We start from the raw sequence: 71674 nt of genomic DNA on the forward strand, positions 1-71674 counted from the left end.
CCAAAAAATAATTCTAACATTACATTAAGCTCCATTCCGACATTGACTGTACGCTGATCTTTTTTTTTTTTTTTTGCCGTACATACCGTTATATCTTTATCCCCCCCCCCCCCCCCACCGGCTTCCGCGGGAGTGGGCGTTCCTATGCACAGGCTAATTGATTGACATATGACATAAGCTTCCCCCCGGCACATACGGCCGTGTCACGAGTTGCCGAAAGAAGCCGGACTGCGAGTCGGCTCTATACGGCGCCTGCGCACCGACGTTCGGCTTCTTTCGGCAACTCGTAACGCGGCCGTATGCGCCGGGGGGAAGCTTATGTCATACGTCAATCAATTAGCCTGTGCATAGGAATGCCCACTCCCGCGGGATTCACTACCCGGAAGCCGGGGGGGGGGGGAATAAAGATATAACGGTATGTACGAAAAAAAAAAAAAAGAAAGAAGATCAGCGTACAGTCAATGTCGGAATGAAGCTTAAAGCGGGGGTTCACCCTATAAAAAATTTCTAACACTACATCCAGCCCAGTTCTGCAAATAAAATTACACTGACCATTTTTTTTTTTTTTCGCCGTAGATAGCGTTTATCCTTAGAATTCACCGCGGCTTCCGGGTAGGGAATCCCGCGGGAGTGGGCATTCCTATTGACATGCCAATTGATTGACATGCTAAACGACGGCGCATACAGCGCGTCACGACTTCCCGAAAGAAGCTCGGCTCTATTCGGCGCCTGCGAGCCGACCCGAGCTTCTTTCGAGAAGTCGTGACGCGCTGTATGCGCCGTCGTTTAGCATGTCAATCAATTGGCATGTCAATAGGAACGCCCACTCCCGCGGGATTCCCTACCCGGAAGCCACGGTGAATTCTAAGGATAAACGCTATCTATGGCAAAAAAAGAACAAAATAGCAGCATCATGTCAATTAGCAAACCCCCCCCACCCCCAATTGAAGGGACACAAGGAGGAAGAGGACCCATGATGACATATAACTAGACTTAAGACCTACAGAAGAAAAAAAACATATACTGATAAAACAGCAAAAAAAAAAAGTGAAAAAATGTGAGGTGCACAAAGAAGGAGCTGCAAATGAAGATGGGGATGCAGGCAGCACCGACTGACAGGTGATCAATCCTTCAGTGTTTGGCTACCTTGATCCCCGGTGGTTTGTCAAGGCCTTTTTGGATCGTCAGCCTCTCAATGACGCTCCTCAGACGGACTCCCCACTGAACAGCAATGCAGCTTGGGATCCTCAAAAGGTGGGAACCCAGTCACTCACTGGATCCCCGTCGCTGCTCAGATGCTCTGGGCCAACATGGTCCCGGAACCAGGAACACCGCGTGGCACGCACGCCCCGGCCAGGTAGGCCATAACGCTGGGGCGCCGTGATATGGTCACTCTGAAGGTGGGTGCCACACTCGAAGAAGAAGACCCAGAACCCATGGCGTCTGTCCCATAAATACCCCTCCCCAGCATGCACAGGGAGGCCAAGCCCTCCTGATTGGCTGCTGGGAAAGAGCACCCGTACCTTGACTCCACTGCTGCCACCTGCAGCACCGGGGTTGGAAGAACACCCCAGTGCAACAATATGAGCCCACAGCACAGCCAAGCTGAGAAAGAGACCCTGTTTTGCACATAACAATTTGGATCAGAGTTTATCTACACTCTGATCTAACCTTAAATTTAACTAGCACCGATACTATAAAGTACCCAGGCGCTACACATAGAAGAATGCCATCTAACCAATTCCGAAATATTTCCACACTCTGAGTCCACCTACCTGATGATGGTGAGGGATGGTGTGATCTTCCTCTGGGGAATCCCGGGAAGACAGAGGTACCCCCTCCTCCATAAACTGCTGAGCTCCACTCATCAACATCCCTTCTTCTTCCCCTTTAATCTCAGCTTTAATGTCTTTCAGTTCTTCAACCTGAACCCCAAAGATGACAGAACACATTTGTAAAATGGAACAAGAGATTACATAGAAGAAAGTTCTCATAGCTTAGAATTTTTTTTTTTTTGAGTTCTCGTACCACCTACCTGATGATGGTGAGGGGTGGTGTGACCTTCCTGTGTGGATTCCTGGGAATACAGAGGACGGGGACATCTCTCTGGTGGGTTCCCATTACTGGATCCATCTGTAGGAAACACACACACTGACTGAATACATTGTTTCTATGTGTTTATCAGATGATGGGGGATCTAGGTGGACCCTCCGTACTGCTCTCTCCTTTACAATAAAGTTTCCTCTTACCCGGTGATGTGAGGGGCGGCTGATTCTCCATCATGACGTCCTTGTAGAGATCATTTTACCTGATGTAAAGGTCTACATATCCCCAATCATCAATCTATATTCTTAAGCAGTTTATTTATTTAGTGTTCATTACTCACCCGTGCTCATATCTAGAAAAGGTTCCTCCTCTTTAGTTGTCACTATCATCCCAACTTCCTCCATAGACTCCTGATAACCCATCACAGTCGTCTCCTCTTCTTCTTCTTTAACATCTTTTTTTACATACATCTGTTCTTTATACTGAGCCATTAAAAAGAAAAAAAAATGTGATGGCAAATAGGCTGAAAGAAGAGTATAATCTCATACAGTCTAGAGTCACTTTCTGTGTTCTTCCCATCTACCTGATGATGGTGAGGGATGGTGTGACCTCCCTGTGTGGAATCCCAGGAATATAGAGGACCTCCCTCCTCCATAGATGGCTGAGCTCCACTTAGCAATGTCTCTTCTTCTTCCGCTTTAATCTCAGGTTTGATGTTTTTTAGTTCTTCACCCTAAACCCCAAAAATGATCAAATATATCAGAAAAAAGGAACAAGAGATTACACATTGGAATGTCTTCTCATAGCTTAGAATTCATTTTCAGTTCTTGTGGCTCATTCCCACCTACCTGATGATGGTGAGGGATGGTGTGATCTTCCTGTGTGGAATCCCGGGAATACAGAGGAAAGGGACAGATGATGGGGGATCTAGGTGGACCCTCCGTACTGCTCTCTTCTTTACAATACAGTCTCCTCTTACCCGGTGATGTGAGGGGCGGCTGATTCTCCATCATGGCGTTCTTGTAGAGATCCTTGTGTCCTTCTAAATACTCCCACTCCTCCATGGAGAAATAGACAGTGACATCCTGACACCTTATAGGAACCTGACACACACAATGATACAGTCACCATCCAGACACATCCCTTGTCTGTTACTGGATAATGTCCCAGAATTCCCGGCACCGCTCACCTCTCCTGTCAGCAGATCAGTGATCTTCTTGGTGACTTCTAGAATCTTCTTGTCATTATTTCTCCTGTATTTCAGGAAGTGAGGTGAAGGCACTCTGAAAGTTAAATGGTCACCAGATGATCAGTCTGCTTTGAAAAAGCAATAATATTGTCATGTGACCTCCCAGAATCCTGCTCGACTCTCCAGTCAGCAGGTGGAGGATCCCCAGGGTGAGGTTTAAAGTAGAAATCCAGCTAAAGCCTAACTAGTCCGAGAACTTCCAACAATGACTGTGAAAGCCGGGAGCCATGAAATCTCCCATAGGTCCCTCCTCTCCTCTGCAGCTTTCACTGGATGGCACATAAAAGCCAGGTCACATGACCAGACCAGAGAGGCTTGAAAATAGGTAAGAATAGACAGTACATCTTTTTTCTTGCACAGGTTAGTTAATGTAGGTGTTAGCAGGTATAGAAAGCATTTTTAAGACTAGTAAGGTTTTAGATGGAATTCTAATATCTTATTACCTCCTCTGCTGCCAGTTCCAACAATGTCTCTCCTCTACTTCCTCCCAACTCACCTCTGACCCAGTACTTCCTTTTTAGACCTCTACATCACTTCCTGTTCATATGTTACCTCACTTCCTGTCTGTAGATCACTTCCTGTCTGCACCTGACATCTTTTCCTCCCCATTTCTGACATCTTTTCCTGTGTCTGTACACTCACACTCTTTCAGACGTGCTTTTGTTCCACTCAATATAATTGGGAAAGACCACCTTGTGAGTAATGTCATTAAAGGGGGAGTCCTGTCTATTTTCAGTATGTGAACATAATAGGATAACACTGGAATGGTTAAAAAATAGGAGCCATCAGACCTGCAACCTTCTTACAAAGTTGCAGGTAAATGAGCAAAAACAAATTAGGTATGTTAATTGCTTACCTGCCGTGTTTTTCCTTCCTATAAAATATTTTTTCCCTCCCTTGCATTGTGCATTTATGTGTTCGTAAGACTCCCATTAGTTCCTTTGTAATTAACCACTTGCCGACCACCCCACTTACATTTACTGCAGGGCTCTCCTGCGTGAAATCACGTACAGGAACATGTGGGGTTGCAACCCACTCTCGCTGTGATTTGTCCTAGCGGGAGCCAATCAGTGGACCCAATGTCCGCTGGCAACTGGTGCTCATTCCGAAAGAATATGTAAACAAGGCAGATCACCGTTCTGCTACATTAAAGCCGCAAGCAGTTTTAAATTACTTTTTTCTTATAGTAATCTCATTTTGTGCAGGTGACAGACCTAAACACGTGCCACTTCACAGGCATACTATAGACACCCAGCAGGTACGACCGTTTTTAAAACTTTTTTTCCATTGATGCATATTCCCTGGGGCAAGACCCGGGTTCTCAAAGACGTTTTCACAGGCATACTATAGACACCCAGCAGGTACGATATTTAAAGGAATTTTTTTTTTTTTTTTTAAGCATCATTAAAATCACTGCTCCAGAAAAAAATACTGTTTTTAAAACTTTTTTTTCCCTTGATACATGTTCCCTGGGGCAAGACCCGGGTTCTCAAAAAGGAAAATTTATTATCAGATACTTACCGTAATTTTCCTTTCCTGATGGACTCCATGGCAGCCTACGTGTGGGTTAATCCCGCCTCCTCTCTGATGCTATAGGACCCCATACCCATAAAAGTCAGCTCACCTCTCAGTACCGTGTTCCGTAACTAGCCGACTACTTCTTTTCTAGGGTGGGAACTCCGTCTGCCATGGAGTCCATCAGGAAAGGAAAATTACGGTAAGTATCTGATAATAAATTTTCCTGACAGACTCCATGGCAGCCTACGTGTGGGAAATAACTAGCCAGACCACATGGGTGGGTATGCTGAAAAAAAAAAGGCCCCAAGAAAAAGAGAAAAGAGGATCTTGCCTATGCCATAGGCAGATCCTGCTCACTGACCTGGATAGCCGAGTATCACTGCAGCAGCTGCTCGCCTGTCAGGGGAATCCCAATAGAAACAGGCGAGCAGCTGCTTTAAATCACCCACCGGTGACGTCACGTGTCATCCACGCACGCCCCTGCGCGGTGGAAAGCGGCCCAACAGCGCCTGCGCGGCCGCTGCGAGTCCCGCCAACCGCGCATGCTGGAACCAAGCCTCACTCTGGGAGTGGGCACCGCGCATGCGTGAGTGGCAACGGCGCTTGCGACCAGGAAGTAATACGGCGAGCTGGAACGCAGAAGCGCTCCAGCCGAGATGAGGGCACAAATAAACAATACACCAAGCTATATATTAATATTAAGCTATATGGGGGGAAAAACGCGGATAGACACTTCACAAATATAACACAGAAGTGACTGCCATGAAGATGATGTCAGACCTTACCAGCCGAGGAGTCCAGATTCTTCAGCACACACAGCAACAACGCAGTATATTGGAGAAGTTGCTGCAAAGCTCTCCACCCGCCCATGGCTGGGATCCGAGCTGCATTGCTAAAGTGTGCTATCCATGCTATTCTGTCGGACGTCTGAATGACGTGCATCCTGAATCCATGGAGGAGGATAAAAAAGAAACACGGTACTGAGAGGTGAGCTGACTTTTATGGGTATGGGGATCTATAGCATTGGAGAGGAGGCGGGATTAACCCACACGTAGGCTGCCATGGAAAGACATTTTACAACAATAACTTGCATATTAGGCCTCGTACACACGACCGAACATGTCAGGAAAGACATTTTACAACAATAACTTGCATATTAGGCCTCGTACACACGACCGAACATGTCAGGAAAGACATTTTACAACAATAACTTGCATATTAGGCCTCGTACACACGACCGAACATGTCCGCTGAAACTGGTCCGGCGGACTAGTTTCCGCAGACATGTTCGGTCGTGTGTACGGCCGACCAGACAATTTTCCGGCGGATCAGACAGGTTTCCAGCGGACAAATGTTTCTTAGCATGCTAAGAAACATGTCCGCTGGAAGCCTGTCCGTCGGACATGTTCGGTCGTCTGTACAACTCACTGGACATGTCTGCTCGGCCGAAAGCCCTCGCATGCGTCTAAGTGATTCGACGCATGCGTGGAAGCATTGACCTTCCAGGGTCGCGCACGTCACCGCGTCGACGGCGCGGCCGCATCACTGCGTTCGCTGTCCGGGGGAAATTTGGTCTGATAGTGTGTACAGCCATCAGACCAAAATCCACCAGCGGACATGTCCGATGAAAACAGTCCGTGGACCGTTTTCATCGGACATGTCCCGTCGTGTGTACGAGGCCTTAGGCTTTATGAGCATATTTGAATTCGAACGTTCGAGTCCCATAGACGTCAATGGGGTTCTAAATGTTGGCGCGAACGTTCGGTCCGTTCGAAGGCTCTGGTGCAAACCGAACGGGGGAGTGTTCGGCTCATCCCTACAGGTCAGGGACATCCTACCTGAGAGGGGGATCCCAGTTGCATCTCCAGTCACACCTGTACAGACGACTTGAAGTGTTCCAGTTGTGAAGTAGCCAGTCGGGCTACCTGAAGAGTCTGCCTTCAAGGACATCTCCTTTGGGCCTTGGTTGCAGGATTGGAGAGTGGGAACATGCACATCATACAGACACACTGCATCCAGACAATATTGCCTACACTTGTAGAACACTGTGCTGCCCTCATCTTCTGCCAGGCAGTAAAAGTGTTCTTTCTGCTTCGGGAGTTCCACAATAGACTTTGCATCACTCCTGCCAAACAGGAAATCTAAGTGCTCCAACTACATTGGCTAGCTGAAGATTCAAGTAGCTGGATTCAGAAAGACCGCCTTAACTTTGCGGCGGCGTAGTGTATCGTGTTTGTAAGTTAGCGAGGCAAGTACATGATTCACAAAGTACTTGCCTGCTAAGTTACGGCGGCGTAGCGTAAATGCGGCGGGCGTAAGCGCGCCTAATTCAAAATAGGCTGAGGGGGCGTGTTTTATGTTAATATGGGTTGACCTGACGTGATTGCCGTTTTTTAGGAACGGCGCATGCGCCGTCCGTGTACATATCCCAGTGTGCATTGCAGCTAAGTACGCCGCATGGACGTATTGGTTTCGATGTGGACGTAAATTACGTCCAGCCCTATTCACGGACGACTTACGCAAACAACGTAAAATTTTCAAATTTCGACGCAGGAACGACGGCCATACTTAACATTACTAGTCCAGCTATTTGATGGAATAACTATACGTCTGTACTGCGTCGGGCAAGCGTATGTTTGTGAATCGGCGTATCTACTCATTTACATATTCTAGGCCGACCGCAATGGAAGCGCCACCTAGCGGTCAGCCTGAAAAGTACACTTTAGGATACGACGGTGTAAGACACTTACGCCGCTCGTATCTGAGCCTAATTTAGGCGTATCTGGTTAACAGAATACACTTAAATTTGCGTCGGCGCAGATTCAGACTTAGGCTGGCGTATCTACTGAATCTAGCTAATTGACTTCTTCTTCCAAAGGACTGAAGTTACTGGTGCCATACGGGCACACACATATTTCCAGGGCTCGGTATATGTAGTGTATGAGGGGGGTAATCTGAACTTGGGAGTTAGGGCTCATTTATACTTGCTTCAACATGCTTTTATGATGTGTTTTTGATGCTTCAGTGAAGCTCTGGTGGTGCTTTGATGAAGCTTTGTGGTTAGGGTTGAGCGAACCCGAACTGTAAAGTTCGGGTTCGTACCGGACTTTTGAGTTTTTGGTACCCGAACCCGAACAATTTGCTGTAAGTTCGGGTTCGGTGTTCGGAAATGTAATGGTGCGCTGCAGGGCAGCAAATCACCATTTGTTTTAATTGTGTGACCTAGAAGCCATCACAGCCATGCCTACTAATGGCATGGCTGTGATTGGCCAGTGCAGCATGTGATCCAGCCTCTATATAAGCTAGAGGCACATAGCACAGCACGTCACTCTGCTTTAGTTAGGGTAGGGAAAAGTTGCTGCTGCTGCTTGTAGGGAGAGAAATATATAGGAGTCAGACTGTCCTGCTTCAGAAATCAAATTACACCAGCGCTGCATATGTTCCTGTGAGATACTCTGCATTAGATACTTTAGGGAAAGGTTACTGATTGTGCTTATAGGGACAGAAATATATAGGAGTCAGTCCTGCTTCAGAAATCATATTACACCAGCGCTGCATATGTTCCTGTGAGATACTCTGCATTAGATACTTTAGGGAAAGGTTCCTGATTGTGCTTATAGGGACAGAATTATGTAGGAGTCAGTCCTGCTTCAGAAATCATATTACACCAGCGCTGCATATGTTCCTGTGAGATACTCTGCATTAGATACTTTAGGGAAAGGTTCCTGATTGTGCTTATAGGGACAGAATTATATAGGAGTCAGTCCTGCTTCAGAAATCATATTACACCAGCGCTGCATATGTTCCTGTGAGATACTCTGCATTAGATACTTTAGGGAAAGGTTCCTGATTGTGCTTATAGGGACAGAAATATATAGGAGTGAGTCCTGCTTCAGAAATCATATTACACCAGCGCTGCATATGTTCCTGCGAGATACTCTGCATTAGATACTTTAGGGAAAGGTTCCTGATTGTGCTTATAGGGACAGAAATATATAGGAGTCAGTCCTGCTTCAGAAATCATATTACACCAGCGCTGCATATGTTCCTGTGAGATACTCTGCATTAGATACTTTAGGGAAAGGTTCCTGATTGTGCTTATAGGGACAGAAATATATAGGAGTCAGTCCTGCTTCAGAAATCAAATTACACCAGCACTGCATATGTTACTGTGAGATACACCCTTTAGATACTTTTCTTCTATTGTGCTATTCAAAAAACATCCATTTAGGGCAAAAAAAATAAAGAATTTGCAGTTTTTCCTCCATATCTGTACGTGTGAGATAAACACTTTAGCTAGCGTTCTTCTATTGTTCTATTAAAAAAACATCCATTTAGGGCAAAAAAATATATTTTGCAGTGTTTCCTCCAGTGTTTGCAGTTTTTCCTCCATATTTTTTTTATTTTATGTTATTTTAAGTTATTTCCCTATCCACATTTATTTGCAGAGTACTTGCCATGCTCTTACCAACATTTTGCTGCCATTTGCAGCCCTCTAGCCCTTTCCATTAGTGTTTTAGAGACATTTGAGTACTAAAAGGTTTGGGTCCCCATTGACTTCAATGGGGTTCGGGTTCCGAACCCGGACTTTTTTCCGAAGTTCGGCCGAACCCATCGAACCCGAACATCCAGGTGTCCGCTCAACTCTTATTTGTGGTACTTTGATGATGCTCACACATCCCCCCCCCCTTTCCTTGCCTGCCAGGCTGCATGCTAGGATAAGGGTCTGGTATGGATTTGGGGGGGGGGATCCCACATTTTTATTTTCTTTAATTTTTTTTTTTTGTGATTCAGCTGTCAGTTGGGCATTTACGCTGACTTTCTGTGCTCTAATGCTCACCCATATGACATAAAGAGAAGACAGAGACGTACACAATCTAAAGCATAGAAAACTTTATTGAGACATTCATCAAAAGATTGCATTCACATGTGGCAATAAGAGGAAATACATTGTACCCAGCCTTATGAACACAGGGGGAAGGACAGTGACAAGCTGGAGAAATGAGGAGGACTCACTCCCGCACTTAGAGCATAGCGTGACTCTGTTTTTTTAGAAGTTGTCCTTTCCGAGTGAGATTTCCCGCACTCTGTACATAAATAAGGACGTTCACCCGTGTGAATTCTTTGGTGTTTAACTTTCCTTTACAAATTTAGGCTCGATTCACACTAATGCGTTTTTTGGTGCATTTTGCAGAAAAGCAGGGAATTTTTTTAACATGGGTTTCTATGGAACATGTTCACATCAATGCATTTTTGTGCCTCTGCGTTTTTGGAAAGGGTCAGGGACTTTTTTTTCCCGCAAAAAGCAGCGTTTTGCATGTAATAGAATTCAATGGACCCACATCCAAAACGCAAGTACTGCGTTTTTACTGCGATTTGCGTATTTTTTAAAACTGTTTATAGCTGGTTGTTAAAAGAAATGTAAAAAAATTTAAACTGATGGCAAAAAAAAAGCAAATTGTGGAAAAAACGCACGTCAGAAAACGCAGCAAGCACCGCAAAAATGCTCAAAAGCAACATGCATAGGTGTGAATCGAGCCTAAGGATTTCCTGCACTCTGAACATAAATAGGAATGCTCAGCCGTGTGAATTTTCTGATGTTTAACCACTTCACCCCTGGACCATTTTGCTGGTCAATGACAGGGCAACTTTTTGCGATTCGGCACTGCATCGCATTAACCGACAATTGTGCGGTCGTGCGACGTGGCTCCCAAACAAAATTGGCGTCCTTTTTTTCCCACAAATAGAGCTTTCTTCTGGTGGTATTTGATCACCTCTGCGGTTTTTATTTTTTGCGCTATAAACAAAAATAGAGCAAATATTTTTTACTTTTTGCTATAAAAAATATCCCCCAAAAATATATTAAAAAAACGTTTTTTTTTCCTCAGTTTAGGCTGATACATATTCTTCTACCTATTTTTTGTAAAAAAAAAAATCGCAATAAGTGTTTATTGATTGGTTTGCGCAAAAATTATAGCGTCTAAAAAATAGGGGATAGTTTTATGGCAATTTTATTAATATTTTTTTTTTTACTAGTAATTGCGGCGATCAGCGATTTTTATCCGTACTGCGACCTTATGGCGGACACATTTTTGGGGCCATTTGCATTTTTATAGCGATCAGTGCTATAAAAATGCCACTGGCAGGGAAGGGGTTAAGTATATTCCCTGTGTGTGTTCTAACTGAAGGGGGTGGGGGGGTGGGACTGACTTGGGGAAATGACAGATCGCTGTTCATACATTGTATGAACAGACAACCAGTCATTTCTCCCCCTGACAGGATCGGAAGCTGTGTGTTTACACACACAGCTCCCGGTTCTCGCTCTGTAACGAGCGATCGCGGGTGCCCGGCGGTGATCGCGCCCACCGGGCACGCACGTCGGCACCAGGGGCGAGCAGGGGGCATGCGCCCCTATTGGCTGGAATGCGAAATGACGTATAGCTACGTGATTTCGCGCAGCCGAGCCGACCTGCCGCCGTATAACTGCCGCGGCTGGTCGGCTAGTGGTTAACAAGATTATGTTTTTTATTGAAAGATTTCCTGCACTCTGAACATGAAAAAGGACGCTCACCTGTGTGAATTATCTGGTGTCTAATAAGGTCTTATTTACAAATGTAAGATTTCCCGCACTCTGAACATGAATAGGGACGCTCACCTGTGTGACTTCTCTGGTGTTTCAAAAGGTTTCCTTTCAGAGTGAAATGTTTTTCCACACATAAATTAGTATGCTCCACTGTGTGACTTATCTGGTGTCTAACAGGACCTTCTATCTGAGTGAAATATTTCCCGCACTCTGAACATAATTAAGGGCGCTAATCTGTGTGAATTCTCTGGTGTCTAACAAGGGCTCCTTGAAGAATGAAAGATTTCCCGCACTCTGAACATGAAAAACAATGCTCACCAATGTGACTTTTCTGGTGTTCAAAAAGGTCTTCTTTTTGAGTAAAAGATTTCCTGCACTCTAAACATGAAAAATGGTGCTCATTCGTGTGAATTCTCTGGTGTCTAACAAGGGCTCCTTTCTGATTGAAGGATTTTCCACACTCTAAACATGGATAAGAACCTGTGTGACTTATCTGATGTTCAACAAGGGCCCCTCTCTGAGTGAAAGATTTCCCACACTCTAAACATGAATAGGAACGCTCACCCGTGTGAATTCTCTGGTGTCTAACAAGGGCTATTTGATGACTGAAAGATTTCCCGCACTCTGAACATGGATAAGGATGTTCACCTGTGTGAATTTTGTGGTGTTTAACAAGGGCCTCTTTATGAATGAAGGATTTCCCACACTCTGAACATGAATAAGGACGCTCACCAGTATGAATTTTCTGGTGTCTAACAAGGGTCATTCGATAGATGAAAGATTTCCCGCACTCTGAACATGAATAAGGACGCTCACCCGTGTGAATTATCTGGTGTTCAACAAGGGCCCCTTTTTGAATGAAGGATTTCCCACACTCAGAACATGAATAAGGACGCTCACCCGTGTGAATTTTCTGGTGTCCAACAAGGGTCCCTTTGTAAGTGAAAGATTTCCCGCACTGTAAACATGAATATGGACGTTCACCTGTGTGAATTCTCTGGTGTACAACAAGGGTTCCTTGATGAGTGAAACATTTCCCACACTCTGAACATGAATAAGGACTCTCACCTGTGTGAATTATCTGGTGTCGAGTAAGTGCTATTTTCTGAGCGAAAGATTTCCCGCACTCTGAACATGAATAGGGACGCTCACCCATGTGGCTTCTCTGGTGCATAAAAAGGCCCCATCTGTAAGTGAAACATTTCCCACACTCTAAACATGAATAAGGGCGCTCACCAGTGTGAATTTTCTGGTGTTTTACAAGGTCGTGTTTGCGAGTGAAACATTTTGCGCACTCTAAACATGAATAAGGACGCTCGCCAGTGTGAATTCTCTGGTGTGTAGAAAGTGCCCCTTTCCCAGTGAAAGATTTCCTGCACTCTGAACATGAATATGGACGTTCTCCCATGTGAATTCTCTGGTGCCGAATAAGGTTTCCCTTCTGAGTGAAACATTTCCCACACTCTGAACATGAATAAAGGCGATCACCCGTGTGAATTCTCTGGTGTCTAGTAAGTGCTCTTTTCTGAGTGAAAGATTTCCCGCACTCTGAACATGAGAATGGATTCTGACCTCGGTGATCTCCTTCATGGGGTGAGGAAGATTCCTTGAGATTAGAAGGATCTGTTGATCTATCTGCAGTGTGAGATCTTACATGGATATTTACAATCATAGTATGTGATTGATGAGAAGATTCCCCCTGATCAGAGGGATCCATTGATGTCTCCGGACAGGAAGGTCTGTGATGTATATTTTGTGTATTTGGATTTCCTCCTGGAGGATCCTGTGTGATGACATTATCTTCTGACTTACAATCAGCAGATAATAGAAGATGTCTCTCCGAGGAATTCCTCACATCACATCCATCTGTTGGAAAGAAACGGGGAAAAAAAAAAAAAAAAAAAAGTAAAACATTTCAGTAGATGACATATAACTGGTGTTTTATCTCCGTATGAGTGGAGTAAGTAGAAAATTACGATCTCAAATCTGGGCTCCGGTTCTCCCTCCAAAATCAATCAGAAAAGTCTTGTTACCTTAATCTTTATACAATTTGCAAATTCTTTAACCACTTCCCGCACCCCATGTAACAGAATGATGTGTGCAAAGTGGTTAAGTGATCCTGACTGGACATCATATGACATCCAGCGGGATAAGCCGCAACTTTGCGCCTGCTGGAGATCGTTGGTGTGGTATGTCAGTCTGACCCACCGCATCACCGATCTCTGTAAAGAGCCTCTGATGTAGGCTCTTTACCATGTGATTAGCTGTGTCCAATCACAGTGTAAAGAGGAAGAGACATTTATCGGCTTTTCCTCAACTTGCACTGAGAGACCTACCCCTACCCACAGAAACTCCATCAATGGTCACCACAGTTCCCTCTCATGAATTGGCTGCTTCACTTTATACCCTCAAGGGTTAACTGAATTGTACATTTCATTCCCCAGTTTCAGTGTTTGTTACTTACTTGTGTCGAAAGGTGGAGAAATTTCATCCTGTTCACTCTTCATAATCTTCCCAACCTCCTCCATGGACGGCTGATCACCCCCCACATACGTCTCTTCTTCTTCCTCTTTAACCTCAGCTTTTATATTAATCCGTTCTTCACCCTGAACCCCAAAATAATAGAAAATATTTTTTAAAGCTGAACTCCGGGCAGATATAAACGACACAAATGAATGCAGTGCATTTATTATTAAATGAGTTTTATTTTCATAAATGTAAGCAGTATACGTTTAAGAATGTGACCTGATATCAGGCTCTTGCAGTACCTGCGCATAAGCACTAGGGGAGGGACAAGACCGGTAGGCATTATTAAGCTGAAGCAGAGATAAACCAGGTCCATTGCCCATTTCCTCAAAACCATGGAAGCATGGGACCCGTCCCCTAGGGGAAGATGATCACCTCAGCCTGGACTTACAGGAACAAAATAGCATCATCATGTAAATTAGAATCCCCCCCCCCATTGAAGGGACACAAGGAGGAAGAGAACCCCTGATGACATATGACTAGAATTAAGACCTACAGAAGAAAGAAAACATATACTGATAAAACAGCAAAAAAAAGGGTAAAAATTTGAGGTGCACAAAGAAGGAGCTGCAAATGAAGATGGGGTGCAGGCAGCAATTCGGATATAGTAGTATGAAAACAAAAGAATACATATGTAGCACTACCCCTGGAGGAGCTGCTGGTTGTTTTGGGTGGCACATTTACCTCATGGCTCCCACAAATTCCAGGCGTGATGATAGGGAAACAGTCCTGCTCCCAAGCGTAACACTCTCTTTTCACCACTCCTGCGTGAGTGGGTTTAGTGTACCCGGACAGGCCTCTCTCACTGACTTGGCAGCCGGAGTATCACTTGAACAGTTGTAGGATAAAGTCCCTGCCACAGACCCTCCTTGGTGAATGTGAGAGAGATACCTCTGCCACAGGCCCCTCTCTGATTTGTAGTTACGGAGCTAATCCTCCTTAGATGAGTTACGCCTGGATCTCCTTCAACTTGTCGCCCAGGTACCGACTGACAGGGGGATCAATCCTTCAGTGTCCGGCTACCTTGATCCCCGGTGGTTTGTCAAGGCCCTTTTGGATCGCCAGCCTCTTAATGGTGCTCCTCAGACGGACTCCCCACTGAACAGCAATACAGCTTGGGATCCTCAAAAGGTGGGAACCCAGTCACTCACTGGGTCCCTGTCGCTGCTCAGATGCTCTGGGCCAACATGGTCCAGGAACACTGCGTTGCACGCACGCCCCGGTAGGCCTTAACGCTGGGGCACCTTGATGTGGTCACCCTGAAGGTGGGTGCCACACTTGAAGAAGAAGACCCAGAACCAATGGCGTCTGTCCCATAAATACCCCTCCCCAGCATGCACAGCCAGGCCAAGCCCCCCTGATTGGCTGCTGGGAAAGAACACCCGTACCTTGACTCCACTGCTGCCACCTGCAGCACCAGGGTTGGAAGAACACCCCAGTGCAACAATATGAGCCCACAGCACAGCCAAGCTGAGACAGAGACCCTGTTCTGCACATAACAATTTGGATCAGAGTTTAACTACATTCTGATCTAACCTTAAATTTAAAGGGGAGGTTCACCCTAAAAACTACTTTCTCTTATTACACTGGCCCCCCACATTACAATACGATTATGCCTATTAGTTTTCTTTTGATGCTGTACATACCTTCGTACAGCTAATTCACCCGTGGCTTCCGGGTTGCGAGTCCCGCGGGAGTGGGCGTTCCTAACATGCTGGTGATCGACGTTTTGACAAAAAACGAGCTCCCCCCGTTGCGTAAGCCACGTCACGATTGGCGAAAGGAGCCGAACGGCGGGTCGTCGCTATACTGCGCCTGCGCATCGCTGTTCGGCTCCTTTCGCCAATCGTGACGCGGCCTACGCGACGGGGGGGAGCTCGTTTTTTGTCAAAACGTCAATCACCAGCATGTTAGGAACGCCCACTCCCGCGGGACTCGCAACCCGGAAGCCACGGGTGAATTAGCTGTACGAAGGTATGTACAGCATAAAAAAAAAACGAATAGGCATAATCGTATTGTAATGTGGGGGGCCAGTGTAATAAGAGAGAGTCGTTTTTAGGGTGAACCTCCCCTTTAACTAGCACCGATACTATAAAGTACCCAGGCGCTACACATAGAAGAATGCCATCTAACCAATTCCGAAAAATTTCCACACTCTGAGTCCACCTACCTGATGATGGTGAGGGATGGTGTGATCTTCCTCTGGGGAATCCCGGGAAGACAGAGGTACCCCCTCCTCCATAAACTGCTGAGCTCCACTCATCAACATCCCTTCTTCTTCCCCTTTAATCTCAGCTTTGATGTCTTTCAGTTCTTCAACCTGAACCCCAAAGATGACAGAACACATTTGTAAAATGGAACGAGAGATTACATAGAAGAAAGTTCTCATAGCTTAGAATTTTTTTTTTGAGTTCTCATACCACCTACCTGATGATGGTGAGGGATGGTGTGACCTTCCTGTGTGGAATCCCGGGAATACAGAGGATGGGGACATCTCTCTGGTGGGTTCCCATTACTGAATCCATCTGTAGGAAACACACACACTGACTGAATACATTGTTTCTATGCGTTTATCAGATGATGGGGGATCTAGTTGGACCCTCTGTACTGCTCTCTCCTTTACAATAAAGTCTCCTCTTACCCAGTGATTTGAGGGGCGGCTGATTCTCCATCATGACGTTCTTGTAGAGATCATTTTACCTGATGTAAAGGTCTACATATCCCCAATCATCAATCTATATTCTTAAGCAGTTTATTTATTTAGTGTTCATTACTCACCCGTGCTCATATCTAGAAAAGGTTCCTCCTCTTTAGTTATCACTATCATCCCAACTTCCTCCTTAGACTCCTGATAACCCATCACAGTTGTCTCTTCTTCTTCTTCTTTAACATCATTTTTTACATACATCTGTTCTTTATACTGAGCCATTAAAAAGAAAAAAAAAAGAAAATGTGATGACAAATAGGCTGAAAGAAGAGTATAATCTCATACAGTCTAGAGTCACTTTCTGTGTTCTTCCCATCTACCTGATGATGGTGAGGGATGGTGTGACCTCCCTGTGTGGAATCCCAGGAATATAGAGGACCTCCCTCCTCCAAAGACGGCTGAGCTCCACTTAGCAATGTCTCTTCTTCCTCCTCTTTAACCTCAGGTTTGATGTTTTTTAGTTCTTCACCCTAAACCCCAAAAAAGATTATATTTGAAAAAAGGAACAAGAGATTACACATCAGAATGTCTTCTCATAGCTTAGAATTAATTTTCAGTTCTTGTAGCTCATTCCCACCTACCTGATGATGGTGAGGGATGGTGTGATCTTCCTGTGTGGAATCCCGGGAATACAGAGGAAAGGGACAGATGATGGGGGATCTAGGTTGAGTCTCCGTACTGCTCTCTCCTTTACAATACAGTCTCCTCTTACCCGGTGATGTGAGAGGCGGCTGATTCTCTATCATGACGTCCTTGTAGAGATCCTTGTGTCCTTCTAAATACTCCCACTCCTCCATGGAGAAATAGACAGTGACATCCTGACACCTTATAGGAACCTGACACACACAATGATACAGTCACCATCCAGACACATCCCTTGTCTGTTACTGGATAATGTCCCAGAATTCCCGGCACCGCTCACCTCTCCTGTCAGCAGTTCAGTGATCTTCTTGGTGACTTGTAGAATCTTCTTGTCATTATTTCTCCTGTATTTCAGGAAGTGAGGTGAAGGCACTCTGAAAGTTAAATGGTCACCAGACTTCACCAGATGATTAGTCTGCTTTGAAAAAGCAATAATATTGTCATGTGACCTCCCAGAATCCTGCTCGGCTCTCCAGTCAGCAGGTGGAGGATCCCCAGAGTGAGGTTTAAAGTAGAAATCCAACTAAAGCCTAACTAGTCCGTGAACATCCAACAATGACTGTGAAAGCCGGGAGCCATGTCATCTCCCATAGGTCCCTCCTCTCCTCTGCAGCTTTCACTGGATGGCGCATAGAAGCCGGGTCACATGACCAGACCAGAGAGGCTTGAAAATAGGTAAGAATAGACAGTACATCTTTTTTCTTGCACAGGTTAGTTAATGTAGGTGTTAGCAGGGATAGGCAACATTTTTAAGACTAGTAAGGTTTTAGATGGAATTCTAATATCTTAATACCTCCTCTGCTGCCAGTTCCAGCAATGTCTCTACTTCCTTCCGACTCACCTCTGACCCAGTACTTCCCTTTTAGACCTCTACATCACTTCCTGTTCATATGTTACCTCACTTCCTGTCTGTAGATCACTTCCTGACTGCACCTGACATCTTTTCCTCCCCATTTCTGGCATAATTTTCTGTGTCGGTACAATCACACACTTCCAGACGTGCTTTTGTTCCACTCAATATAATTGGGAAAGACCACCTTGTGAGTAATGTCATTAAAGGGGGAGTCCTGTATATTTTCAGTATGTGAACATAATAGGATAACACTGGAATGGTTAAAAAATAGGAGCCATGAGACCTGTACCCTCTTACAAAGTTGCAGGTAAATGAGCAAAAACAAATTAGGTATGTTAATTGCTTACCTGCCGTGTTTTTCCTTACCATAAAATATTTTTTCCCTCCCTTGTATTGTGCATTTATGTGTCCGTAAGACTCCCATTAGTTCCTTTGTAATAGCGGGAGCCAATCAGTGGACCCAATGTCCGCTGGCAACTGGTGCTCATTCCGAAAGAATATGTAAACAAGGCAGATCACCGTTCTGCTAGTAGGGAAGAAAAAGATCCTGTGTTTCTGCTAAGCAGGAACAGTCTTCCCACAATGCAACTGTCCCCCACACAGTTAGAAAGCACCCCCTAGGAGACACGTGTAACCCTTTGATCGCCCGTGCTGCTAACCCCTCCCCTGCCAATGTCAGTACAGTGACAGTGCATATTTTTTAGCACTGTATTGGTGTCACTGGTCCCCAAAAAAGTGTCACGGTTTGTCCGCCACAATGTTGTCATCCCGTTATAAGTCGCTAATCACCACCATTACTAGAAAACAAAATACTAAAACAATCCCATAATTTGTAGACGCTAGAAAGCTCTATTTGTGCTCAAAGGCTCTGGATGGACAGTTGGATAAATGGTTCTATATTTAGGATGTATCTGGTCTATAAACCAGAGGCTCTGGACGGACAGTTGGATAAATGGTTCTATATTTAGGATGTATCTGGTCTATAAACCAGAGGCTCTGGATGGACAGTTGGATAAATGGTTCTATATTTAGGATGTATCTGGTCTATAAACCAGATATTCTTGTCAGTTCTGTTTGTGTAGAGACAAATGTGACCAGCACAGTGTTCTCTATACAGCACTGTGGTATATGTCAGAGGTACTGTATATAAAGGTATAATAATAATAGTGTGTGACTGAGGTGAGGTCTGAGATGAACCTCTGTGGAGAGCTGAATCTGCCCGGTGACTGTTATCCCAACTTGTGATTGGTTCCTGTGGAGGGAATGCAGCCAGTAGCAGTGCAGAGCTGTTAGGATAGTCTGAGTTGAGAGTAAAATCTGCCTGGTGACTGTGATCCTGCCCTGTGATTGGTTGGTGTGGAGGGAGTGCAGCCAATGGCAGTGGAGGAGGTATGAAGTGGGAACTCTGAGGCGATGGCTGTGAGGTGTCTGACTCTCCTCGGCCCTCCTATGACTGAATTCTCCATTTTATTTTAAATTGGTGACAGAAGTGATGGTGGAAAGGGTTCTGTTTTCTGTCACAGGACATGTAGTAAAGGTACAATGATATCAGAATCAAATTTTTACATCCCATATGTATATGTAGTATCTGCTGGAGATAAAAGATGTCACAGTGACCAGTAGTGTATTTAGGTTTTGTGCTGCCCTAGGCCTGACTAAACTTGTGCACCCCCTAATTTAAACATGACCCACCCCTTCCTGTCAAGGCCACCCCCTTGACCCGCCCTTAAATTTTTGAGTGGGTCACTAGTTCTGAGGGCCGGGGGGGGGGGGGCAATGGATTCCCTTAATTTGCATAGAGTTACTCTCTCTTCCTGTTTGGCTATGGGGCAGGAAGTGGAGGTAAATCTTTGCAATGGGACATGGATGATAAAAAATTAACTTACAGGGGCTATAACCCTTCCTAACTCTATCCAAAATGAAAAAAAAAAATAATATGTTGTCTATAGTTCTACTTTAAGCACACATTTCTGATAATTTTATGGAGAAGACTAAGAAGATATAATTCTCCCCCTCACTCTGCAGTAGCAGGAGACACTGCCGCCCAATCGACTTTCTCCCCTGCTTCCTCATTGGCAGGGTGAGGGAACCAATGTTTCTTCACCATAGAGGATCAAAGAATTGTGGGACATGTAGTCCCCATCACAGGCCCACAGCTTCCCCTGGTTTAAGAACTATACAGCCCAGCATGCCGTGGAGGCAAAGAAGAGAAAAATACCAAGAGGCTGCTTGGGAGCTAGGCAGACACCACAAGGCAAGTGAGAAGACCGGACGCAGGGACGAGTTGCTGCCTTCCCAGGTCAGTGTGCCGTTCCTCCCACAGACCAATGGCCAGTCAGTAGGGATGAGCTTCGTATGAGTTTGACTCGAACATGGTATGTTCGATCGTTCATCGAATTATGAACGTTTTGGGCCGTTCGCACCAAATACGAGTTACGTTTCACAGCCCATAATTCATTGCGGCATCGCAGTGCATTGCTGGCTGATGATTGGCCAAGCATGCACTATGACCCGCATGCTTGGCCAATCACAGCTTGCAATAAACGGAGAGCCATAATTGGCCAAAGCCAGGGTGGCTTTGGCCAATTATGGTTTAGGGGGTTTAGTACACGCCCCACACTATAAAAGGCCGCCTGCAGGTCGGCATTGTGTAGTGTGTTGCGGTGGTTAAAAGAGAGAAGACAGAGAGAGAGAGAGTGTCATTTTTAGTAGGTAGATAGAGCAGGCAGGCAGGCAGGCTAGTCAGTTAAAGTTACAGTGTGTAGAGGATATATACATCCCAGGTGTTGTATATATATTTATACACTGTATAGTTTAGCTAGATCAGCTCTTCCTAATTTACTGGCAGGCAGGTGATCGTGCTAGCTGCAGTATTCTCACGTGGTGTATTGCCTGTGTCCTCTGCAGTATGCACCATAAAGCTACGTGGTGTGTGTACTGCCTTTGTCCTCTGTAGTTTGCACCTAAAGCTACTTGGTGTGTACTACCTGTGTCCTCTGCAGTTTGCACCTAAAGCTACTTGGTGTGTACTGCCCGTGTCCTCTGCAGTTTGCACCTAAAGCTACTTGGTGTGTACTGCCCGTGTCCTCTGCAGATTGCACCTAAAGCTATGTAGTGTGTACTGCCCGTGTCCTCTGCAGTGTGCACCTAAAGCAGGTGTTGTATATATATTTATACACTGTATAGTTTAGCTAGATCAGCTCTTCCTAATTTACTGGCAGGCAGGTGATTGTGCTAGCTGCAGTATTCTCACGTGGTGTATTGCCTGCATCCTCTGCAGTATGCACCATAAAGCTACGTGGTGTGTGTACTGCCTTTGTCCTCTGCAGTTTGCACCTAAAGCTACTTGGTGTGTACTGCCCGTGTCCTCTGCAGATTGCGCCTAAAGCTACTTGGTGTGTACTGCCCGTGTCCTCTGCAGTTTGCACCTAAAGCTACTTGGTGTGTACTGCCCGTGTCCTCTGCAGTGTGCACCTAAAGCAGGTGTTGTATATATATTTATACACTGTATAGTTTAACTAGATCAGCTCTTCCTAATTTACTGGCAGGCAGGTGATTGTGCTAGCTGCAGTATTCTCACGTGGTGTATTGACTGCATCCTCTGCAGTATGCACCATAAAGCTACGTGGTGTGTGTACTGCCTTTGTCCTCTGTAGTTTGCACCTAAAGCTACTTGGTGTGTACTGCCCGTGTCCTCTGCAGATTGCACCTAATGCTACGTAGTGTGTGCTGCCCATGTCTGTGCTATTGTTCTCAATGATTTTCATCCATATTGCAGGGACCAGACATTACATTAAAGCGGATCTCCACTCTAAAGTGGAGTCCCGCTGATCGGAACCCTCCCCCCCTCCGGTGTCACATTTGACACCTTTCAGGGGGGAGGGGGGTGCAGATACCTGTCTACAGACAGGTATCTGCACCCACTTCCGGCCCTACGATACGGGCAAAGGACGGGTTTTTTCCTTCCTTCCCGTCCGTCCCCCCGTTGTATGCTGGGAACACTCAGCTCCCAGCACACAGCGGGAGCCAATCGGCGGGCGCAGCGCGACTCGCGCATGCGCCGTAGGGAACCGGGCAGTGAAGCCGGAGCGCTTCACTTCCTGGTTCCCTCACCGAGGATGGAGGGGGGAGCAGCAGGGTGACGAGCGATCGGCTCGTCATCTGCTGCGATCACCGCTGGACTCCAGGACAGGTAAGTGTCCTTATATTAAAAGTCAGCAGCTGCAGTATTTGTAGCTGCTGGCTTTTAATATATTTTTCCCGTGGCACATCCGCTTTAAAGCCGCAAGCAGTTTTAAATTACTTTTTTCTTATAGTAATCTCATTTTGTGCAAGGACAGTTCTAAACACGTGCCACTTCACAGGCATACTATAGACACCCAGCAGGTACAATATTTGAAGGAATTTTTCATTTTTTTAATTCAAGCATCATTAAAATCACTGCTCCAGAAAAAAATACAGTTTTTAAAACTTTTTTTCCATTGATACATGTTCCCTGGGGCAAGACCCGGGTTCTCAAAGACGTTTTCACAGGCATACTATAGACACCCAGCAGGTACAATATTTAAAGGAATTTTTCATTTTTTTTAAGCATCATTAAAATCACTGCTCCAGAAAAAAACTACCGTTTTAAAAAACTTTATTTTCCATTAATACATGTTCCCTGGGGCAAGACCCGGGTTCTCAAAGATGTTTTACAACAATAACTTGCATAGTAGGCTTTAAAAGTTCGAGTCCCATAGACGTCAATGGGGTTCTAAATGTTCGCGCGAACGGTCGGTCCGTTCGAAGGTTCTGGTGCGAACCGCACGGGGGGGGGGGGGGGGGTGTTCGGCTCATCCCTACCGGTCAGGGACATCCTACCCGAGAGGGGGATCCCAGTTGCATCTCCAGTCACACCTGTACAGACGACATGAAGTGTTCCAGTTGTGAAGTAGCCAGTCGGGCTACCTGAAGAGTTTGCCTCCAAGGACATCTGCTTTGGGCCTTGGTTGCAGGATTGGTGAGTGGGAACATGCACATCATACAGAGACACTGCATCCAGACAATATTGCCTACACTTGTAGAACACTGTGCTGCCCTCATCCTCTGCCAGGCAGTAAAAGTGTTCTTTCTGCTTCGGAAGTTCCACAATAGACTTTGCATCACTCCTGCCAAACAGGATATCTAAGTGCACCAACTACATTGGCTAGCTGAAGATTCAAGGACTTCTTCTTCCAAGGGACTGAAGTTACTGGTGCCAAACGGGCACACACACATATATCCAGGGCTCGGTATATGTAGTGTATGAGGGGGTAATCTGAACTTGGGAGTTAGGGCTCATATACACTTGCTTCGGCTTCAACACACATTAAAGCTCCTACCGCTTCAACATGCTTTTATGATGTGTTTTTAATGCTTTGGGTGGTGCTTCGATGAAGCTCTAGTGGTGCTTTGATGAAGCTTTGTGGTACTTTGATGATGCTCACACATCCCCCCCCCTTTCCTGGCCTGCCAGGCTGCATGCTAGGATAAGGTTTTGGTATGGATTTGGGGGGCGGGGGTGATCCCACATTTTTATTTTCTTTAACTTTTTTGGGGGGGGATTCAGCTGTCAGTTGGGCATTTACGCTGACTTTCTGCGCTCTAATGCTCACCCATATGACATAAAAAGAAGACAGGGACGTACACAATTTAATGCATAATAAAAATTATTGAGACATTCATCAAAAGATTGCATTCACATGTGGAAATAAGAGGATATACATTGTACCCAGCCTTATGAACACAGGGGGAAGGACAGTGACAAGCTGGAGAAATGAGGAGGACTCACTCCCGCACTTAGAGCATAGCGTGACTTCTCTGTTTTTTTAGAAGTTGTCCTTTCCGAGTGAGATTTCCCGCACTCTGTACATAAATAAGGACGCTCACCCGTGTGAATTCTTTGGTGTTTAACGTTCCTTTACAAATTAAGGATTTCCCGCACTCTGAACATGAATAGGAATGCTCAGCCGTGTGAATTTTCTGATGTTTAACCACTTCAGCCCCGGACCATTTTGCTGGTCGATGAATGGGCCACTTTGACGTAAATGACGTATAGCTACGTGATTTTGCGCAGCTGAGCCGACCTGCTGCCGTATAACTGCGGCGGCTGGTCGGCTAGTGGTTAACAAGATTATGTTTTTTATTGAAAGATTTCCTGCACTCTGAACATGAAAAAGGACGCTCACCTGTGTGAATTATCTGGTGTCTAATAAGGTCTTATTTACAAATGTAAGATTTCCCGCACTGTGAACATGAATAGGGACGCTCACCTGTGTGACTTCTCTGGTCTTTCAAAAGGTTTCCTTTCAGAGTGAAATGTTTTTCCACACTCTACACATAAATTAGTATGCTCCACTGTGTGACTTATCTGGTGTCTAACAGGACCTTCTATCTGAGTGAAAGATTTGCCACACTCTAAACATGAATAAGAGTGCTCACCTGTGTGAATTCTCTGGTGTCTAACAAGGGCTCCTTGAAGAATGAAAGATTTCCCGCACTCTGAACATGAAAAAGAATGCTCACCAATATGACTTTTCTGGTGTTCAAAAAGGGCTTCTTTTTGAGTAAAAGATTTCCCGCACTCTAAACAAGAAAAAGGGTGCTCATCCGTGTGAATTCTCTGGTGTCTAACAAGGAATCCTTTCTGATTGAAGGATTTTCCGCACTCTAAACATGGATAAGAACGCTTACCCGTGTGACTTATCTGATGTTCAACAAGAGCCCCTCTTCGAGTGAAAGATTTCCCGCACTCTAAACATGAATAAGAACGCTCACCCCTGTAAATTCTCTGAGGTTTAACAAGGACCCCTTTTTGAGTGAAAGATTTCTCGCGCTCTAAACATGAATAGGAACGCTCACCCGTGTGAATTCTCTGGTGTTCAACAAGGGCCCCTTTGTAAGTGAAAGTTTTCCCGCACTCTAAACATGAATAAGGACGCTTACCTGTGTGAATTCTCTGGTGTACAACAAGGGCCCCTTTGTAAGTGAAAGATTTCCCGCACTGTAAACATGAATGGGGACGCTCACCTGTGTGAATTCTCTGGTGCATAACAAGCGATCCTTGATGAGTGAAAGATTTCCCGCACTCTAAACATGAATAGGGACGCTCACGCATGTAACATATCTTGTGCATAAAAAGGCTCCTTTTTTGAGTGAAAAATTTCCCACACTCTAAACATGAATAAGGGCGGTCACCTGTGTGAATTTTCTGATGTTGAACAAGGCCATTTTTGTGAGTGAAACATTTCCCGCATTCGGAACATGAATAAGGACGCTCACCTGTGTGAATTCTCCGATGTATAGTAAGTGCTCCTTTATGAATAAAAGATTTCCCGCACTCTGAACATATATAAGGATGCTCCCCAGTGTGAGTTTTCAGATGTACATTAAGTGCTTCTTTCTGAATGAAAGATTTCTCGCACTCTGAACATGAATAGGGACGCTCACCCGTGTGAATTCTCTGGTGTCTAGTAAGTGATCCTTTCTGAGTGAAAGATTTCCCGCACTCTGAACATGAGAATAGATTGTCACCTTGGTGATCTCCTTCATGGGGTGAGGAAGATTCCTCGGGATTGGAAGGATCTGTTGATCTATCTGCAGTGTGAGATCTTACATGGATATTTACAATCATAGTATGTGATTGATGAGAAGATTCCCCCTGATCAGAGGGATCCATTGATGTCTCCGGACAGGAAGGTCTGTGATGTATATTTTGTGTATTTGGATTTCCTCCTGGAGGATCCTGTGTGATGACATTATCTTCTGACTTACAATCAGCAGATAATAGAAGATGTCTCTCCGAGGAATTCCTCACATCACATCCATCTAATGGAAAGAAAATGTAAAAAAATAAATAAATAGTAAAACATTTTAGTAGATGACAAATAACTGGAGTTTTATCTCCTTATGAGCGGAGTAAGTGGAAAATTCCGATCTCAAATCTGGACTCCGGTTCTCCCTCCAAAATCAATCAGAAAAGTCTTCTTACCGGAGTCTTTATACAATTTGCAAATTCTTTAACCACTTCCCACACCCCATTTAACAGAATGATGTATGCAAAGTGGTTAAGTTATCCTGACTGGACATCATATGACGTCCAGCGGGATAAGCCGCAATTGTGCGCCCGCTTGAGATCGTTGGTGTGGTATGTCAGTCTGACCCACCGCATCACCGATCTCTGTAAAGAGCCTCGGATGTAGGCTCTTTACCATGTGATTAGCTATGTCCAATCACCGTGTAAACAGGAAGAGACGTTCATCTGCTTTTCCTCAACTTGCACTGACAGACCTACCCCTACCCACAGAAACTCCATCAACGGTCACCACAGAACATGTTCTCCACTGATTACCTCAGAACAGTGAGAATCTGTAACTGACTGTCACAGAAACGGCCAGTTTATGAAGGTGCGATCTCAGCACCTCACTGGCGATCTGTGACAGAATTCTCACTTTCTGATTCACCATCTCAGGCCCCATACACACCATAGAATCTATCCGCAGATAAATCCCATCAAATGGGTTTCTGCGGATAGATCCTATGGTGTGTACACGCCAACGGATATTTATCCGCAGAGAAATCTCCCCTGGGATGGATTTCCAGCAGATGGATATTTGCTGACATGCACAACAAATCCATCTGCTGGAATCCATTCCAACGGATGTATCCGCTCGTCTGTACAGACTTACCGGATCCATCCGTCCAAAGGGATTCCCCGCACGCGTCGTAATGATTTGACGCATGCGTGGAATTCCTTATATGACAGCGTCGCGCCCGTCGCCGCGTCATAATAGCGGCGACGGCGCGACACATCATCGGCAGAGGATTTCAGCGCGGATTTCAATGCGATGGTGTGTACACGCCATCGCATAGAAATCCTCTGAAATCCTCGAGAGGATTTATCCGCGGATACGGTCCGCTGGACCGTATCTGCGGATAAATCCTCTCGTGTGTATGGGGCCTCAGAGGTGGAGAATCAGAGCGGGAAGCTGGCTGAGTATTGTGGAGGAAGAAGGAAGTCTTTTGACTTCCATGCTTCACACACGAGCAGCCATACAGTCAGAACACATCTTCCCTACCATTACACACCCCAAAATGAGCAGGTTAGGAATTTATAGTGTGTAATGCAGGTAGAATTAGATATATATATATGTATGTATATATATATATATATATATATATATATATATATATATATATAATTCTACCTGCATTAAAATGCTATTATTAAAGTCATATTTATATAATTTTTTATTTATTAGTAAAAAAATAAAATTGTAAACCCTAAAATATGGTTTTACCCATGGACTGTTCTATTACAGTTATACAGGGTTTATATTTGTATACTTTATTAAAAAAAATGATTATAAATGTATTTTTCATTTATATGATTGGTGTATAGCTGCATTATATATGTGGAATTCCATTAATTTACTATACACCATTCACATTTAAATAGGCACATGTATGAGCTTTAAATATTGATAAAAACAATGTTCTTTAATAATTAGGTTAATGTATATTGTTTGGTGGGAATGTAATTTTATTATTTTATTAATATGTGGTGTATAATGTGTGCTGATTCGTGTTCAACTTTTGCATTTTTCACTTCCTCATACTGTAATCCCGCTACATCACGCGAGATTACAGTAAGAGAAGCAGTTCTCAGGAGTTTCCAGCCGTTTGTAGATTGCTCCTCATCTCAACATGAGAACCGATCTACAAAGCTTCATAAACAGGCACTCAGAGGAGAGCGATCTCCCCTGAGAATGCCTGAGAACTGAATCGCGGTATTTTACCGCACTTTCATAAAAGGACACCTATACCCTCAAGGGGTTAACTGAATTGTACATTTCATTCCCCAGTTTCAGTGTTTGTTACTTACTTGTGTCGAAAGGTGGAGAAATTTCATCCTGTTCCCGCTTCATAATCATCCCAACCTCCTCCAAGGACGGCTGATCACCCCCCACATACGTCTCTTCTTCTTCCTCTTTAACCTCAGCTTTTATATTAATCCGTTCTTCACCCTGAACCCCAAAATAATAGAAAATATTTATTAAAGCTGAACTCCGGGCAGATATAAAACGACACAAATGAATGCAGTGCATTTATTATTAAATGAGTTTTATTTTCATAAATGTAAGCAGTATAAGTTTAAGAAAGTGACCTGGTATCAGGCTCTTGAAGTACCTGCGCATAAGCACTAGGGGAGGGACAAGACCGGTAGGCATTATTAAAGCGGGGGTTCACCCAAAAAAAAAAAAAAACGAACATTACATTAAGCTCCATTCCGACATTGACTGTACGCTGATCTTTTTTTTTTTTTTTTGCCCTACATACCGTTATATCTTTATTTCCCCCCCGGCTTCCGGGTAGTGAATCCCGTGGAAGTGGGTGTTCCTATGCACATGCTAATTGATTGACGTATGACATAAGCTTCTCCCCGGCGCATACGACCGCGTCACAAGTTGCCGAAAGAAACCGAACATCGGTGCGCAGGCGCCGTATAGAGCCGACTTGCAGTCCAGATTATTTCGTCAACTCGTGACGCGGCCGTATGCACCTGGGGGGAAGCTTATGTCATACGTCAATCAATTAGCCTGTGCATAGGAACGCCCACTCCTGCGGGATTCACTACCCAGAAGCCAGGGGGGAAAATAAAGATATAACAGTATGTACGGCAAAAAAAAAAAAAAAAAAAGAGATCAGCGTACAGTCAATGTCGGAATGGAGCTTAACCACTTAACCCCCGGACCAATATGCTGGCTAAAGACCCAAGGGGTTTTTACAGTTCGGGACTGCGTCGCTTTAACAGACAATTGCGCGGTCGTGCGACGTGGCTCCCAAACAAAATTGGCGTCCTTTTTTCCCCACAAATAGAGCTTTCTTTTGGTGGTATTTGATCACCTCTGCGGTTTTTATTTTTTGCGCTATAAACAAAAATAGAGCGACAATTTTGAAAAAAAATTCAATATTTTTCACTTTTTGCTGTCGGGAAGTGGTTAATGTAATGTTAGAATTTTTTTTTGGGTGAACCCCCGCTTTAACCTGAAGCAGAGATAAACCAGGTATACTGCCCATGTCCTCAAAACCATGGAAGCGAGGGACCCGCCCTCTAGGGGAAGATGATCACCTCAGCCTGGACTTACAGGAACAAAATAGCAGCATCATGTCAATTAGCACCCCCCCCCCCCCAATTAAAGGGACACAAGGAGGAAGAGGACCCATGATGACATATGACTAGACTTAAGACCTACAGAAGAAAAAAAACATATACTGATAAAACAGAAAAAAAATAAAATAAATGTGAGGTGCACAAAGAAGGAGCTGCAGATAAAGAGGGGAGTACAGGCAGCAATTCGGATATAGTAGTATTAAAACAAGAGAATACATATGTAGCACTACCCCTGGAGGAGCTGCTGGTTATTTTGGGTGGCACATTTACCTCATGGCTCCCCCAAATTCCTAGGGGTGAATGATGCATATTGCATTTAATAGAAGTAAAGGAATGTCCGCAACAGGTGCTCTTTGCTGTGCTCTTTATTTCACAGCCGGGTAAAAACAATAACTTGTGGTGAGGAAAGTAAAGTTGAAAAAGAAGGGAGAATAGCTCCCAAGCGTAACACTTTTCTCCACCACTCCTGCGTGAGTGGGTTTAGTGTACCCGGACAGTCCTCTCTCACTGACCTGGCAGTCGGAGTATCACTTGAACAGTTGTAGGATAAAGTCCCTGCCACAGACCCTCCTTGGTAAACATCTGGGAGACACCTCTGCCACAGGCCCTCTCTGATTTGTAGTTACGGAGCTAATCCTCCTTAGATGAATTTTACGCCTGGATCTCCTTTAACTTGTCGCCCAGGTACCGACTGACAGGTGATCAATCCTTCAGTGTTCAGCTACCTTGATCCCTGGTGGTTTGTCAAGGCCCTTTTGGATCGCCAGCCTCTTAATGGCGCTCCTCAGACGGACTCCCCACCGAACAGCAATACAGCTTGGGATCCTCAAAAGGTGGGAACCCAGTCACTCACTGGGTCCCCGTCGCTGCTCAGATGCTCTGGGCCAACATGGTCCCGGAACTAGGCACGCACGCCCTGGCCAGGAAGGCCATAACGCCGGGGCGCCGTGATGTAGTCACCCTGAAGGTGGGTGCCACACTCGAAGAAGAAGACCCAGAACCAATGGCGTCTGTCCCATAAATACCCCTCCCCAGCATGCACAGCGTGGCCAAGCCCCCCTGATTGGCTGCTGGGAAAGAGCACCCGTACCTTGACTCCACTGCTGCCACCTGCAGCACCGGGGTTGGAAGAACACCCCAGTGCAACAATATGAGCCCACAGCACAGCCAAGCTGAGACAGAGACCCTGTTTTGCACATAACAATTTGGATCAGAGTTTAACTACACTCTGATCTAACCTTAAATTTAACTAGCACAGATACTGTAAAGTACCCAGGCGCTACACATAGAAGAATGCCATCTAACCAATTCCAAAATATTTCCACACTTTGAGTCCACCTACCTGATGATGGCGAGGGATGGTGTGATCTTCCTCTGGGGAATCCCGGGAAGACAGAGGTACCCCCTCCTCCATAAACTGCTGAGCTCCACTCATCAACATCCCTTCTTCTTCTTCCCCTTTAATGTCTTTCAGTTCTTCAACCTGAACCCCAAAGATGACAGAACACATTTGTAAAATAGAACGAGAGATTACATAGAAGAAAGTTCTCATAGCTTAGAATTTATTTTTGAGTTCTCATACCACCTACCTGATGATGGTGAGGGATGGTGTGATCTTCCTGTGTGGAATCCCGGGAATACAGAGGATGGGGACATCTCTCTGGTGGGTTCCCATTACTGGATCCATCTGTAGGAAACACACACTGACTGAATACATTGTTTCTATGTGTTTATCAGATGATGGGGGATCTAGGTGGACCCTCCGTACTGCTCTCTCCTTTACAATAAAGTCTCCTCTTACCCGGTGATGTGAGGGGCGGCTGATTCTCCACCATGACATCCTTGTAGAGATCATTTTACCTGATGTGAAGGTCTACATATCCCCAATCATCAATCTATATTCTTAAGCAGTTTATTTATTTTGTGTTCATTACTCACCCGTGCTCATATCTATAAAAGGTTCTTCCTCTTTAGTTGTCACTATCATCCCAACTTCCTCCTTAGACTCCTGATAACCCATCACAGTCGTCTCCTCTTCTTCCACTTTAACATAATTTTTTACATACATCTGCTCTTTATACTAAGCCATTAAAAAGAAAAAAAACAAAGAAAATGTGATGTCAAATAGGATGAAAGAAGAGTATAATCTCATACAGTCTAGAGTCACATTTAGTGTTCTTCCCATCTACCTGATGATGGTGAGGGATGGTGTGACCTTCCTGTGTGGAATCCCAGGAATATAGAGAACCTCCCTCCTCCAAAGACTGCTGAGCTCCACTTATCAATGTCTCTTCTTCTTCCTCTTTAATCTCAGGTTTGCTGTTTTTTAGTTCTTCACCCTAAACCCCAAAAATGATCGAATATATTTGAAAAAAGGAACAAGAGATTACACATCGGAATGTCTTCTCGTAGCTTAGAATTAATTTTCAGTTCTTGTGGCTCATTCCCACCTACCTGATGATGGTGAGGGATGGTGTGATCTTCCTGTGTGGAATCCCGGGAATACAGAGGACAGGGACAGATGATGGGGGATCTAGGTGGAGCCTCTGTACTGCTCTCTCCTTTACAATAAAGTCTCCTCTTACCCGGTGATGTGAGGGGCGGCTGATTCTCCATCATGACGTCCTTGTAGAGATCCTTGTGTCCTTCTAAATACTCCCACTCCTCCATGGAGAAATAGACAGTGACATCCTGACACCTTATAGGAACCTGACACACACAATGATACAGTCACCATCCAGACACATCCCTTGTTTGTTACTGGATAATGTCCCAGAATTCCCGGCACTCACCTCTCCTGTCAGCAGCTCAATGATCTTCTTGGTGACTTGTAGAATCTTCTTGTCATTATTTCTCCTGTATTTCAGGAAGGGATGTGAAGGCACTCTGAAAGTTAAATGGTCACCAGACTTCACCAGATGATTAGTCTGCTTTGAAAAAGCAATAATATTGTCATGTGACCTCCCAGAATCCTGCTCGGCTCTCCAGTCAGCAGGTGGAGGATCCACAGGGTGAGGTTTAAAGTAGAAATCCAGCTAAAGCCTAACTAGTCCGAGAACATCCAACAATGACTGTTAAAGCCGGGAGCCATGTCATCTCCCATAGGTCCCTCCTCTCCTCTGCAGCTTTCACTGGATGGCGCATAAAAGCCAGGTCACATGACCAGACCAGAGAGGCTTGAAAATAGGTAAGAATAGACAGTACATATTTTTTCTTGCACAGGTTAGTTAATGTAGGTGTTAGCAGGTATAGACAGCATTTTTAAGACTAGTAATGTTTTAGATGGAATTCTAATATCTTAATACGTCCTCTGCTGCCAGTTCCAGCAATATCTCTCCTCTACGTCCTCCCAACTCACCTCTGACCCAGTACTTCCTTTTTAGACCTCTACATCACTTCCTGTTCATATGTTACCTCACTTCCTGTCTGTAGATTATTTACTTCCTGACTGCGCCTGACATCTTTTCCTCCCCATTTCTGGCATAATTTCCAGTGTCTGTGCAATCATGCTCTTCCAGTCGTGCTTTTGTTCCACTCAATATAATTGGGAAAGACCACCTTGAGAGTAATGTCATTAAAGGGGGAGTCCTGTATATTTTCAGTATGTGAACATAATAGGATAACACTGGAATGGTTAAAAAATAGGAGCCACTAGACCTGTAACCTTCTTACAAAATTGCAGGTAAATGAGCAAAAACAAATTAGGTATGTTAATTGCTTACCTGCCGTGTTTTTCCTTCCCATTAAATATTTTTTCCCTCCCTTGCATTGTGCATTTATGTGTCCGTAAGACTCCCATTAGTTCCTTTGTAATTAACCACTTGCCGACCACCCCACTTACATTTACTGCAGGGCTCTCCTGCGTGAAATCACGTACAGGAACATGATTTTGCTCTTTCGGGTCTGGGGTTGCTACCCACTCTCGCTGTGATTTGGCATAGCGGGAGCCATTCAGTGGACCCAATGTCCGTTGGCAACTGGTGCTCATTCCGAAAGAATATGTAAACAAGGCAGATCACCGTTCTGTTAGTAGGGAAGATAAAGATCCTGGGCCAGATTCTCAGAAGAGTTACGACGGTGTATCTCAGGAAACACCGTTGTATCTCTGTTTCTGAGCCCGGGTATCTATGCGAGTGATTCCTAGAATAATTTTCGCATAGATACGGCCAAGATCCGACAGGTGTAAGGCACTTACACCGTCGGATCTTAGATGTAATGCAACGCCGGCCGCTAGGTGGCGTTTACGTTCAGGTCTCATTTGACTATGCAAATGAGCCTGATACGCCGATTCCCGAACGAATTTGCGTTGCGTACTCGTCACTTACGTCGTTTCCGTAAGCGTAAGGTTACCCCTGCTATATGAGGGGTAACCTTACGCCAGTACGCCGTATGCAATGTTAAGTATGGCGTCAGGTCCGCGTCGTCTTTTCCCGTCGGTTACGTTGTTTTCCTAAGTCGTTCTTGAATACAACTTTACGTCAATGACGCACACATCGGCGTCATTGATGTTTCCGGCGTGAGCTGGAGCATGCACACTGGGCTATTTTTAGCCCCGGCGCATGCGCAGTTCAATCGGCGCGGGGGCGCGCTTAATTTGAATGCTAGCCGCCCCCTTCGAATTACGCGGCCATACGCTGGGCCATTTACACTACGCCGCCGCAAATTACGGAGCAAGTGTTTGGGGAATACGGCACTTGCTCCTGTAAGTTGCGGTGGCGTAGTGTAAATGGCTTACACTATGCCAACGCAGATTCTTACAGAATCTGGCCCCCTGTGTTTCTGCTAAGCAGGAACAGTCTTCCCACAGTGCAACTGTCCCCCACACAGTTAGAAAGCAGCCCCCTAGGGGACACCTGTAACCCTTTGATCACCCGTGCTGTTAACCCCTTCCCTGCCAATGTCAGTACAGTGACAGTGCATATTTTTTAGCACTGTATTGGTGTCACTGGTCTCCAAAAAAGTGTCATGGTTTGTCCGCCACAATGTTGCCGTCCCGTTATAAGTCATTGATCACCGCCATTACGAGGGAAAAAAAAGTACTAAAACAATCCCATAATTTGTAGACGCTAGAAAGCTCTATATGTGCTCAAAGGCTCTGGATGGACAGTTGGATAAATGGTTCTATATTTAGGGTGTATCTGGTCTATAAACCAGAGGCTCTGGATCTACAGTTTGATAAATGGTTCTATATTTAGGATGTATCTGGTCTATAAACCAGATATTCATGTCAGTTCTGTTTGTGTAGAGACAAATGTGACCAGCACAGTGTTCTCTATACAGCACTGTGGTATAGGTCAGAGGTACTGTATATAAATGTATGATAATAATAGTGTGTGACTGTGGTGAGGTCTGAGATGAATCTCTGTGGAAAGCTGAAACTGCCCGGTGACTGTTATCCCAACTTGTGATTGGTTCCTGTGGAGGGAATGCAGCCAGTGGCAGTGCAGAGCTGTTAGGATAGTCTGATTTGAGAGTAGAATCCGCCTGGTGACTGATCCTGCCCTGTGATTGGTTGGTGTGGAGGGAGTGCAGCCAATGGCAGTGGAGGAGGTATGAAGTGGGAACTCTGAGGCGATGGCTGTGAGGTGTCTGACTCTCCTCGGCCCTCCTATGACTGAATTCTCCATTTTATTTTACATTGGTGACAGAAGTGATGGTGAAATGAGTTCTGTTTTCTGTCACAGGACATGTAGTAAAGGTACAATGATATCAGAATCAAATTTTTACACATTTTTGCATCCCATATGTATATGTAGTATCTGCTGGAGATAAAAGATGTCACAGTGACCAGTAGTGTATTTAGGTTTTGTGCTGCCCTATGCCTGACTAAACTTGTGCACCCCCTAATTTAAACATGACCCACCCCTTCCTGTCAAGGCCACCCCCTTAACCCGCCCTGAAATTTTTGAGTGCCGCCCAATCGACTCTCTCCCCTGCTTCCTCATTGGCAGGGGGAGGGAACCAATGTTTCTTCACCACAGAGGATCAAAGAATTGTGGGACATGTAGTCCCCAGCACAGGCCCACAGCTTCCCCTGGTTTAAGAACTACACAGCCCAGCATGCCGTGGAGGCAAAGAAGAGAAAAATACCAAGAGGCTGCCTGGGAGCTAGGCAGACACCAAAAGGCAAGTGAGAAGACCGGACGCAGGGAAAAGTTGCTGCCTTCCCAGGTCAGTGCGCCGTTTTGTAATTTGTAGACGCTAGAAAGCTCTATATGTGCTCAAAGGCTCTGGATGGACAGTTGGATAAATGGTTCTATATTTAGGGTGTATCTGGTCTATAAACCAGAGGCTCTGGATCTACAGTTTGATAAATGGTTCTATATTTAGGATGTATCTGGTCTATAAACCAGATATTCATGTCAGTTCTGTTTGTGTAGAGACAAATGTGACCAGCACAGTGTTCTCTATACAGCACTGTGGTATAGGTCAGAGGTACTGTATATAAATGTATGATAATAATAGTGTGTGACTGTGGTGAGGTCTGAGATGAATCTCTGTGGAAAGCTGAAACTGCCCGGTGACTGTTATCCCAACTTGTGATTGGTTCCTGTGGAGGGAATGCAGCCAGTGGCAGTGCAGAGCTGTTAGGATAGTCTGATTTGAGAGTAGAATCCGCCTGGTGACTGATCCTGCCCTGTGATTGGTTGGTGTGGAGGGAGTGCAGCCAATGGCAGTGGAGGAGGTATGAAGTGGGAACTCTGAGGCGATGGCTGTGAGGTGTCTGACTCTCCTCGGCCCTCCTATGACTGAATTCTCCATTTTATTTTACATTGGTGACAGAAGTGATGGTGAAATGAGTTCTGTTTTCTGTCACAGGACATGTAGTAAAGGTACAATGATATCAGAATCAAATTTTTACACATTTTTGCATCCCATATGTATATGTAGTATCTGCTGGAGATAAAAGATGTCACAGTGACCAGTAGTGTATTTAGGTTTTGTGCTGCCCTATGCCTGACTAAACTTGTGCACCCCCTAATTTAAACATGACCCACCCCTTCCTGTCAAGGCCACCCCCTTAACCCGCCCTGAAATTTTTGAGTGCCGCCCAATCGACTCTCTCCCCTGCTTCCTCATTGGCAGGGGGAGGGAACCAATGTTTCTTCACCACAGAGGATCAAAGAATTGTGGGACATGTAGTCCCCAGCACAGGCCCACAGCTTCCCCTGGTTTAAGAACTACACAGCCCAGCATGCCGTGGAGGCAAAGAAGAGAAAAATACCAAGAGGCTGCCTGGGAGCTAGGCAGACACCAAAAGGCAAGTGAGAAGACCGGACGCAGGGAAAAGTTGCTGCCTTCCCAGGTCAGTGCGCCGTTCCTCCCACAGATCAATGGCCGGTCAGTAGGGATGAGCTTTGTATTCGAGTCAAACTCATGTTCGACTCAAACATTGTATGTTCGATCGTTCGTCGAATTATGAACGTTTTGGGCCGTTCGCGCCAAATTCAAGTTACGTTTCACAGCCCATAATTCACTGCGGCATCGCAGTGCATTGCTGGCTGATGATTGGCCAAGCATGCACTATGACCCGCATGCTTGGCCAATTACAGCTTGCAATAAACGGAGAGCCATAATGGCTCAGGGGGTTTAGTACACGCCCCACACTATAAAAGGCCGCCTGCAGGTCGGCCTTGTGTAGTTTGCTGCGGTGGTTAAAAGAGAGAAGACAGAGAGAGAGAGAGAGAGAGTGTAATTTTTAGTAGGTAGATAGAGCAGGCAGGCTAGTCAGTTTAAGTTACAGGGCCAGATCCACGTAGCGGATCGTAATTTTCGGCAGGCGTAGCGTATCGTATTAACGCTACGCCGCCGCAACTTTGAGAGACAAGTGCTGTATTCACAAAGCACTTGCCTCTAAAGTTACGGCGGAGTAGCGTGAATCTTTGCGTAAGGGAGCGGAATTCAAATGTTAAAGATGTGGGCGTGTTTTATGTTAATTTTACTTGACCCGACGTAAATGACGTTTTTCTGAACGGCGCATGCGCCGTCCTTGGGGGTGTCCCAGTGCGCATGCTCAAAATGAACCCGCAACAAGCCAATGCTTACGACGTTAACGTCATTCTACGCAAAGCCCTATTCGCGAACGACTTACGCAAACAACTTAAAATTTTCACATTTCGACACGGGAACGACGTCCATACTTCATACGATATGCCTCATATAGCAGGGGTAACTATACGCCGAAAAAAGCCTTACGACGTAAAAAAACGCGCCGGCCGGACGTACATTCGTGGATCGCCGTATCTAGCTAATTTGCATACTCAACGCGGAAATCAACGGAAACGCCACCTAGCGGCCAGCGTAAATATGCACCTTAGATCCGACGGCGTACTAAGACGTACGCCAGTCGGATCTAGCACAGATTCAGGCGTATCTTGTTTTGTGGATACAAAACAAAGATACGCCGGAGCAAACTAGAAGTTACGCGGCGTATCAATAGATACGCCAGCGTAACTTCTTTGTGGATCTGGCCCACAGTGTGTAAAGGATATATATGCATCTCAGGTGTTGTATATATATCTATACACTGTATAGTTTAGCTAGATCAGCTCTTCCTAATTTACTGGCAGGCAGGTGATTGTGCTAGCTGCAGTATTCTCACGTGGTGTATTGCCTAAATATGGACATACAAGAACAGCTGTTACCCTGTCCTTCCCCTTCTTCTCGTATTCACTCAGGAACCATATATGGTCAGATCCTTGCAGAACTCACCGAGGACCCCCTTGTATGAACTTTGCAAAATGGAGATGACATGTGCTTTGGAAATGTGAGCCTGTGCTAAAAACAGATGTTACAGGGTGGGAGGGTAAAATGGGAGTGGACTCTATGAATGAACCAATCAAATGCATGTATTTGTGATTTCATGTTGTTAATAAAAGTACAGTGAGAGGTCTTCCTCTTCCTCTTTCGCACAGGATTTGAAGAGAGAACGTGGTCTGTCATTTTCTCTCTCTTTGATTTGGCCCAGCAGGCAGACTAACATTACTCTAGAGTTAGCCTAGAGATATTCTATTTCAGTGTGTGTACTGCCTTTGTCCTCTGTAGTTTGCATCTAAAGCTACTTGGTGTGTACTGCCCGTGTCCTCTGCAGATTGCACCTAAAGCTACGTAGTGTGTACTGCCCGTGTCCTCTGCAGTGTGCATCTAAAGCAGGTGTTGTATATATATTTATACACTGTAAAGTTTAGCTAGATCAGCTCTTCCTAATTTACTGGCAGGCAGGTGATTGTGCTAGCTACAGTATTCTCACGTGGTGTATTGCCTGCGTCCTCTGCAGTGTGCACCATAAAGCTACGTGGTGTGTGTACTGCCTTTGTCCTCTGTAGCTTGCACATAAAGCCACTTGGTGTGTACTGCCCGTGTCCTCTGCAGTTTGCACCTAAAGCTACGTGGCGTGTATTTTTCTCAATGATTTTCATCCATATTGCAGGGACCAGACATTACATTAAAGCCGCAAGCAGTTTTAAAAATTTTTTTTTTTATAGTAATCTCATTTTGTGCAGGGACAGTTCTAAACACGTGCCACTTCACAGGCATACTATAGACACCCAGCAGGTACAATATTTAAAGGATTTTTTTTTTTTTTTTAATTTAAGCATCATTAAAATCACTGCTCCAGAAAAAACTACCGTTTTTAAAACTTTTTTTCCATTGATACATGTTCCCTGGAGCAAGAACCAGGTTCTCAAAGATGTTTTACAACAATAACTTGCATAGTAGGCTTTAAAATGAGCACTTTTGAATTCGAACGTTCGAGTCCCATAGACGTCAATGGGGTTCTAAATGTTTGGTGCGAACCGAACGGGGGGGGGTGTTCAGCTCATCCCTACCGGTCAGGGACATCCTACCTGAGAGGGGGATCCCAGTTGCATCTCCAGTCACACCTGTACAGTCGACATGAAGTGTTCCGGTTGTGAAGTAGCCAGTCGGGCTACCTGAAGAGTCTGCCTCCAAGGACATCTCCTTTGGGCCTTGGTTGCAGGATTGGTGAGTGGGAACATGCACATCATACAGAGACACTGCATCCAGACAATATTGCCTACACTGTGCTGCCCTCCTCTTCTGCCAGGCAGTAAAAGTGTTATTTCTGCTTCAGGAGTTCCACAATAGACTTTGCATCACTCCTGCCAATCAGGAAATCTAAGTGCACCAACTACATTGGCTAGCTGAAGATTCAAGGACTTCTTCTTCCAAGGGACTGAGATTACTGGTGCCATAAGGGCACACACACATATATCCAGGGCTCGGTATATGTAGTGTATGAGGGGGTAATCTGAACTTGGGAGTTAGGGCTCATTTACACTTGCTTCGGCTTCAACACACATTAAAGCTCCTACCGCTTCAACATGCTTTTATGATGTGTTTTTGATGCTTCAGTGGTGCTTCGATGAAGCTCTGGTGGTGCTTTGATGATGCTCACACATCCCCCCTTTCCTGACCTGCCAGGCTGCATGCTAGGACAGGGGTTGACAAATTTGCTTGGAATCTAGGAGCCAGCTAAAAAAGTTAGGAGCCAGAAAATGCACCCCGTCCCGATGAGCTTGCGCTCAGAAGCGAACACATACGTGAGCAGCGCCCGCATATGTAAACGGTGTTCAAACCACACATGTGAGGTATCGCCGCGATTGGTAGAGCCCTCCTCTGTAACTCAAAACATGCAACCTGTAGATTTTTTTAAACGTCGCCTATTAAGATTTTAAAGGGTAAAAGTTTGTCGTCATTCCACGAGCGGACGCAATTTTGAAGCGTGACATGTTGGGTATGAATTGACTTGGGATAACATTATCTTTCATAATATTAAAAAAAATGGGGATAACTTTACTGTTGTCTTATTTTTTAATTAAAAAAAGTGTAATTTTTTCCCAAAAAAGTGCGCTTGTAAGACCGCTGCGCAAATACGGCGTGACAGAAAGTATTGCAACAATCACCATTTTATTCTCTAGGGTGTTAGGATAAAAAAATATATATGTTTGGGGGTTCTAATTAGAGGGAAGAATATGGCATTGAAAAATAGTGAAAAATTACATTAGAATTGCTGTTTAACTTGTAATGCTTAACTTGTAATACCAACGGCCACCACCAGATGGCGCCAGCTCACATCTGGTGGTAATAACTTGTAATACCAACGGCTCACCACCAGATGGCACCAGCTCCAAGCCAAGTCGCCAGGACACTATTTCTAGTCGCCATGGCGACCGGGATTTGTCGAGCCCTGTGCTAGATAAGGGTCTGGTATGGATTTGGGGGGGGGGGGGAGGATCCCACATTTTTATTTTCTTTAACTTTTTTTTTTTTGTGATTCAGCTGTCAGTTGGGCATTTACGCTGACTTTCTGTGCTCTAATGCTCACCCATATGACATAAAGAGAAGACAGGGACGTACACAATCTAATGCACAGAAAACTTTATTGAGACATTCATCAAAAGATTGCATTCACATGTGGCAATAACAGGATATACATTGTACCCAGCCTTATGAACACAGGGGGAAGGACAGTGACAAGCTGGAGAAATGAGGAGGACTCACTCCCGCACTTAGAGCATAGCGTGACTTCTCTGGTGTTTCAGAAGTTGTCCTTTCCGAGTGAAAGATTTCCCGCACTCTGTACATAAATAAGGACGCTCACCCGTGTGAATTCTTTGGTGTTTAACTTTCCTTTACAAATTAAGGATTTCCCGCACACTGAAAATGAATAGGAATGCTCAGCCGTGTGAATTTTCTGATGTTTAACCACTTCAGCCCCGGACCATTTTGCTGGTCAATGACCGGGCCACTTTTTGCGATTAGGCACTGCTTCGATTTAACTGACAATTGCACGGTCGTGTGACGTGGCTCCCAAACAAAATTGGCGTCCTTTTTTTCCCCCAACTAGAGCTTTCTTTTGGTGGTATTTGATCACCTCTGCAGTTTTTATTTTTTGCGCTATAAACAAAAATAGAGCGACAATTTTGAAAAAAAATTCTATTTTTTACTTTTTGCTATAATAAATATCCCCCAAAAGTTCAGGCCGATACGTATTCTTCTACATTTTTTTTTTTTTTTTTTAAATCGCAATAAGCGTTTATTGATTGGTTTGCGCTAAAATTATAGCGTCTAAAAAATAGGGGATAGTTTTATGGTATTTTTATAAAAAAAAATTTTTTACTAGCAATGGCGGTGATCATTGATTTTTATCGGTACTGCGACCTTATGGCGGACACTTTGGACACATTTTTGGGACCATTGGCATTTTTATAGCGATCAGTGCTATAAAAATGCATTGATTACTGTAAAAATGCCACTGGCGGGTAAGGGGTTAATTATGTTCCCTGTGTGTGTTCTAACTGAGGGGGGGGGGGTGGGACTGACTGATCGCTGTTCATACATTGTATGAACAGACAACCAGTAATTTCTCCCCCTGACAGGACACACACACACAGCTCCCGGTTCTCGCTCTGTAATGAGCGATCGCGGGTGCCCGGCGGTGATCGCACCCGCCGGGCAAGCACGTCGGCACCAGGGGCGAGCAGGGGGCATGCGCCCCTATTGGCTGGAATGTGAAATGACGTATAGCTACGTGATTTTGCGTAGCCGACCTGCCGCCGTATAACTGCCGCGGCTGGTCGGCTAGTGATTAACAAGATTATGTTTTTTATTAAAAGATTTCCTGCACTCTGAACATGAAAAAGGACGCTCACCTGTGTGACTTCTCTGGTGTTTCAAAAGGTTTCATTTCAGAGTGAAATGTTTTTCCACACTCTACACATAAATTAGTATGCTCCACTGTGTGACTTATCTGGTGTCTAACAGGACCTTCTATCTGAGTGAAAAATTTCCCGCACTCTGAACATAATTAAGGGCGCTAATTAGGGTTGCCACCTCATCCCTTTAAAAAGGAACACATATTAATTACACAGGTTCTGTGGCTAATTAAGGAGGTAATTAGACTCATTTGGTGCCTTTCCTGCATTAAATTAACCTCAGAACCTGTGTAATTCATATGTGTTCCTTTTTAAAGGGATGAGGTGGCAACTCTAGCGCTAATCTGTGTGAATTCTCTGGTGTCTAACAAGGGCTCCTTGAAGAATGAAAGATTTCCCGCACTCTGAACATGAAAAACAATGCTCACCAATGTGACTTTTCTGGTGTTCAAAAAGGGCTTCTTTTTGAGTAAAAGATTTCCCGCACTCTAAACATGAGAAAGAGTTCTCATCCTTGTGAATTCTCTGGTGTCTAACAAGGGCTCCCTTCTGATTGAAGGATTTTCCGCACTCTAAACATGGATAAGAACCTGTGTGACTTATCTGATGTTCAACAAGGGCCCCTCTTCGAGTGAAAGATTTCCCGCACTCTAAACATGAATAGGAACGCTCACCCCTGTAAATTCTCTGAGGGTTAACAATGACCCCTTTTTGAGCGAAAGATTTCTCGCGCTCTAAACATGAATAGGAACGCTCACCAGTGTGAATTCTCTGGTGTTCAACAAGGGCCCCTTTGTAAGTGAAAGATTTCCCGCACTCTAAACATGGATAAGGACGCTTACCTGTGTGAATTCTCTGGTGTACAACAAGGACCCCTTTGTAAGTGAAAGATTTCCCGCACTGTAAACATGAATAGGGACGCTCACCTGTGTGAATTCTCTGGTGCATAACAAGCGCTCCTTGATGAGTGAAAGATTTCCAGCACTCTAAACATGAATAGGGACGCTCACGCATGTAACATATCTTGTGCATAAAAAGGCCCCTTTTTTGAGTGAAACATTTCCCACACTCTAAACATGAATAAGGGCGGTCACCTGTGTGAATTCTCTGATGTTGAACAAGGTCATTTTTGTGAGTGAAACATTTCCCGCACTCGGAACATGAATAAGGACGCTCACCTGTGTGAATTTTCTGGTGTTTAGTAAGTGCTCCTTTATGAGTAAAAGATTTCCCGCACTCTGAACATATATAAGGATGCTCCCCTGTGTGAGTTTTCAGATGTACATTAAGTGATTCTCTCTGAATGAAAGATTTCTCGCACTCTGAACATGAATAAGGACGCTCACCCGTGTGAATTCTCTGGTGTCTAGTAAGTGATCCTTTCTGAGTGAAAGATTTCCCACACTCTGAACATGAGAATAGATTGTCATCTCTGTGATTTCCTTCATGGGGTGAGGAAGATTCCTCGGGATTGGAAGGATCTGTTGATCTATCTGCAGTGTGAGATCTTACATGGATATTTGTAATCATAGTATGTGATTGATGAGAAGATTCCCCCTGATCAGAGGGATCCATTGATGTCTCCGGACAGGAAGGTCTGTGATGTATATTTTGTGTATTTGGATTTCCTCCTGGAGGATCCTGTGTGATGACATTATCTTCTGACTTACAATCAGCAGATAATAGAAGATGTCTCTCCGAGGAATTCCTCACATCACATCCATCTGTTGGAAAGAAACGGGAAAAAATAAATAAATAAAACATTTCAGTAGATGACAAATAACTGGAGTTTTATCTCCGTATGAGTGGAGTAAGTGGAAAATTCGGATCTCAAATCTGGGCTCTGGTTCTCCCTCCAAAATCAATCAGAAAAGTCTTCTTACCGGAGTCTGTATACAATTTGCAAATTCTTTAACCACTTCCCGCACCCCATATAACAGAATGATGTGTGCAAAGTGGTTAAGTTATCCTGACTGGACATCATATGACATCCAGCAGGATATGCCGCAATTGTGCGCCCACTGGAGATCGTTGGTGTGGTATGTCAGTCTGACCCACCGCATCACTGATCTCTGTAAAGAGCCTCTGATGTAGGCTCTTTACCATGTGATTAGCTGTGTCCAATCACAGTGTAAACAGGAAGATACATTTATCGGCTTTTCCTCACCTTGCACTGACAGACCTACCCCTACCCACAGAAACTCCATCAACGGTCACCACAGTTCCCTCTCATGAATTGGCTGCTTCTCATCAAGCTTCACTTCATACCCTCAAGAGTTAACTGAATTGTACATTTCATTCCCCAGTTTCAGTGTTTGTTACTTACTTGTGTCCAAAGGTGGAGAAATTTCATCCTGTTCCCTCTTCATAATCATCCCAACCTCCTCCATGGATGGCTGATCACCCCCCACATACGTCTCTTCTTCTTCCTCTTTAACTTCAGCTTTTATATTAATCCGTTCTTCACCCTGAACCACAAAATAATAGAAAATATTCATTAAAACTGAACTCCGGGCAGATATAAACGACACAAATGAATGCAGTGCATTTATTATTAAATACATTTTAATTTTCATAAATGTAAGCAGTATAAGTTTAAGAAAGTGACCTGGTATCAAGCTCTTGCAGTACCTGCACATAAGCACTAGCGGAGGGACAAGACCGGTAGGCATTATTAACCTGAAGCAGAGATAAACCAGGTATACTGCCCATGTCCTCAAAACCATGGAAGCGAGGGACCCACCCCCTAGGGTAAGATGATCACCTCAGCCTGGACTTACAGGACCAAAATAGCAGCATCATGTCAATTAGCATCCCCCCCCCCAATTGAAGGAAAACAAAGAGGAAGAGGACCCATGATGACATATGACTAGACGTAAGACCTACAGAAGAAAAAAAAACATATACTGATGAAACAGCAACAAAAAAAAAAAGTGAAAAAATGTGAGGTGCACGAAGAAGACGATGAAGATGGGGGTGCAGGCAGCAATTTGGATATAGTAGTATGAAAACAAAAGAATACATATGTAGCACTACCCCCGGAGGAGCTGCTGGTTGTTTTGGGTAGCACATTTACCTCATGGCTCCCACAAATTCCTAGGGGTGAATGATGCGTATTGCATTTAATAGAAGTAAAGGAATGTCCGCAACAGGTGCCCTTTGCTGTGCTCTTTATTACCCAGCCGGGTAAAAACAATAACTTGTGGTGAGGAAAGTAAAGTTGAAGAAAGGAGAACAGCAGATTCAGGCGTGATGATAAGGAAACAGTCCTGCTCCCAAGCGTAACACTTTTCTCCACCACTCCTGCGTGAGTGGGTTTAGTGTACCCGGACAGGCCTCTCTCACTGACTTGGCAGCCGGAGTATCACTTGAACAGTTGTAGGATAAAGTCCCTGCCACAGACCTTCCTTGGTGAACGTCAGAGAGATACCTCTGCCATAGACCCCTCTCTGATTTGTAGTTACGGAGCTTATCCTCCTTAGATGAGTTACGCCTGGATCTCCTTCAACTTGTCGCCCAGGTACCGACTGACAGGTGATCAATCCTTCAGTTTCCGGCTACCTTGATCCCTGGTGGTTTGTCAAGGCCCTTTTGGATCACCAGCCTCTCAATGGCGCTCCTCAGTCGGACTCCCCACCGAACAGCAATACAGCTTGGGATCCTCAAAGGTGGGAACCCAGTCACTCACTGGGTCCCTGTCGCTGTTCAGATGCTCTGGGCCAACATGGACCCGGAACCAGGAACACTGCGTTGCACGCATGCCCCGGCCAGGTAGGCCTAAACGCTGGGGCGCCGTGATATGGTCACCCTGAAGGTGGGTGCCACACTCGAAGAAGAAGACCCAGAACCCATGGCGTCTGTCCCATAAATACCCCTCCCCAGAATGCACAGCGAGGCCAAGCCCCCCTGATTGGCTGCTGGGAAAGAGCATCCGTACCTTGACTTCACTGCTGCCACCTGCAGCACCGTGGTTGGAAGAACACCCCAGTGCAACAATATGAGCCCACAGCACAGCCAAGCTGAGACAGAGACCCTGTTTTGCACATAACAATTTGGATCAGAGTTTAACTACACTCTGATCTAACCTTAAATTTAACTAGCACCGATACTATAAAGTACCCAGGCGCTACACATAGAAGAATGCCATCTAACCAATTCCAAAATATTTCCACACTCTGAGTCCACCTACCTGATGATGGTGAGGGATGGTGTGATCTTCCTCTGGGGAATCCCGGGAAGACAGAGGTACCCCCTCCTCCATAAACTGCTGAGCTCCACTCATCAACATCCCTTCTTCTTCCCCTTTAATCTCAGCTTTGATGTCTTTCAGTTCTTCAACCTGAACCCCAAAGATGACAGAACACATTTGTAAAATGGAACGAGAGATTACATAGAAGAAAGTTCTCATAGCTTAGAATTTTTTTTTTTAGTTCTCATACCACCTACCTGATGATGGTGAGGGATGGTGTGATCCTCCTGTGTGGAATCCCGGGAATACAGAGGACGGGGACATCTCTCTGGTGGGTTCCCATTACTGGATCCATCTGTAGGAAACACACACACTGACTGAATACATTGTTTCTATGTGTTTATCAGATGATGGGGGATCTAGGTGGACCCTCTGTACTGCTCTCTCCTTTACAATACAGTCTCCTCTTACCCGGTGATGTGAGGGCGGCTGATACTCCACCATGACATCCTTGTAGAGATCATTTTACCTGATGTGAAGGTCTACATATCCACAATCATCAATCTATATTCTTAAGCAGTATATTTTTGTAGTGTTCATTACTCACCCGTGCTCATATCTATAAAAGGTTCTTCCTCTTTAGTTGTCTCTATCATCCCAACTTCCTCCTTAGACTCCTGATAACCCATCACAGTCATCTCCTCTTCTTCTTCTTCTTTAACATAATTTTTTACATACATCTGTTCTTTATACTGAGCCATTAAAAAGAAAAAAAAAAACAAAGAAAATGTGATGACAAATAGGCTGAAAGAAGAGTATAATCTCATACAGTCTAGAGTCACATTTAGTGTTCTTCCCATCTACCTGATGATGGTGAGGGATGGTGTGACCTCCCTGTGTGGAATCCCAGGAATATAGAGGACCTCCCTCCTCCATAGACGGCTGAGCTCCACTTATCAATGCCTCTTCTTCTTCCGCTTTAATCTCAGGTTTGATGTTTTTTAGTTCTTCACCCTAAACCCCAAAAATGATAGAATATATTTGAAAAAAAGGAACAAGAGATTACACATTGGAATGTCTTCTCATAGCTTAGAATTCATTTTCAGTTCTTGTGGCTCATTCCCACCTACCTGATGATGGTGAGGGATGGTGTGATCTTCCTGTGTGGAATCCCGGGAATACAGAGGAAAGGGACAGATGATGGGGGATCTAGGTGGACCCTCCGTACTGTTCTCTCCTTTACAATAAAGTCTCCTCTTACCCGGTGATGTGAGGGGCGGCTGATTCTCCATCATGACGTCCTTGTAGAGATCCTTGTGTCCTTCTAAATACTCCCACTCCTCCATGGAGAAATAGACAGTGACATCCTGACACCTTATAGGAACCTGACACACACAATGATACAGTCACCATCCAGACACATCCCTTGTCTGTTACTGGATAATGTCCCAGAATTCCCGGCACCGCTCACCTCTCCTGTCAGCAGCTCAGTGATCTTCTTGGTGACTTCTAGAACCTTCTTATCATTATTTCTCCTGTATTTCAGGAAGGGATGTGAAGGCACTCTGAAGGTTAAATGGTCACCAGACTTCACCAGATGATCAGTCTGCTTTGAAAAAGCAATAATATTGTCATGTGACCTCCCAGAATCCTGCTCGGCTCTCCAGTCAGCAGGTGGAGCATCCCCAGGGTGAGGTTTAAAGTAGAAATCCAGCTAAAGCCTAACTAGTCCGAGAACATCCAACAATGACTGTGAAAGCCGGGAGCCATGTCATCTCCCATAGGTCCCTCCTCTCCTCTGCAGCTTTCACTGGATGGCGCATAGAAGCCGGGTCACATGACCAGACCAGAGAGGCTTGAAAATAGGTAAGAATAGACAGTATATATTTTTTCTTGCACAGGTTAGGTAATGTAGGTGTTAGCAGGGATAGACAGCATTTTTAAGACTAGTAAGGTTTTAGATGGAATTCTAATATCTTATTACCTCCTCTGCTGCCAGTTCCAGCAATGTCTCTCCTCTACGTCCTCCCAACTCACCTCTGACCCAGTACTTCCTTTTTAGACCTCTACATCACTTCCTTTTCATATGTTACCTCACTTCCTGTCTGTAGATCACTTCCTGTCTGCACCTGACATCTTTTCCTCCCCATTTCTGGCATCATTTCCTGTGTCTGTACAATCACACTCTTCCAGACGTGCTTTTGTTCCACTGAAATATAATTGGGAAAGACCACCTTGAGAGTAATGTCATTAACCACTTCCAGACCCTGCACTTTATATATACGTCCAAATTTTAATGATGGATATCTCGGTAACGGCAGCAGCTGCTGCCACAACCGAGGCATCCATCTTTAGTGCTAAGGGTCCTGTACACGATAACGGCGGTCTTCGCGGAGGATTCGCCGTTATCGGTGGCGGGAGAGGGCCCCCCCCCTCCCGGCGCTCTCCCGCGCCCTTACCATTGCCGTCAGTAGCGGCGGAGGCGATCGGGACTGTTCGGCAGCTGACTGGGGTTGCGAGTAGGGTTGCCACCTCATCCCTTTAAAAAGGAACACATCTAAATTACACAGATTCTGAGGCTAATTTAATGCAGATAAGGCACCAAGTGAGTTTAATTACCACCTTAATCAGCCACAGAACCTGTGTAATTCAGATGTGTTCCTTTTTAAAGGGATGAGGTGGCAACCCTAGTTGCGAGTGAGGGAAAAATGTCCTTCACCCGTCCCCATAGCTCTGCTGGGCAGAAGTGACGTCAAAACATCAGTCCCGCCCAGTGTCTTAAAGAAACTTTTTTTTTGTCATTTGAAAAAATTACAGTTTCAATTTTTTTTTTCCTTACATTTTAGTCTAAATATGAGATCTGAGGTCTTTTTGACCCCAGATCTCATATTTAAGAGGACCTGTCATGCTTTTTTCTATTACAAGGGATGTTTACATTCCTTATAATAGGAATAAAAGTGATCAATTTTTTTTTTCAGTGTAAAAAGTAATAAAATAAATAAAAATAAATAGGAAAACAAAAAAAAAATGTTTTAAAGCGCCCCGTCCCGACGAGCTCGCGCGCAGAAGCGAACGCATACGCAAGTAGTGCCTGCATATAAAATCGGTGTTCAAATCACACAAGTGAGGTATCGCCGCGATCGTTAGAGCGAGAGCAATAATTCTAGCCCTAGACCTCTTCTGTAACTCAAAAAATGCAACCTGTAGAATTTTTTTAAACGTCGCATATCGAGATTTTTAAGGGTAAAAGTTTGACGCCATGCCACGAGCGGGCGCAATTTTTAAGCGTGACATGTTGGGTATCATTTTACTCGGCGTAACATTATCTTTCACAGTATATAAAAAAATTGGGCCAAATTTATTGTTGTCTTATTTTTTATTTCAAAAAAGTTAATTTTTTCCAAAAAAAGTGAGCTTGTAAGACCGCTGCGCAAATACGGTGTGACAAAAAGTATTGCAATGACCACTATTTTATTCTCTAGGGTGTTAGAAAAAATATATATATAATGTTTGTGGGTTTTAAGTAATTTTCTAGCAGAAAAAACTGTTTTAGTCTTGCAAACACCAAATCTGAAAAACACCTAAGGTCTTTAAGTGGTTAAAGGGGGAGTCCTGTATATTTTCAGTATGTGAACATAATAGGATAACACTGGAATGGTTAAAAAATAGGATCCACTAGACCTGTAACCTTCTTACAAAGTTGCAGGTAAATGAGCAAAAACAAATTAGGTTTGTTCATTGCTTACCTGCCGTGTTTTTCCTTCCCATATAATATTTTTTCCCTCCCTTGCATTGTGCATTTATGTGTCCTTAAGACTCCCATTAGTTCCTTTGTAATTAACCACTTGCCGACCTCCCCACTTACATTTACTACAGGGCTCTCCTCCTGCGTGAAATCACGTACAGGAACATGATTTCGCTCTTTCGGGTCTGGGGTTGCTACCCACTCTCGCTGTGATTTGGCATAGCGGGAGCCAATCAGTGGACCCAATGTCTGCTGGCAACTGGTGCCCATCCTGAAAGAATATGTAAACAATGCAGATCACCGTTCTGCTAGTAGGGAAGATAAAGATCCTGTGTTTCTGCTAAGCAGGAAGAGTCTTCCCACAGTGCAACTGTCCCCAACACAGTTAGAAAGCACCCCCCCAGGGGACACGTGTAACCCTTTGATCGCCCGTGCTGTTAACCCCTTCCCTGCCAATGTCAGTACAGTGAAAGTGCATATTTTTTAGCACTGTATTGGTGTCACTGGTCCCCAAAAAAGTGTCACGGTTTGTCCGCCACAATGTTGCCGTCCCGTTATAAGTCATTGATCACCGCCATTACTAGGAAAAAAAAATACTAAAACAATCCCATCATTTGTAGACGCTAGAAAGCTCTATATGTGCTCAAAGGCTCTGGATGGACAGTTGGATAAATGGTTCTATATTTAGGATGTATCTGATCTATAAACCAGAGGCTCTGGATCTACAGTTTGATAAATGGTTCTATATTTAGGATGTATCTGGTCTATAAACCAGAGACTCTGGATAGACAGTTGGATAAATGGTTCTATATTCTGGGCAAAATCATCACCCCTAGCGCCAAAGTCAAAAGTCTTGGGGTCATCTTTGACTCTCACATGACATTGGACGCACAAATAGGGTCAGTAGTCAGCGGATCTCACCATCTGCTGCGCCTACTACGCAGACTTACTCCTTTTATTCCCAAGGAAGACATAGCGGTCGTGGTGGGAGCTATTGTAAACTCAAGATTGGACTATGCAAATGCCCTTTACCTCGGACTCCCCAAGTACCAAATCGCTCGTCTACAAGTCGTTCAAAATACGGCCGCTAGACTTGTGACTGGGAAAAAACCTTGGGAATCAATCTCACCTTCACTGAGAGCCCTTCACTGGTTACCAGTAAAAGACAGAATCACTTTTAAAGCACTCTGTCTAACGCATAGATGTATCTATGGGAATGCTCCCCATTATCTATGCGAAAAAATAAAAGCTCATAAACCCAATCGCGTTCTGCGTTCCACCAATCAAAATTTCCTCCAGATACCCAAAGCCAGATACAAGTCCAAAGGAGAAAGGAGATTCGCGGTCCAAGGGCCTAGACTATGGAACACTTTACCAACCAGCATTCGGTTGGAGGAGAATCACTTAGCATTCAGGAGAAAGATCAAGACTCATCTCTTTTGATACCAAAGGAGACAGGAACAACAAGCGCCCAGAGGCGATTAAATTCGCATGTGCTGCGCTATATAAGTTTTCATTCATTCATATATTTAGGATGTATCTGGTCTATAAACCAGAGGCTCTGGATGGACAGTTGGATAAATGGTTCTATATTTAGGATGTATCTGGTCTATAAACCAGATATTCTTGTCAGTTCTGTTTGTGTAGAGACAAATGTGACCAGCACAGTGTTCTCTATACAGCACTGTGGTATATGTCAGAGGTACTGTATATAAAGGTATAATAATAATAGTGTGTGACTGAGGTGAGGTCTGAGATGAACCTCTGTGGAGAGCTGAATCTGCCCGGTGACTGTTATCCCAACTTGTGATTGGTTCCTGTGGAGGGAATGCAGCCAGTGGCAGTGCAGAGCTGTTAGGATAGTCTGAGTTGAGAGTAGAATCTGCCTGGTGACTGTGATCCTGCCCTGTGATTGGTTGGTGTGGAGGGAGTGCAGCCAATGGCAGTGGAGGAGGTATGAAGTGGGAACTTTGAGGTGATGGCTGTGAGGTGTCTGACTCTCCTCGGCCCTCCTATGACTGAATTCTCCATTTTATTTTACATTGGTGACAGAAGTGATGGTGAAATGAGTTCTGTTTTCTGTCACAGGACATGTAGTAAAGGTACAATGATATCAGAATCAAATTTTTACATCCCATATGTATATGTAGTATCTGCTGGAGATAAAATATGTCACAGTGACCAGTAGTGTATTTAGGTTTTGTGCTGCCCTAGGCCTGACTAAACTTGTGCACCCCCTAATTTAAACATGACCCACCCCTTCCTGTCAAGGCTACCTCCTTGACCCGCCCTAAAATTTTTGAGTGGGGACACTAGTTCTGAGGGCCTGGGGGGGGGGGGGGGGATGGATTCCCTTAATTTGCATAGATTTACTCTCACTTCCTGTTTGGCTATGGGGCAGGAAGTGAAGGTAAATCTCTGCAATGAGACATGGATTGTAAAAAATAAACTGACAGGGGCTATAACCCTTCCTATCTCTATCCAAAATGAAAAAAATTGTGTTTCTATAGTTCTACTTTATGCACACATTTCTGATAATTTTATGGAGAAGACTAAGAAGATATAATTCTTCCCCTCACTCTGCAGTAGCAGGAGACACTGCCACCCAATCGACTCTCTCCCCTACTTCCTCATTGGCAGGGGGAGGGAACCAATGTTTCTTCACCACAGAGGATCAAAGAATTGTGGGACATATAGTCCCCAGCACAGGCCCACAGCTTCCCCTGGTTTAAGAACTACACAGCCCAGCATGCCGTGGAGGCAAAGAAGAGAAAATACCAAGAAGCTGCCTGGGAGCTAGGCAAGTGAGAAGACCGGATGCAGGGACAAGTTGCTGCCTTCCCAGGTCAGTGTGCCGTTCCTCCCACAGACCAATGGCCGGTCAGTAGGGATGAGCTTTGTATTCGAGTCAAACTCATGTTCGACTCGAACATCGTATGTTCGATCGTTTGTCGAATTACGAACGTTTTGGGCCGTTCACGCCAAATTCGAGTTACATTTCACAGCCCATAATTCACTGCGGCATCCGGTGCATTGCTGGCTGATGATTGGCCAAGCATGCACTATGACCCGCATGCTTGGCCAATCACAGCTTGCAATAAACGGAGAGCCATAATTGGCTCAGGGTGTTTAGTACACGCCCCACACTATAAAAGGCCGCCTGCAGGTCGGCCTTGTGTAGTGTGTTGCGGTGGTTAAAAGAGAGAAGACAGAGAGAGAGAGAGAGTGTCATTTTTAGTAGGTAGATAGAGCAGGCAGGCTAGTCAGTTAAAGTTACAGGGCCAGATCCACGTAGCGGATCGTAAATTTCAGCAGGCGTAGCATATCGTATTAAAGCTACGCCGCCGCAACTTTGAGAGGCAAGTGCTGTATTCACAAAGCACTTGCCTTTAAAGTTACGGCGGCGTTGCGTAAATCTGCCGGCGTAAGGGCGCGGAATTCAAATGTTAAAGATGTGGGCGTGTTTTATGTTAATTTTACTTGACCCGACGTAAATGACGTTTTTCTGAACGACGCATGCGCCGTCCTTGGGGGTGTCCCAGTGCGCATGCTCAAAATTAACCCGCAACAAGCCAATGCTTATGACGTGAACGTTATTCTACGCAAAGCCCTATTCGCGAACGACTTACGCAAACAACGTAACATTTTCAAATTTCGACGCGGGAACGACGTCCATACTTAACATACGATATGCCTCATATAGCAGGGGTAACTATACGCCGAAAAAAGCCTTACGACGTAAAAAAATGCGCCGGCCGGACGTACATTCGTGGATCGCCGTATCTAGCTAATTTGCATACTCGACGCGGAAATCAACGGAAACGCCACCTAGCGGCCATCGTAAATATGCACCTTAGATCCGATGGCGTACTAAGACCGTACGCCAGTCGGATCTAGCACAGATTCAGGCATATCTTGTTTTGTGGATACAAAACAAAGATACGCCGGAGCAAACTAGAAGTTATGTGGCGTATCAATAGATACGCCAGCGTAACTTCTTTGTGGATCTGGCCCACAGTGTGTAAAGGATATATATGCATCCCAGGTGTTGTATATATATTTATACACTGTATAGTTTAGCTAGATCAGCTCTTCCTAATTTACTGGCAGGCAGGTGATTGTGCTAGCTGCAGTATTCTCACGTGGTGTATTGCCTGTGTCCTCTGCAGTGTGCACCATAAAGCTATGTGGTGTTGTGATGGATTAGGGTAAAATTTCTATTTTGAATTAAGCTAATTCTTTTATTAAGACTACTAAAATGTTTTCTCTGCTTATATACTTTTGATTTGTTTTTATATTTCTTTTTATATATGCATGTGTGAAAAGTATATGTCACAATAAGTGTTTTATTTTCCTTAAAGAATTTATATCAGGAATGATATATGATGGTTTTTGAAAGTTACGACAAAATGAAGGACAAAGCTATTGAAACCAAGAGCAGATGCTCCTCCATCTTCCCCTTCTCCTCATTTCTAAATATGGACATACAAGAACAGCCGTTACCCTTCCCCTTCTTCCCGTATTCACTCAGGAACCATATATGGTCAGATCCTTGCAGAACTGACCGAGGACCCCCTTGTATGAACTTTGCAAAATGGAGATGACATGTGCTTTGGAAATGTGAGCCTGTGCTAAAAACAGATGTTACAGGGTGGGAGGGTAAAATGGGAGTGGACTCTATGAATGAACCAATCAAATGCATGTATTTGTGATTTCATGTTGTTAATAAAAGTACAGTGAGAGGTCTTCCTCTTTCGCACAGGATTTGAAGAGAGAACGTGGTCTGTCATTTTCTCTCTCTTTGATTTGGCCCAGCAGGCAGACTAACATTACTCTAGAGTTAGGCCCCATACACACCATAGAATCTATCCGCAGATAAATCCCATCAAATGGGTTTCTGCGGATAGATCCTATGGTGTGTACACACCAGCAGATCTTTATCCGCAGATAAATTTCCCCTGGGATGGATTTCCAGCAGATAAATATTTGTCGACATGCACAGAATATCTATCTGCTGGAATCCATTCCAACGGATGGATCCGCTCGTCTGTACAGACTTACCGGATCCATCCGTCCAAAGGGATTCCCCGCACGCGTCGTAATGATTTGACGCATGCGTGGAATTCCTTATATGACAGCGTCGCGCCCGTCGCCGCCTCATAATAGCGGCGACGGCGCGACACGTCATCTGCAGAGGATTTCAGCGCGGATTTCAATGCGATGGTGTGTACACGCCATCGCATAGAAATCTTCTGAAATCCTCGAGAGGATTTATCCGCGGATACGGTCCGCTGGACCGTATCTGCGGATAAATCCTCTCGTGTGTATGGGGCCTGAGCCTAGAGATATTCTATTTCAGTGTGTGTACTGCCTTTGTCCTCTGTAGTTTGCATCTAAAGCTACTTGGTGTGTACTGCCCGTGTTCTCTGAAGATTGCACCTAAAGCTACGTAGTGTGTACTGCCCGTGTCCTCTGCAGTGTGCATCTAAAGCAGGTGTTGTATATATATTTATACACTGTAAAGTTTAGCTAGATCAGCTCTTCCTAATTTACTGGCAGGCAGGTGATTGTGCTAGCTGCAGTATTCTCACGTGGTGTATTGCCTGCGTCCTCTGCAGTGTGCACCATAAAGCTACGAGGTGTGTGTACTGCCTTTGTCCTCTGTAGTTTGCACCTAAAGCTACGTGGTGTGTACTGCCTGTGTCCTCTGCAGTTTACACCTAAAGCTATGTAGTGTGTGTACTGCCTTTGTCCTCTGCAGTTTGCACCTAAAGCTACTTGGTGTGTACTGCCCGTGTCCTCTGCAGATTGCACCTAAAGCTACTTGGTGTGTACTGCCTTTGTCCTCTGCAGATTGCACCTAAAGCTACGTAGTGTGTACTGCCCGTGTCCTCTGCAGTGTGCACCTAAAGCTATGTGGTGTGTGTACTTTCTGTGTCTGTGCTATTTTTCTCAATGATTTTCATCCATATTGCAGGGACCAGACATTACATTAAAGCCGCAAGCAGTTTTAAAGGATCACTAAACAAAAAAATGTTTTGGGCTAAATAGCTTGCTTTACCTATAGCAGTCTTGATTTCATGTCCTCATTGTCCGTTTTTGCTTTGAAGCAGCTGTAATCCTTTGCTGAAATCCTCACTTCCTGGTTCTCTGGCTCCATAGTAAATTTCTCATGGGAGCTTCTCACTGTGGTCTAAGCTGTGTGTCTAAAACTCCTCAGAACCAATCAGATTCATTTTAAAAACAAAACACTGCCCTGGATTTGTTTGTTTTTGTTCTGTGTGTCTCTTTACTTCACATAAACATGAAATCAGTTTAAAAGCGAAAGTGAAACTAGAGGCACATTATATGATAGAATTTAATCTATTTTTCATCATTTTTAAAAGGAATCAGTTAACTTTTATGTCTCTATACCCTGTAAACAGTTATTTCAGCCAAAAAAAAAATCTCCTTTAGTGACCCTTTAAATTACTTTTTTCTTATAGTAATCTCATTTTGTGCAGGGACAGTTCTAAACATGTGCCACTTCAGAGGCATACTATAGACACCCAGCAGGTACAATATTTAAAGGATTTTTTTTTTTATTTTTTATTTAAAGCGGGGGTTCACCCTTAGAGGGCACTTTTTCCCCTTAGATTCCTGCTCGTTTTCTCTAGGGGAATCGGCTATTTGTTTTAAAATATGTGCAGTACTTACCCGTTTACGAGATGCATCCTCTCCGTCGCTTCCGGGTATGGGCTGCGGGAATGGGCGTTCCTTCTTGATTGACAGTCTTCCGAGAGGCTTCCGACGGTCGCATCCATCGCGTCACGATTTTCCGAAAGAAGCCGAACGTCGGTGCGCAGGCGCAGTATAGAGCCGCACCGACGTTCGGCTTCTTTCGGCTACTAGTGACGCGATGGATGCGACCGTCGGAAGCCTCTCGGAAGACTGTCAATCAAGAAGGAACGCCCGCTCCCGAAGACCCATACCCGGAAGCGACGGAAGAAGATGCAGCTCGAAAACGGGTAAGTACTGCTCATATTTTAATACAAATAGCCGATTCCCCTAGACCGAACGAGCAGGAATCTAAGGGGAGAAAAAAAAAATGTAATACATGGGTGAACTCCCGCTTTAAGCATCATTAAAACCACTGCTCCAGAAAAAATGACCGTTTTTAAAACTTTTTTTCCATTGATACATGTTCCCTGGGGCAAGAACCAGGTTCTCAAAGATGTTTTACAACAATAACTTGCATAGTAGGCTTTAAAATGAGCACTTTTGAATTCGAACGTTCAAGTCCCATAGATGTCAATGGGGCTCTAAATGTTCGTGCGAACGGTCGGTCCGTTCGAAGGTTCTGGTGCGAACCGAACGGGGTGGTGTTCGGCACATCCCTACCGGTCAGGGACATCCTGCCTGAGAGGGGGATCCCAGTTGCATCTCCAGTCACACCTGTACAGACAACATGAAGTGTTCTGATTGTGTAGTAGCCAGTCAGGCTACCTGAAACAATAATAGAGCGAATATTTTTTACTTTTTGCTATAATAAATATCCCCCAAAAATATATAAAAAAAATATTTTTTTCCTCAGTTTAGGCCGATACGTATTCTTCTACCTATTTTTTGTAAAAAAAAAAATCGCAATAAGTGTTTATTGATTGGTTTGCGCAAAAAAAATAGGGGATAGTTTTATGGCAATTTTATTAATATTTTTTTTTTTACTAGTAATGGCTGCGATCATTTTTATCCGTACTGCGACCTTATGGCGGACACTTCGGACACATTTTTGGGACTATTGGCATTTTTATAGCGATCAGTGCTATAAAAATGCCACTGGCAGGGAAGGGGTTAAGTATGTTCCCTGTGTGTGTTCTAACTGAAGGGGGTGGGACTGACTTGGGGAAATGACAGATCGCTGTTCATACATTGTATGAACAGACAACCAGTCATTTCTCCCCCTGACAGGACCGGGAGCTGTGTGTTCACACACACAGCTCCCGGTTCTCGCTCTGTAACGAGCGATCGCGGGTGCCCGGCGGTGATCGCACCCACCGGGCAAGCACGGGGCGAGCAGGGGGCATGCGACCCTATTGGCTGGAATTCGAAATGACGTATAGCTACATGATTTCGCGCAGCCGAGCCGACCTGCCGCCGTATAACTGCGTTGGTTAACAAGTGGTTAACAAGATTATGTTTTTTATTGAAAGATTTCCTGCACTCTGGACATGAAAAAGGACGCTCACCTGTGTGAATTATCTGGTTTCTAATAAGGTTTTATTTACAAATGTAAGATTTCCCGCACTCTGAACATGAATAGGGACACTCACCTGTGTGACTTCTCTGGTGTTTCAAAAGATTTCCTTTCAGAGTGAAATGTTTTTCCACACTCTACACATAAATAAGTATGATCCACTGTGTGACTTATCTGGTGTCTAACAGGACCTTCTATCTGAGTAAAAGATTTCCCGCACTCTGAACATGAATAGGGACACTCGCCTGTGTGACTTCTCTGGTGTTTCAAAAGATTTCCTTTCAGAGTGAAATGTTTTTCCACACTCTACACATAAATAAGTATGATCCACTGTGTGACTTATCTGGTGTCTAACAGGACCTTCTATCTGAGTAAAAGATTTCCCGCACTCTGAACATAATTAAGGGCGCTAATCTGTGTGAATTCTCTGGTGTCTAACAAGGGCTCCTTGAAGAATGAAAGATTTCCCGCACTCTGAACATGAAAAACAATGCTCACCAATGTGACTTTTCTGGTGTTCAAAAAGGGCTTCTTTTTGAGTAAAAGATTTCCCGCACTCTAAACATGGATAAGAAAATTTATCTGTGTGACTTATCTGATGTTCAACAAGGGCCCCTCTTCGAGTGAAAGATTTCCCGCACTCTAAACATGAATAGGGACGCTCACCCGTGTGAATTCTCTGGTGTATAGTAAGTGTTCCTTTATGATTAAAATATTTCCCGCACTCTGAACATATATAAGAATGCTCCCCTGTGTGAGTTTTCAGATGTATATTAAGTGCTTCTTTCCGAATGAAAGATTTCTTGCACTCTGAACATGAATAAGGACGCTCACCCGTGTGAATTTTCTGGTGTCTAGTAAGTGATCCTTTATGAGTAAAAGATTTCCCACACTCTGAACATATATAAGAATGCTCCCCCGTGTGAGTTTTCAGATGTATATTAAGTGCTTTTTTCTGAATGAAAGATTTCCCGCACTCTGAACATGAATAAGGACGCTCACCCGTGTGAATTTTCTGGTGTTCACCAAGGGCCTCTTTGTAAATGAAAGATTTCCCGCACTCTGAACATGAATAGGGACGCTCACCCATGTGAATTCTCTGGTGTTTAACAAGGGCCCCTTTGTAAGTGAAAGATTTCCCGCACTGTAAACATGAATAAGGGCGCTCACCCGTGTGAATTCTCTGGTGTCTAGTAAGTAATCCTTTCTGAGTGAAAGATTTCCCGCACTCTGAACATGAGAATAGATTGTCACCTCTGTGATCTCCTTCATTGGGTGAGGAAGATTCCTCGGGATTAGAAGGATCTGTTGATCTATCTGCAGTGTGAGATCTTGCATGGATATTTACAATCATAGTATGTGATTGATGAGAAGATACCCCCTGATCAGAGGGATCCATTGATGTCTCCGGACAGGAAGGTCTGTGATGTATATTTTGATTTCCTCCTGGAGGATCCTGTGTGATGACAATCTCTTCTGACTTACAATCAGCAGATAATAGAAGATGTCTCTCCGAGGAATTCCTCACATCACATCCAGCTGATGGAAAGAAATGGGAAAAAAAAGAAAGAAATAGTAAAAAATTTCAGTAGATCACAAATAACTGGAGTTTTATCTCCATATGAGTGGAGTAAGTAGAAAATTCCGATCTCAAATCTGGGCTCCGGTTCTCCCTCCAAAATCAATCAGAAAAGTCTTCATACCGGAGTCTGTATACAATTTGTAAATTCTTTAACCACTTTTCACACCCCATATAACAGAATGATGTGTACAAAGTGGTTAAGTGATCCTGACTGGACATCATATTGTGCGCCCGCTGGAGATCGTTGGTGTGGTATGTCAGTCTGACCCACCGCATCACCGATCTCTGTAAAGAGCCTCTGATGTAGGCTCTTTACCATGTGATTAGCTGTGTCCAATCACATTGTAAACAGGAAGAGACATTTATCGGCTTTTCCTCAACTTGCACTGACAGACCTACCCCTACCCACAGAAACTCCATCAACGGTCACCACAGTTCCCTCTCATGAATTGGCTGCTTCTCTTCGAGCTTCACTTTATACCCTCAAGGGTTAACGGAATTGTACATTTCATTCCCCAGTTTCAGTGTCTGTTACTTACTTGTGTCGAAAGGTGGAGAAATTTCATCCTGTTCCCGCTTCATAATCATCTCAATCTCCTCCATGGACGGCTGATCACCCCCCACATACGTCTCTTCTTCTTCCTCTTTAACCTCAGCTTTTATATTAATCCGTTCTTCACCCTGAACCCCAAAATAATAGAAAATATTTATTAAAGCTGAACTCCGGGCAGATATAAAACGACACAAATGAATGCAGTGCATTTATTATTAAATGAGTTTTATTTTCATAAATGTAAGCAGTATACGTTTAAGAATGAATAAGTAGTGTCCTTCACGCTACTGCGAGTATTAAAGTGGGGGTTCCGCGGGAATTTTTTTTTTTTTAACCAGTGCATCTACAGCTTTTAACCTTGTTAAGAATGTACTCACATTTCTGAATTCTCTAGGGATCCGGATTCACATTCGGCCGTAAATAATTATTTATAAAAATCCGTGCTGTAAAGATCCATCTTGCTTGTGGGCATTGTGAAGCCCACAAGCAAATACTTCCGGGATTTGTGAATGCTGCTCTATCCCGCGCATGGGCAGTGCAGTGTGTAACTGAAGATTTTACCTATTTGCCAACAATTAAAATGGCGGAATTAGATCTGCCCTCATCACGTGACCTGCTTCATGAGTCACGTGATGAGTAAAATCCTGCGATATTTCGAGAATCAACGTTATGAATCATCTCCTGGGAAGCGTGACACTGTGCTCCCAGGAGACATTGCGATCTAGTGAAGTGACACGCCCAGTCCCGCAGGAGGGATACCTGGAAGTGCCTACTATTTTCGCCTGCTTAAAGGTATTGCAATGATTTAAAAAATTATGGATAAGTACATGTACTTATTGTGCTGATCTGAATAAGCTGCATTTTATATTGAGGGTGAACCTCCGCTTTAAATGTCACAAAGATAAATAAAACAATAGTGAAATTACAGCAAAAACTAGTGGTGATTACAATGCACACAAACTGGAATTGATAAATAATGGATTCTCGCGCAAAATCTAAAACACACTCTATTAGCTAGATTCAGAAAGAGTTAAGCCGGCGTATCAGTAGATACGCCGTCGTAACTCTAAAGCTAAGCCGTCGTACATTTAAGTGTATTCTCAAATTGAGATACACTTAAATGTAGCTAAGATACGACAGCCTGCGCCGTCGTATCTTAGCTGTCTAGTTCCGCCGGCCGCTAGGGGCGTGAACGCTGATTTACGCCTAGAATGCGTAAATCAGCGAGATACGCCTATTCACGAACTTACGCTTGCCCGTCGCAGTAAAGATACGCCGTTTACGTAAGGCGTTTTCAGGCGTAAAGTTAGTCCAACAAAAAGCTGGCCTAGCCAATGTTAAGTATGGACGTCGTTCCCACGTAGAATTTTGAAAAATTTACGTTGTTTGCGTAAGTCATCCGTGAATGGGGCTGGACGTAATTTACGTTCACGTCGAAACCAATAAGTCCTTGCGGCGTACTTTGGAGCAATGCACACTGGGATATGTACACGGACGGCGCATGAGCCGTTCGTTAAAAACGTCAATCACGTCGGGTTACGAACCATTAACATAAAACACACCCCCCTGTTCCTCATTTGAATTAGGCGCGCTTAGGCCGGCACATTTACGTTACGCCGCCGTAACTTAGGATGCAAGTGCTTTGTTAATACAGCACTTGCCTCTCTAACTTACGGCGGCGTAGCGTAAATACGATACGCTACGCCGGCTGAAACATACGCCGCCCTACGTGAATCCAGCTATATATGTCAGAAGTGAAAAGTTGATTAAATATATAATCAGATAATATTAATAGTGACAATGTGTTGGTACATATACAAAGTCCATATAATATAGATAGCGTGCACTGTCAAACTGACAGTGCACAAATAAAGTCAATACGTGATAGGCAGATAAACTGCGGTATATATATATATATTCGTGCAAGTGGGTGTAAAAACAAAAGTGCACAGATCTCAATGAAAGTGAATAACTGGATCCTCAGAGTATTCAGTCTCACAAAACTTTCACCTCATGGAAGGTATAATGGGCATCAAGGACAATAGCAGAGCTCTCCAAAACTGGTTCCAAACCTCCACCAATAACTCACAGGCTTACTCCAGACCCATAGATGTACTGCAGCCTCATAAAATCTCCTCAAATAGTACCTAATCGGACTCACACTGGGGGAGAAGAGAAAACAAGAGAAAACAAGCCTCCAATGGTGTAGTAGGTAATGTGAAGGGAACCGTTTATTAAATAGGTGTGCTCTTAAATTTAAAACAGTGGCGTTCTCAACGCCTCCTCACGTCACTCCCAATGTACGTTTGTCCACGGCCAATCCCTACGCGTTACGACACTGTCTTCATCTGGGGAACCTGATTGGACGTGTTATTATATTTGTATCTAAAACGGAAGTCTGCGTTCCGCCATTTTCTTGGAGTCCAAGATAACGATGTAAGCGCGGCCATTTTATTGGTTATCTGCCATGTTATGTACGGTGGCCATTATTCTGAAGCCCATCATGTGTCAGTGACTATAGACACTATCCATACACTACATGGCAGCCATTTTCTTGTGGAACCTATTACGTCAGTGCTCTATGAGGACTAGAACACCGCAGCTGATTGCCACATTATTCTCCTCTCAGGGACTAAAATAGAAATAAAAGGGTAAGGCCTCAATAATATCATGTATGAGCCAGATTCGACACATACATATATACATTCTATATATATATATATATATATATATATATATAGATAGATAGATAGATAGCCAGTATGGTGGCCTGAGTTTATGGGAGGAGCCCGGAGGGTATTTAAGCAGCCCACTCACACATGCTCTTTGTCGGTTCAGTGTGCGGTACTACACGGCACTGGGCAGACTCTTCCCTGTTCACCTCATATCCGTGAGTCTGCCCATTCAATCGCATTCGACACCCTCCCCTTTTTCAGGGCACTTCTCAGCATATCCTTCTTCAATTAACTACCCATTACTTACCTTGGGTATGCCCCCTTTTCTTGGCATACTGACCAGACCACCAAGGCACACTTCACGTCTATTTATGTTGTAAGTCTTGTCGCGTGTTTATGTGATCCACATCACTCTCAGTCAGAGGGTAACGACTATGGGGCAGATCCACGTAGCGCTGCGCATTCCTCCGTCCGGCGTAGCGTATCTCCGATACGCCGCCGTAACTTACAGTTTTTTTTTTGTATCCTGAAAGAATTTCCGCCGTAAGTTACGGCGGCGTAGCGTAACTTAGGCGGCGTAAGGGCGCGCAATTCAAATGTATGTGATGGGGGCGTGTTTTATGTAAATATCTTTTACCCGACGTAAATGACTTTTTTTTTCAACTGCGCATGCGCCGTCCGTGGGGTATCCCAGTGCGCATGCTCGAAATTAAACCGGAACAAGCCAATGCTTACGACGGTGACGTCATTCTACGCAAAGCCCTATTCACGAACGACTTACGCAAACGACGTAACATTTTCAAAATTCGACGAGGGAACGACGGCCATACTTAACATAGGATACGCCTCATATAGCAGGGGTAACTATACGCCGAAAAAAGCCTTACGGAAACGACGGAAAAAAATGCGCCGGCCGGACGTACGTTCGTGGATCGCCGTATCTAGCTAATTTGCATACTTGACGCGGAATTCGACGGAAACGCCACCTAGCGGCCAGCATAAATATGCACCTTAGATCCGACGGCGTACTAAGACGTACGCCTGTCGGATCGATCCCCCATTCAGTCGTATCTTGTTTTGTGTATACAAAACAAAGATACGACGGGGTAACTTTGAAATTACGCGGCGTATCCATAGATACGACGCCGGCGTAATTCGTTTGTGGATCTGGCCCCAGATTATATATATATATATATATATATATATATATATATATATATATATATATATATATATATATATATATATATATATATATACTGTATATACACACACACACACATATACACACACACACACACACACACACGATATGTATATATACACAAGGAATAATGTTGTATGGACAAAATTTTAAAAAATGGGGACCACATGTATTCTTTAAAGTATATGGACATATACAAAGAATACATCTGTCTCGAAATATGTATATATCTATATAGATAAAACCACAAATGTATGGGATAAAATCAACTCGATTATAGATATAAATACGTGGATCTGAATCTCAGCTAAAAATAAATGTAAAATATATAAAAAAGTAAGAGTGTGGCGATCGCAAACCTGGATAGACGTGTGGACATAACAGAGTGGCATATCATCAGAAATTGGTATATAATACTCAATTACTAAATACTATTACTATAAAATCAATAAATTGTAATGAAATAAAATATAGTAAAACTGATTAAATAGATATGCAGAAAAAGGACAAAAAATTACTTAAAAAACAATTCAGATCAAACTCAACGTTCATACCCCCTGGAACAAGTGTTCTCATAGTGTGTATCCATTTGGACTCTATTTGACTAATAGTCCTGACCTTATGGCTACCTCTCCATGATTTATTGTATTTTTCTATCCCCCAAAATTGTAATTGAGTGGGATCCCTGTCGTGTACAAGATCAAAATGTCTTGACACATTATGTTTCGGAAAGCCTTTAACCACTTCCATACAGGGCACTTATACATCTTCCTGCCCAGTCCAATTTTCAGCGCTGTTGCACTTTGAATGACAATTGCACGGTCATGCTACACTGTACCCAAACTAAATTTGTATAATTTTGCTTTCTTTTGGTGGTATTTGATCACCTCTGGGATTTTTATTTTCTGCTAATAAAATTTAAAAAGACCGAAAATTTTGAAAAACAAATGCTTTTTTTTTTTTGTTTCCGTTACAAAACTTTGTAAATAAGTACGTTTTCTCCTTCACTGATGGGGCTGCACTGATGGGCACTAATAAGGCAGCACTGATGGGCACCGATGAGGTGGCACTGATGAGGTGGAATTGATGGGCACTAATATGCAACACTGATGGGGCACTGATAGGTGGCACGGATGTACTGTATTATATTGTACTTATGGATGCCAGTGCCAAACAATGCCTGCCAATCAGTAATGCCCATTGTGGGCACTGATTGGCATCCATTGTGGGCACTGATTGGCATCCCTGGTGGTCTAGGGTGGCATACCTGGTGGTGGGCATCCCTGGTGGTCTAGGGTGGCATACCTGGTGGTGGGCATCCCTGGTGGTCTGGTGGCATTCCTGGTGGTCTAGTGTGGGTATCCTCGGGGGGGCTGTGCTGATAATCGATCAGCACAAACTCCCCCTGTCAGAGGAGCAGCCGATCGGCTCTCTACTCGCGTTTGACAGACGTGCGTGAGGAAAAGCCAATAACCGGCTCTTCTTGTTTACATCGTGATCAGCCGCGATTGGACACGGCTGATCACGTAATAAAGAGTCTCCGTCAGAGACTCTTTACCTAGATCGGTGTTGCGGAGTGTCAGACTTACACCCTGCAACAATGATCACGCGATGCGCGCCCCTGGGGGTGCTCAGCGTCTCAATATCCTGAGGACGTCATAATGTCCAGTCAGGTTATTGAAACCACTTTGCCGCCATCTTTTTGTAATAGGGCGGGCGGCAACTGGTTAATAATATTCTGGACGTGTATCCTAACCTTAAGAGCCCTTTTGGTCCTTCCTACATACTGTGGGTTGCAGCTACACTGAAGTGCGTATATAACTCCCTCCTTACGACAACAAATAAATTCTCTAATGTTGTGGGATTCCCCTGTATTTGTAGCTACAAATTCCGTTCTTTTTTTCTGGAATCTGTGTGACTTGCGGCAGTTTTTGCACGGAAAGAAACCTTTCCCTGTAAAGAAAGAATAGCTTGCTTTGGGGGGTGGCTCAACTACTGATTTTACAATTAAATCTTTCAATGTCGGTGCTCTCTTGTATGTAATCCGTGGTTTATCTGGAAGAATTTTCCATAAATCCTTATCATTCCTTAAGATGTGCACTATATATATTTTTTTTCTCTACCGCAGTTTATCTGCCTACCACATATTGACTTTATTTGTGGACTGTCACTTTGTGCCCTGGCACGCTATTTATATTATATGGACTTTGTTTATGTACCAACACATTGTCACTATTAATATTATCTGATTATTTATTTAATCAATTTTTCACTTCTGACATATAGGGCCAGATTCACAAAGAGATACGACGGTGTATCTACAGATACACCATCGTATCTCTGACGTAAACTGGTCCTATCTATGCGCCTGATTCATAGAATCAGATACGCATAGATAGGGCTAGATCCGACAGTGTTACAATGTGTTACACTGTCGGATCTTTTTTCCAATTTAAAAATGGAGCCGGGGGCGTTCCCGCTGATTTACGATAATTAATATGTAAATCAGCGAGATACGCAAATTCACGAACGTACGCGGACCCGTCGCAGTGTTCTTACGTCGTTTCCGTAGCGGTTTTCCGTCGTATACTTACCCTTTCTTTTATCAGGCGCAGCCAATGTTAAGTATAGCCGACGTTCCCGCGTCGAATTTGAATTTTCCTACGTCGTTTGCGTACGCCGATTCACAAACACGCGCGTCGCAAGTCCCGCTCACGTCGCAACCACTGACGTCCTAGTGACGTCAGTGGGAGCAATGCACGCCGGGAACACGCCTGATTTAAATATGACACTCCCCTAGCCGCAGAATTTGAATTCCGCTGGGGGATTTAGGATACGCCGTCGCAAGTTTGGAGGTAAGTGGTTTGTGAATTAGCCACTTGCCTCCTAAACTTGCGGGAGCGGATCTTAATTCACGTAGATCGAGCGGATCTATAGATCCGCTGAGCTGCGTGAATCTGGCCCATAGAGTGTGTTTTAGATTTTGCGCGAGAATCCATACGTTTAAGAATGTGACCTGGTATCAGGCTCTTGCAGTACCTGTGCATTAGCACTAGGGGAAAGACAAGACCGGTAGGTATTATTAACCTGAAGCAGAGATAAACCAGGTCTACTGCCCATTTCCTCAAAACCATGGAAGCGAGGGACCCGCCCCCTAGGGGAAGATGATCACCTCAGCCTGGACTTACAGGAACAAAATAGCAGCATCATGTCAATTAGCACCCCCCCCCCCCAATTGAAGGGACACAAGGAGGAAGAGGACCCATGATGACATATGACTAGACCTTAATGCCGCGTACACACGATCGGTTTGTCTGATGAGAACGGTCTGATGGACCGTTTTCATCAGACCAAACCGATCATGTGTGGGCCCCATCGGTTATTTATCCATCGGTTAAAAAAAAAATGGAACTTGTTTTAAAATGATCTGATGGATACCGAACCGATAGAAAAAAACGATCGTCTGTAGGCACGTCCATCAGTTAAAAAACAATGCATGCTCAGACTAAATTAGGGGACGGGAGCGCTCGTTCTGGTAAAACTAGCGTTCGTTATGGAGCTAGCACATTCATCACGCTGTAACAGACAGAAAAGCGCGAATCGTCTTTTACTAACACAAAATCAGCTAAAGCAGCCCCAAGGGTGGCGCCATTGGATTTGAACTTCCCCTCTATAGTGCCGTCGTACGTGGTTTACTTGACCGCGTTCTGACACGATTGTTTTTTTAACCGATGGTGTGTAGGCACGACTGACCATCAGTCAGCTTCATCGGATAACTGATGGAAAAATCCATCAGACCGTTTTCATCGGATTGACCGATCATGTGTACAGGGCATTAGATCTGCAGAAGAAAGGGAGGAGGGGTGAAAAATGTGAGGTGCTCAAAGAAGGAGCTGCAAATGAAGATTGGTGTGCAAGCAGCAAAGGCTGCAATTCGGATATAGTAGTAGAAGTATGAAAACAAGAGACTACATAGAAGAATGCCATCTCACTAATTCTGAAATATTTCTGTGCTCCACACTCCGAGTCCACCTACCTGATGATGGTGAGGGATGGTGTGATCTTCCTGTGGGGAATACAGAGGACAACCCTCCTCCATAAACTGCTGAGCTCCACTCATCAATGTCCCTTCTTCCCCTTTAATCTCAACTTTGATGTCTTTCATTTCTTCACCCTGAACCCCAAAGATGACAGAACACATTTGTAAAATGGAACGAGAGATTACATAGAAGAAAGTTCTCGTAGCTTAGAAATTTTTTTGAGTTCTCAATCCCATTTACCTGATGATGGTAAGGGATGGTGTGACCTTGAAGTGGTGAATCCCGGGAATACAGAGGACGGGGACATCTCTCTGGTGGGTTCCCATTACTGGATCCATCTGTAGGAAACACACACACTGACTGAATACATTGTTTCTATGTGTTTATCAGATGATGGGGGTTCTAGGTGGACCCTCCGTACTGCTCTCTCCTTTACAATAAAGTCTCCTCTTACCCAGTGATGTGAGGGGCGTCTCATTCTCCATTATGATGTCCTTGTAGAGATTTACCTGATGTGAAGGTCTACATATCCCCAATCATCAATCTATAATCTTCAGCAGTTTATTTATTTAGTGTTCATTACTCACCCGTGCTCATATCTATAAAAGGTTCTTCCTCTTTAGTTGTCTCTATCATCCCAACTTCCTCCTTAGACTCCTGATAACCCATCACAGTCGTCTCCTCTTCTTCCTCTTTAACCTCATTTTTTACATACATCTGTTCTTTATACTGAGCCATTAAATAGAAAAAAAAAAAAAAAAGAAAATGTGATGACAAATAGGCTGAAAGAAGAGTATAATCTCATACAGTCTAGAGTCACTTTCTGTGTTCTTCCCATCTACCTGATGATGGTGAGGGATGGTGTGACCTCCCTGTGTGGAATCCCGGGAATACAGAGGACCTCCCTCCTCCAAAGACGGCTGAGCTCCACTTATCAATGTCTCTTCTTCTTCCGCTTTAATCTCAGGTTTGAGGTTTTTTAGTTCTTCACCCTAAACCCCAAAAATGATAGAATATATTTGAAAAAAGGAACAAGAGATTACACATTGGAATGTCTTCTCATAGCTTAGAATTCATTTTCAGTTCTTGTGGCTCATTCCCACCTACCCGATGATGGTGAGGGATGGTGTGATCTTCCTGTGTGGAATCCCGGGAATACAGAGAAAAGGGACAGATGATGGGGGATCTAGGTGGACCCTCTGTACTGTTGTCTTCTTTATAATAAAGTCTCCTCTTACCCGGTGATGTGAGGGGCGGCTGATTCTCCATCATGACGTCCTTGTAGAGATCCTTGTGTCCTTCTAAATACTCCCACTCCTCCATGGAGAAATAGACAGTGACATCCTGACACCTTATAGGAACCTGACACACACAATGATACAGTCACCATCCAGACACATCCCTTGTCTGTTACTGGATAATGTCCCAGAATTCCCGGCACCGCTCACCTCTCCTGTCAGCAGGTCAATGATCTTCTTGGTGACTTCTACACTCTTCTTGTCATTATTTCTCCTGTATTTCAGGAAGTGAGGTGAAGGCACTCTGAAAGTTAAATGGTCACCAGATGAATAGTCTGCTTTGAAAAAGCAACAATATTGTCATGTGACCTTCCAGAATCCTCCTCACCTCTCAGGCTTTAGCTGGATTTCTACTTTAAACCTTACCCTGGAGATCATCCACCTAACTAGTCTTTAGAGACCACCTAACAATGACTCTGAAAGCCGGGAGCCATAGGCTCCCATGGTGCAGTCATTGTTGTTGGTCCCTCCTCTCCTCTCCTCTGCAGCTTTCACTGGATGACACATGGAAGCTGGATCACATGACCAGACCAGAGAGGGTTAAAAATAGGTTAGTATATCCAGTACTTTTTTATTGCACAGGTTAGTTAATTTAGGTGTTACGAGGGGTGGACAGCATTTTTATGATTAGTAAGGTTTCAGATGGAATTCTAGATGGAATTCTACTATCTTATTACCTCCTCTGCTGCCAGTTCCAGCAATGTCTCCGCTCTACTTCCTCACGACTCACCTCTGACCCGGAACTACCTTTTTAAGGCCCATACATCACTTCCTGTCCATATGTTACCTCACTTCCTGTGTGTAGATAACTTGTCCTCCCCATTTCTGGTGTTCCGTCAGATATGGGTAACAGAAGTGACGATACGTCGTCGCCATCTTGCTACACCCCGCATTCCTCCATAGTAATGATACACTGAGAAGGGGGCAAGCGCACATCTTGTTACACCCACCACAGTTTTGCATTTCACATTTATTTTTAACAGGAAATGGAGCAAATATGCTTAATTACACTATTAGAAATTCTTACGGACTGTTTAGATTTTAAATTTTAAAAGCAGCAGGTTCCTCACAGGTTTGCTAATGTGAAAGATCGCCTCTGATTTTAAAATTCAACATGTAAACAGTCCGTAGGATTTCCAAATACTGTATTTAAGCATATAAATTATGTTTTGTGTTAAAAATACCTGTGTAATGCAAAACTCCGGTGGGTGTAACAAGATGTCTGCTTGCCTTTTCTCTGTGTATCATTACTGTGGAGGAGTGCGGGGTGTAGCAAGATGGCGGCGACGGAACATCACTTCCTTTACCAAGTCTGACAGGTCGCCTAATCTGACAGAACACTGGCATCATTTCCTGTGTCTGTACAATCACGCTCTTGAAAAGCGTTTGAAAACCGCGAAAGTCGTGCTTTTGTTCCACTCGATATAATTGGGAAAGACCACCTTGAGAGTAATGTCATTAAAGGGGGAGTCCTGTATATTTTCAGTATGTGAACATTATAACATAACACTGCAATGGTTAAAAAATAGGAGCCACTAGACCTGTAACAAAATTGCAGGTAAACTAGCAAAATAAAAATGAGGTATGTTAATTGCTTACCTGCCGTGTTTTTCCTCTCCATAAAATATTTTTTCCCTCCCTTGGATTGTGCATTTATGTGTCTGGAAGGCCCCGTACACACCAGAGGATATCCGCTGGAAACGGTCCGCCGGACCATTCCCAGCGGATAAATCCTCTGGCGGATTTCGATCTGATGGCTGTACTCACCATCAGATCGAAATCCGCGCGGAATCCATCCGCGGTGACGTGTCGAGCCGTCGCCGCGACGATGACGCGGCGACGTGCGCGACGCTGGAAGGTAATTACTTCCACGCATGCGTCGAATCGTAACGACGCATGCGAGGGAGGAGAGCGGACGGATTGATCCGGTGAGTCTGTACAGACGACCGGATCAATCCACTGGACTGAAATCCAGCGGATAGATTTCTTAGCATGCTAAGAAATTTTTATCCGCTGGAAATCCGTCGGCTGGAGAAATCTCCGCCGAAAAATGTCCGCTCGGGCCTACACACGACCGGATTTGTCTGCTGGAACTGATCCGCGGATCAATCCCAGCGGATAGATCCGGTCGTGTGTACGAGGCCTCAGACTCCCATT

General features: G+C 44.4%; 4 protein-coding genes and 1 long non-coding RNA gene across 6 annotated transcripts in view; all 5 read right to left on the reverse strand.

Annotated features, from left to right (window-relative positions):
* LOC120909514 (gastrula zinc finger protein XlCGF26.1-like) overlaps window positions 1-2072 on the reverse strand; it is a 5328-nt gene extending 3256 nt beyond the window's left edge. Inside the window, exons 1-2 of the mRNA XM_040321290.1 lie at window positions 2036-2072; window positions 1776-1925 (exon numbers count right to left, since the gene is read on the reverse strand). Coding sequence (XP_040177224.1) covers window positions 1776-1874 — 99 coding nt within the window. The 5' untranslated portion in view covers window positions 1875-1925; window positions 2036-2072. The remainder of the gene's footprint in view (window positions 1-1775; window positions 1926-2035) is intronic.
* Window positions 2073-11426: 9354 nt separating this feature from the next.
* Window positions 11427-17245, reverse strand: LOC120909513 (gastrula zinc finger protein XlCGF26.1-like). Its single transcript, XM_040321289.1, has 5 exons — window positions 17211-17245; window positions 16950-17099; window positions 16093-16242; window positions 13861-14002; window positions 11427-13262 (listed from the first exon to the last, which is right to left on the reverse strand). The coding sequence occupies exons 3-5, from the start codon at window positions 16189-16191 to the stop codon at window positions 11626-11628; spliced, it is 1878 nt and encodes a 625-aa protein (XP_040177223.1). The 5' UTR covers window positions 16192-16242; window positions 16950-17099; window positions 17211-17245; the 3' UTR covers window positions 11427-11625.
* Window positions 17246-24267: 7022 nt separating this feature from the next.
* On the reverse strand, window positions 24268-47348 carry LOC120909512 (gastrula zinc finger protein XlCGF57.1-like). Its single transcript, XM_040321287.1, has 5 exons — window positions 47318-47348; window positions 47052-47201; window positions 46188-46337; window positions 44325-44466; window positions 24268-25972 (listed from the first exon to the last, which is right to left on the reverse strand). The coding sequence occupies exons 2-5, from the start codon at window positions 47121-47123 to the stop codon at window positions 24414-24416; spliced, it is 1923 nt and encodes a 640-aa protein (XP_040177221.1). The 5' UTR covers window positions 47124-47201; window positions 47318-47348; the 3' UTR covers window positions 24268-24413.
* On the reverse strand, window positions 30964-31796 carry LOC120909516. Its single transcript, XR_005741284.1, has 3 exons — window positions 31773-31796; window positions 31257-31398; window positions 30964-31005 (listed from the first exon to the last, which is right to left on the reverse strand). It is a non-coding gene; the product is annotated as an uncharacterized LOC120909516 (long non-coding RNA).
* A 10818-nt stretch (window positions 47349-58166) lies between the features above and the next one.
* LOC120909515 (zinc finger and SCAN domain-containing protein 12-like) lies at window positions 58167-69514 on the reverse strand. Of its 2 annotated transcripts, XM_040321291.1 has the most exons (6): window positions 69327-69514; window positions 69062-69211; window positions 68216-68353; window positions 60287-60428; window positions 59369-59704; window positions 58167-59032 (listed from the first exon to the last, which is right to left on the reverse strand). In XM_040321291.1, exons 1-6 carry the CDS (start codon window positions 69489-69491, stop codon window positions 58575-58577), a joined length of 1389 nt encoding a protein of 462 aa, XP_040177225.1. In that variant the 5' UTR covers window positions 69492-69514; the 3' UTR covers window positions 58167-58574. The 2 variants fall into 2 exon arrangements, with proteins under 2 accessions (XP_040177225.1, XP_040177226.1); XM_040321292.1 differs by lacking the exon at window positions 68216-68353.
* Window positions 69515-71674: the final 2160 nt, after the last annotated feature.

This window comes from Rana temporaria, chromosome 8 (assembly GCF_905171775.1).
Source record: "Rana temporaria chromosome 8, aRanTem1.1, whole genome shotgun sequence".
NCBI classification, from domain to species: Eukaryota; Metazoa; Chordata; class Amphibia; order Anura; family Ranidae; genus Rana; species Rana temporaria.

Bases quoted from the DNA above. Each gene is read 5' to 3' on its own strand.
- LOC120909512 (XM_040321287.1), bottom strand. From the start codon at position 47,123: ATGGAGGAGGGAGGTCCTCTATATTCCTGGGATTCCACACAGGGAGGT. The intron at 46,338-47,051 runs GTAGATGGGAAG...TTTGGGGTTCAG, and splicing joins CCATCCCTCACCATCATCAG to GTTGAAGAACTGAAAGACAT. The intron at 44,467-46,187 runs GTAGGTGGACTC...TTTGTGGTTCAG, and splicing joins CCATCCCTCACCATCATCAG to GGTGAAGAACGGATTAATAT.
- LOC120909513 (XM_040321289.1), bottom strand. From the start codon at position 16,191: ATGTTGATGAGTGGAGCTCAGCAGTTTATGGAGGAGGGGGTACCTCTG. The intron at 14,003-16,092 runs GTAGGTGGACTC...TTTGGGGTTCAG, and splicing joins CCATCCCTCACCATCATCAG to GGTGAAGAACGGATTAATAT. The intron at 13,263-13,860 runs GTAAGTAACAAA...TCTTTCCAACAG, and splicing joins TTCTCCACCTTTCGACACAA to ATGGATGTGATGTGAGGAAT.
- LOC120909515 (XM_040321291.1), bottom strand. From the start codon at position 69,491: ATGATGGAGAATCAGCCGCCCCTCACATCACCGGGTAAGAGGAGACTT. The intron at 60,429-68,215 runs GTAGGTGGACTC...TTTGGGGTTCAG, and splicing joins CCATCCCTCACCATCATCAG to GGTGAAGAACGGATTAATAT. The intron at 59,705-60,286 runs GTAAGTAACAGA...TCTTTCCATCAG, and splicing joins TTCTCCACCTTTCGACACAA to CTGGATGTGATGTGAGGAAT.